The sequence below is a fragment of the Rosa chinensis genome, chromosome 3, assembly GCF_002994745.2.
Source record: "Rosa chinensis cultivar Old Blush chromosome 3, RchiOBHm-V2, whole genome shotgun sequence".
NCBI classification, from domain to species: domain Eukaryota; kingdom Viridiplantae; phylum Streptophyta; class Magnoliopsida; order Rosales; family Rosaceae; genus Rosa; species Rosa chinensis.
In genome coordinates, this window is record NC_037090.1 from 46,402,613 (window position 1) to 46,474,701 (window position 72,089).

Consider the following 72,089-nt stretch of genomic DNA (forward strand, 5'->3'; position numbering starts at 1 on the left):
GAGAGAGAGAGAGAGAGAGAGAGAGAGAGAGAGAGAGAGGGAGAGCTGCTGCAGATTGATCTCCTTTTATATGCTTAGAGGTTGCCTTCATCTTTCTTATTGTGCAGGAAATCCAAAACCTAAAAGAATTAGGGTTCACGTGCTTAGGTGGAGTTTTCCTATTGGCTCTTGAACTTGATGACTAGTTCCAACCATTCAGATCGTGCCATTTGTCCATCATAAGTCGAAATATGAAGCACAAACTCGTCATCGGGCTTCTTAGTGTGATTTGGGCTTCGAAACATAAATTCCCGTCCAACCTCAGATTCACGCGCAGCCTCACCTTTTTGTACTAAATCAGCTATAACTTCTTGTAGAAAAATGATATTGACAAGCCGTAAAAATATATGGAAAATAGACATCCGAGGCTTTCCATCAATATAAAGATCATCCTCTAGATCGTTGTGAGCTGGTCTCAGTGATCTGTCGAAATTGACTGATCTGCACAAGCAGATTTGCTGATGTGGCCTTTCAATCCCTCTTTTACTTCTTTTCTCCTTCTCTGCTCCAAGATACCTATAAAACAAATCAACAATGTAAAGAACGAGAAAATACACTAAACTAACAAAGAAAGTATAGAGATTAACGTTATTAATATCGCATAATTATGCTCCTATCATTTTCGCAATCAACAATTATCAGTTATGAAAACACAAGTATCACGAGGCATCAACTAATGAACAACCAAAAAGTTACTTGCAGGCAACATAATATTATACTAGAGCATTCCACGTATATTGAAAATCCTCTAACAAGGAAGGGACAGCTCACCCTACCCGAAAAATGCCGACGTATTCCACATTCTGGTTGTAAGACCCTGGCCCAAAACTGAACCAAAGCATTTTTACTGGCTGAATTTAAAATTCCAAATACGAGATAAAGCGGGAAGAATAGTTGCTGTAATTAAAAAGGTAAAGAACATGTTCACAGCAGAACTAATTTTGCAGTTAGATCCCAAAAGCATTCCAAGTGCTATCTACAAACAAAAGTGCTTTTCTTTTTACAAGAGTTGACCAAAATAAGAAAATACTACTCTCCACTGCCCATAACCCAAACTCCTTCGACACCGAAATTAAAAGAACCTGCAAACATAAAGAAACGAGGAATGAGCAAAAGCACGCTCAGTGAATGACTCGAATAATAATCCAATAACATCACTCAAGAACATCACAGCCGCAAGATTCAAAATCATAGCAATAACATGTCACCAAGAAGTAATTAGTTAGGTAATCAAACACCCACTTGAAAATAGATCAACACAATGATCAACACATTTCACCAAAAAGAATCAAGCTGCCACTGCAAGCTCATAAATCAATTTGAGATGCCACTGCATACCCACAGATCAAAATCATTTCATCAAAATCATTTCATCAAAATGATTCAAGCTGCCACTGCAAGTTCATAAATCAATTTGAGTTGCCACTGCATACCCACAGGTTAAATATCATATGCCACTGCAAACCCGTTAACCAAAATAATATTAGGAATGCCACTGCAAACCTGTTAGCTAAAATGGGTTACCACAACCCAAATGATCGGCCACACATGGTCATGTCATAATAGTAATGTGCACATTGCCAGTACCACTCTCCTACTGGCTAGAGGATTCCAAAATAATATATAGTTTTTGTGCTCCCACCACACAAATCGGGAAATCAAAAATAGACATCGTTTCACCACAAACACATCAAAAACACAATATGATGAACACTAGCATAGTAACCAAATTCAAAGCATAAATACTTTTATGTAAACTCACAAGTCCAAAGGCATAAGAACGGAATTCTAACACATGGAGGTTTCACAATGAAACTCAATATCCAAAGACATAAATCATATAATCTCTTTCTCACTTATTTAAGAAACGAACGTATCACAACCATCACAGACAACCTAATAACAAAGACTAAAGATGTACCCAAGAATGTAACATTTATACAGCAGAGAAGTCTTTTGCATCAATCCTAAGTAGAAGCAAAACAGAAATAACTAAGAACAATTCGTAAAGCTCTATACTTCGAGAGACCTGTAAATTTCAGAAACTTTATCTTGCACTAAACACAACCCCCCCCCCCCCAAAAAAAAAAATCCTCCTTCCAAACACACTTACCTCTCAAACCTCACAGTTTACCAACCCCAATCAAACTTTAGAGATTAAACTGAGAGACAACCCATGATACCAAAGAGGAAAACAACTCTCTCATGCAAACAAATAGGTAACTGAATAAAGAAACACGAACTAGAAAAAAAAAAGTTTTTAAAACTCTATCCGATTCAAAATCAAACCTCCACAAGCTAAGAAACCACATCACCGATCATATACTCGATCGTCACAAATGAAATTCTAAGAGAACACATCGCTGTTCATATGATCAATCATCGCAAATGAACTACTAAGAGAACCAATACTTGACAAATTATCGTTAGTCAAGACCAGATTTCAACTCAAAGCATAGACCAAAAGAGCAATATAGAAATCAAGTAAAATCGTAAAGTAAAGAAGTCACTCACATAAAGCAAAACAACCATATATACTGAACAGCCCAAATGGAAACCCTTCCCTTCTGAAATCTTTCTCCCTTTTCCTTCTCACAGTTCAGTTTCAATAGCAGCAAAATAAAACTCCCATTCTCCTTCATTCATCTCCTTCTTCTTCTTCTAACACCCAATCGAAACTCGCAACATTCTATAGCTTTACTCTCCTCCAATCTAGACATACCCAATCGCAGCCTTTGAGGAAAGCCCCAACCTCTCCAATTCTCTCCTCATTCCCTCTCCGTCTCCCCCTTTCTACTTCTCGTTCTTCTTTCTTTTTCTTCGATCGGTCTCCCCCTTCTTCTTCTTCTTTTTTTTTTTTCCTTTCTTCTTCTTCTCCTTGTTTTCCAGTTTTCTTTTTCGTCCTCTTCCCCTCTCTTTAGTCGGCCACTCCCTTATTATCTTCCCAGAATAAAAGAGAACAAAATAACAATAACATAAAATAAAACAATTACCTAATAACCGCCCAAAACATATCAATCATTATATATATATATATATATGCTACAACAGAAGTTCAAAATAAAGAAAAATATCAAAATAAAAGGTCTAACTCAAAGACAATAAATCAAAATCGGGTGCGGGATATCACAATCAAGTGCGGGATATCACACTGGTGCTTTCCGCTTAAGCTTCCTTAACGATCGTGTTTCCTGAACCATTACTTAGTTTGTAAGTTATTATCCAGGTAAACATTATGATCAACTTTAAGTAATCGCGCATCCTAAATCTTTTTTATTTCAATGAGGCCATTAATTACTTCTTTTAACATTTACCAATTTGGAAAGGGAAAATCCTCCGTACAGTACCTGACATTTTCCCCATTCTAAACTTCAGTACCTCACGTTCAGAAAATATCAGAATGGTATCTGAGGTTTTGACCCCGACCGAAGATTGGTACCTGGTGCCGTTAGCTCAGTTACAAAAATTGACAGCTAACATATTTTGATCATTAAATGACCAATTTACCCTTTAATTTTTGTTTTCTTTATTTTTTTTCATATAATAAATTTTTTTTATTAGTTTTGAAAAATTATTTAAATTTTTGGTTTGTCAAATTTTATCTTTCGAGCCCATAGGATTAAACTAGGTGTCGTTTCAAGATTGTAGAATTTTCGGAGGATTTTTTCGTACACTCGAACTTTTTTTAATAATTTTTGGAAGTTAGTAATATCCAAAAATATAATTAAAAATAGAAACTAGAGGCAGTTTAATTTGGAGCATCCATTTTAATCACCGTTTGATCTCAGCCGTTGGTTTTGAGTATATATAAGTTGAACCAGCTTGAGGAGCACCAGATTAACAGCCCAGACTGATGGTGTCTCCACTTTCCGGCCAGCACCCGATGTCAGACAGGCCTCGTTAGACTCCTCTCGGCGTTGTAAACCAGAGATCGGTAGTCCCTGATCCGAACGACCGGCGACCGAGGCAGGAAGAAGCCTGAAAATTTCTCGGGTTCGCCAGCGGGTTTTCCGATTCCGGCTTGGTCATAGCTTCTCACTGGTGTTAGAAGCGTCCTTTCGACCTCGCCGACCTATCCATAGTGTTGGTTTGTCCAGATGATAAGACATGAGAGAGAATCGAAGGGGAGAATAATTTTGAGATTTCCGGCAAGTTTCCAAGCTTCTGGCCGACCAATCTATTTTAGTTTGCTTGCAATTATTGTCTTTTGAAGATTATGCTTTCTGGGTTTTGATTGTTTCAGTGTATAATTACTAGATTTGGGTACTGTGATTTGTTGGGCCACTATGTTCTTGAATCAGAATATGCTTTGGATTTTGATTTTTGTGTGAAATAAATATATAAGAGAGATAGCTGATACAGATGTGATTGAGGGAAGAGAGATAGAGTAAACTGATTGCGGAGCGGTTAGTCCAAAGACTCCAAACTTGAATAGACCAGAGGCGACGAGAGAGAGAGAGAGTTCTGGGTTTGAATGGGGACGCGAGAGAGGAACAGTAAGGAGAGAGAAAGGGGACGAGAGAGAGGAACAGTAGGGAGAGAGAAAAAAAATAGAAAAAAAATGTTTAGATAAAAGAATAAAGGATTAAGACATGAAAAGACAAAAATATCCTTCAGCTGTCAATTTTTGTAACCAAGCTAACGGCACCAGGTACCAATCTTCGGTCGGGGTCAAAACCTCAGGTGCCGTTTTGATATTTTCTAAACGTGAGGTACTGAAGTTTAGAATGGGGAAAATGTCAGGTACTGTACGGACGATTTTCCCATTTGGAAAACTAACTTCTTTCTTAAAAAGGAAAAACGTCCTTATCGCTCCGCTAAACTATCGCCAATCCGAGTGACCAAAATAGAGTCGATCCTCTCGTTTTACGAGATCGGTCAACATTGGTCAACTCTCAGAGTTGACTTTTGACCTTTGACTTTGACTTCTGACTTTTGACCAAGTATTCCTTTATTTACTATTATTTCTTATTTATTAAAAATAAATAAGTAAATAATTATAAATAAAGTTTTACTTTTACTTTTACTTTTACCTTTTTACTCCTCATTTTTCACCTTTTTACTTTTACTGTGATTTTTACCTCCACACTTTCACTTTTACCTTTTATCTCCTTTTTACCGAATTTAACTTCACTTTAACCTTCTTCACTTTTTACCACTTTACCACGGTAAAAACTCATTTAATCCAACTTTTACTCTTTTTCTTTATTTTCTTTTTCTTCCAAAAACAAAGCAATTTCTTTTCTTCTTCCTTTTCTTTTTCTTTTGGCCAAAATTACACAACAACAATCACCAAACTCCTCAACACAAAATTCTAACACTTTGAAAACTAGGCTAATAAAATTCTACTAATTAAAACCCTCCTCAAAGATCTAATTTTCACAATTTTTCCAAAACAACAATAACTCAACAAAATCAAAATCAACCAAATAAATTTCAAACATTCTAGGGTTTGTCCAAAACCCATTCCTTACCCTTTCTTCTTCAAAACTCATGGCCTATTCCTCCTCCTTGGCCTTGTTCACCTATAAATCCGTCCTACATCAATATCACAACTAAAAAACTCGAAACAAGGTTGCATGGATAGATCCTTATCACAAATCTTTGCCAAACCCGTAGCCTAGCCTCATGATTTAGGGAAAATCGGGTTCATGCATCAAAATCACAAATCAAAATCAAAAACTCAGATTTAGGAAAAAATAGGTATAGCTCAGATGAATAGAGGCTAGATTAGGAGGAAGATTACCTTGGTTTGAACTTGGAAAGAAGAAATCACAAAAACCCCCCAAATTAGCTTCGGGTTCTAGGGTTTTTGGAGGATTAAATGGCCAAATTTCATGATTTTGGTTGGAGAAATGGGAAGAGGGAATGAAGAGGAGAAAATTTGGAAATTTTGGTGAAGAATGGGCTTCCGGCGACGGCGGTGGCGTGGCGGCGGGGCGATTTCCGGCGAGGGGTAGAGAGAGAAGGTCTCGGGTAGAGAGAGAGAGCTGAAATGAAAAATGTGAGGGTTGAGGTTACGGTTTGGAGAATGTTTTGCTTTTATACCTCTCCCTAAATTTAATTGTGAAAAGTCTTATTTGCCCCTCCTTTTGGGCCAAGTGGGCTTGGGTTGCTCCATTTTCTTTTTCTTTTAATTTCCCTCAAGCTCACTCCGAAAATATATCTTCAAACATCTTTATTTCTCCGATACTTCACCAAATCCGTTTGGGAAAATTTTTTCCGGGCTTGTCCTAAGTCTCGATACTTTAAAAATAGTTTCCTAGACCCAAATTGGATTTTCTCTAAATTCTTAATCCTTTAAAATGGCCTCAAAGTCTTAACCTAAGTGCGAATACTTTTGGTACCTTGTGAATATGTAGTTTCATACGTTATGCGACAAATTAAAATAAATAAGAAAAAGTACGAGGGTCTACAATATCTTTCTTTTTAATGGAAGAAAAAGCGACACTTTTTACCTTCTTTTCAAGCTTGAGTCTCATCTCAAAAGTTTTGAGATTTCCTACCAGTTTGTCAAGAATGTAGGTATCTAGGTCCTGAGCCTCCTCACTGGCAATCTGCTTGGCTTGAAATTTTGGAAGGAGAGACCTAAGAAACTTCTTGACAATTCGATGCTCCCTAAATGGATCATCCAAGCTGCGGCATTGACTTGTTACATTGAGAAGCCGAGCATGAAAGTCGTCAATTGATTCATCTTCCCCATTGACATGTTCTCAAACTCCAAGACAAGCCTCTGAAGTTTTGATATGCTCAAAGTGAGTGTCAATTTAAACCCTGCATCGAATTATAGTAAAGAGTAAGCAGGGTATCGTTCTAAAACGGGGATTGGAGTATACTTCCTGTCAAAAACGTTAAAACAAATTAGTATTATTCACAAAGTATAAAACAAAAATAAAACAAAGTATAAGTATATATTTACAAAAATTACAAGAAAAGGGGGATTTAGAAGAGTTTGTATTCTAATCTAACCACTAACCTAAGTGATACAAGTGATCAAACTAATCTAAATCAAAGTAGAAGTAGATGAATGGAGGAAGTAGAGATATAATTAACAACCATTAACACATTAAGCAGACTATCAAACATAAATTTCTAATCAACATGTCATAGAAAGAAATCAATCAAGAATAGAGATGAACACATACAAAGTCCTTATTACTTTCTTTATTTAAATTAACTAGATGAACGCACCATAGTTAACCCTATTAAACATGCAATACTAGTTATAGAACGCTACTCACTAACAAAACATATTTAACGCATACAGATCAATGAAAGTTTGATTGATTTAACCAAAGACAACAAGTTAGAATGCTAATCTTATCATGCAAAGCTCATTGTTGATTTACCTAAAGAACTATAGGTTTTCCACTTAAGCAATTAAGACCTAAAACGCTAGCAAATCTTAATTTGGATTCAGATATATGTAGATCCTAATTGTTTCGAACCAACTAAGATAAACACATAAAAGGTGGGATTGAAGCACAAAATCAACAAACATTCATCAACATATCATGAAATCGCAATTAACAATCTGAAAATCCTAAAACGTTTATCATGCTTCATGGTTATCGAAAACTAAACATCAAGACATAGTACGCTAATGAAATTGTTTTTAACTTTACAAACATAAGAAACCAAAAATAAAAGATAGAAAGACATGGTTACAATTTTGAAGAGATTCAAGAATGCAAGAATGTCTTCAATAGTGGTGGACATTAATGAGTACGGAAAGGAGATGTTGGAGATGATGGAGCTTGCTTCTTGGCTTCAAAGCTTGAACAATGGAAAGGATCCGAAATTTAGAGAGTAAAGGGGAGGATGGCGTTATTTGATTCAGGGTTTGAGAGATTTCAGAGTTGTGGAATGGATGGATGTATGTGGAGGGTGAGAGATTGCTGAATGAAGTGAAGGAAGATGGTTTAGATGTCCAACATAGGTGAGTATATATAGAGAAGCTTTAGACGTCAAACCTTAGATCTCAGTCTTCAATTCTGATTCAATTTCCTTCTTTGTGTTGATGTAGATTTCCTCTTGAATTTTCTCATTGGTCCACATCATCATGGCTCCAATATATCCTCAAAATTAGATCAAATATAGAGTAGAGACCTTCTCAAACTAGTCCAAAAGATATTCACATCCAAAACTCTCGTTATTTGCTCAAAATAGCTTCTCGGGCAGATTGACCTTCGTGTACTAAATCAGCCATAACTTTTTCTAGAAAATTGGTATTGACAAACGGTAAAAATTTATGGAAACTAGACATCTCTAGCTTTCGAACCATATAAGGATCATCATCTGGTTTGTTCAGAGATGCTCTCAGGACTCTGTCGAAGTTGACTGATTTGCACTGGCAGATTTCCTAATTTGAATCAGATTTGACTTTTGATGCGTATCTTGTAATATTTATGTAATCAGGAACCTTATTTGATAAATATTCTCTTCTATTTTCTTTTCCTGATTGCATACCAAGTAGATTCTCCACAAAACTCTCCCTTTTTGACGTCTGCTAGATAAATACTTGGAAATTCGTCAAAAATCTATCTGCATCCACTACGGACTCTAAATCTGTTTTTTATCCATCTTTTCTTGTCAGAAATGACTCCCAATCCATATCACATTTGTATAGGACGTTTTGGACTTCTTCTAGATGCTTCTTGAATGTTCTTGGGCTCTCCTAATCCACTTAGATATTCTAGTGTCATTAGCACTCCTTATGCCAACAGGTTTCCTAGTCCAATTAGGACTCTTGCATATTCGCCATTTCTCATCATTTCCACTAGCTCACTCCTAGTTGACTCAGGATTCATACTTTAACTAAGATTCCTTTTCCTAGTAGGATTGGGAATGCATCATTTTTCCATTTTTGATCATTTCTGCGTCTCATTTGCTCCTTGGCTTCATTTTAGACTCAATAAATTACCTGAAAACACTAAACTAAGTTAGAAATGATACTGTTAAGGGAATAACTAAGTAAAATGTAGAGAGAATAATGTTAAAAACATAGCAAATATTGCCCTCATCAAGTTTTTGGCCTCTAACCTTTTTATTGCCTTCATAAGTGACTTGAAGAAGATCCCATGCTTGTTTGGCTGTGTCACAATGGCTGATTCTCATTCTCTCCTTCTTGGATAAAGCTGTGAATAGCGAATTTCATGCCTTGAAATCACAATTTCTGTCACAAACCTCAAATTCTGACCACTCCTGCCTAGGTTTAAGAACTCTTACTGATGTCTCTTCTTCTTCCTTTAAATCTTTTGGCTTGGTTGGTGTTCCCATCCGGTCTCAAAGATATTCCAAATATTTTCATCCTGAGAGTAGAGAAATGCCCTCATCATGATCTTCCATTGTGAATAGTCTTCACCATCAAATAAAGGGGGGTAATTTATCAAGCTAGAGGCTCTGTCACACTCACGTTCCATCCTATCTTCAGACCTACTAAAAGCCTTTAGAACCTGCTCTGATGCCAAATGAAAATATTATGATTAATGTGTTTATGGGTATCGGTGACTGATAGATACGTTGCAATCCCTACTGGGTAGAAAACTGAAATTCACATAGAACAACACAACTTTGGTTACGCATTGAAGAACTCAATTTTAGATTAAAAACGATGCGGGGCTCTTACTCTTGAGAACCCAAAATAAAATCAATCCACTAATGGTGAAGAATAAGTTTCTATACAAACACAAATAGCACTACTCTCGGCTACAATTACTATACTAACTGATAAGGTGTTTGTCTTGAACCTTGACTGTCTTCTTCACTTGAACGATCTTCAACAATCGCTCTTCTTTGCAGCAACGACTTATGTACTAATCTCGAGAGAACCAATGCATATGAGTGAATGAACAATGAGACTTTGACACGGAACAAGTGTTTCAAGGACTCTTATGGGACTCTTTCTAAGGAAGCAAGATGCACAATAATTCTTGCGTGGAACTCATACATAAATGATTGCTACTTTTCTGAATATATGGAGGAGAAAACAAATCCTCAACAATCAAGACTTTGCCCTAATTGGACTCCTAATAGGAATAGTCTTTTATTAAAAGATTTCCAATTAAAAGAAACAGATCCTAAATCAATTAGGACTTCAATGGTACGATTTTAAGAGTTGAAAAATATCTTTGTAAAATAATATTTAAAAACCGAAAGATACTTTCTGAAAACGAAGTCTCTAAAATGTAGGACTGACTCGGGGATTGCAACACATGTTGCAATCCCAGTGCATATGCATGAAATGCATTTACTTGGAATTTCTACGAGATTAGTACTAATGTCCTTTTCCCAACTTCCAATGACGAACTATGATAGAATTAGGGCTCATCAAAAAGCCCGCGGATCAAGTGGGCCGATGGAGGCCCGCCGGCCCTAAGGGCTAAAAGCCCGGCCCGGCCCTTTAAAAAGCCCGCAAAAGCCCGCCTCGGTGGGTAGTGGGCCGGCCCGCCAAAAGCAAAACCCGTAAAATATTTTATATATATATATATGTGTGTGTGTGTGTGTGTGTGTGTTTATAAATATATACACACACACACACACATATAGATTTATATTTGTGTGTGTGTGTTTATATATATAGACACACACACACACATATAAATATATATTTGTGTGTGTGTTTATAAATATATTTATATATATATATACACACATATAAATATATATTTGTGTGTGTGTGTGTTTATATATATATATATATGTATATAAATATATATATATATATGTATGTATATGTGTGTGTGTGTTTATATATATATATATATATATATATATATATATATACAGATCCTATCCAGAGCAGAGCTCCGCTTTGAAAATTAACTTGTGAAGTTCGAGTTTTGGTCACTTTTCGGTCGCATATCCACATCTCGACCGTTCAGTTTTTAGGTACTAGTGTATAGATTGTCTCTGCAAATTTTCAGCCAAAATGATGATCGTTAAGGCATTGATAACTGCCTTAAAGCTAGTACGGTTCAGGTTGACAGATTCAGTCCGTCCATTGGTTTAAGCGAGTTAGATACCTTAACGATCATCAATTTGGTTGAAAATTTGCAGAGATGATCTATACATTAGTACCTAAAAACTAAACGGTCGAGATGTGGATATGCGACCGAAAAGTGACCCAAAACTCTAACTTCACACGTTAATTTCAAAGCGGAGCTCCGCTCTGGATCGGATCTGTATATATATATATAGATAGAGAGAGAGAGAGAGAGATATATATATATATATATATTGTGTGTGTGTGTGTGTGTGTGGAAGTTCTTATACTTCTATATAGAATATGTGCATTAGTGCATATATATATATATATATATATATTCTACATATCGGTTGACCAATTCGATCGGATTCGAAAATATAGTGAAATTGGCTAAATTTTTTACCACACTCATAATTTATTGTAATAAACTCATCCAACGGTCGGTTTTTCCATTTTCTTTGAATTGATAGGGGTTGCTCTTTGGAGTGTATGATATATAAATATAGGTTTATAAGAGTAACTAAGTTTGACCTACTGGATCGAATTCGAAACGAGAACCAAATTGGTTGAATTTTCTACAACCACCATAAAACATTACAATCTCTCCATCGAGCGGTTGGTTTCTCCGAATTCATTTTCCACTTCATGGTTGCTTTAGAATAAACCTCAACAATTTAAATGTAATGTACAAGTCATACTACTTTAGGAGGAAAATTGGTATAGGCCAATGTGTTTGTAATTAAATTTTTTTTTTTATCTCATGTCCACACACATACATCGATGGAATATTTACAAACGTGATGTGAAAAAATAAGCACGTTTCGTCATGTCATCGGTCAACCAAGAAAACATACATGTAATGACGGTTGTCCAATTCGATCGGATTCGAAAATATGGTGAAATTGGCTAAATTTTTTACCACACTCATAATTTATTATAATAATCTCATCCAACGGTCCATTTTTCCATTTTCTTTGAATTGATAGGGGTTGCTCTTTGGAGTGTATGATATATAGATATAGGTTTATAAGAGTAACTAAATTTGACATAGTTGATCGAATTCGAAACGAGAATCAAATTAGCTGAATTTTTTACAATCACCATAAAACATTACAATCTCTCAATCGAGCGGTTGATTTCTCTAAATTCAATTTCCACTTCATGGTTGTTTTAGAATGAACCTCAATAACTTAAATGCAATATAAAAGTCATACAACTTTAGGAGGCAAATTAATATAGGCCAACATCTTTGTAATTAAAATTGAAATTTTTATCTTATGTCCACGCACATCCATCTATGAAATATTTACAGACGTGATGGTTAAAAATAAGCACGTTTCGCGGTCGTCATGCCATCAGTCAACCAAGAAAACATACAAGTGACAACGGTTGACCAATTCGATTGGATTCGAAAATATGGTGAAATTGGCTAAATTTTTTACCACACTCATAATTTATTGTAATAATCTCATCCAACGGTCCATTTTTCCATTTTCTTTGAATTGTTTGGAGTGTATGATATATAGATATAGGTTTATAAGAGTAACTAAATTTGACCTAATTGATCGAATTCGAAACGAGAATCAAATTAGCTGAATTTTTTACAATCACCATAAAACATTACAATCTCTCAATCGAGCAGTTGATTTCTCTAAATTCATTTTCCACTTCATGGTTGCTGTAGAATGAACCTCAACAATTTAAATGCAATATATAAGTCATACGACTTTAGGAGGCAAATTGATATAGGCCAACATCTTTGCAATTAAAATTGAAATTTTTATCTTATGTCCACGCACATCCATCAATGGAATATTTACAGACATGATGTGAAAAAATAAGCACGTTTCGCGGTCGTCATGTCATCGGTCAACCAAGAAAATATACAAGTAACGACAGTTGACCAATTCGATCGGATTCGAAAATATGGTGAAATTGGCTAAATTTTTTACCACACTCATAATTTATTATAATAATCTCATCCAATGGTCGGTTTTCCCATTTTATTTAAGTTGATAGAGGTTTCTCTTTGGAATGTATGATATATAAATATAAGTTTATAAAAAATATTATCTTTAAAGATTTATTTGTAAATAAAGCCCGCAAGGCCCGCCCCGAAAAAGCTCGCAAGGCTTAGCCCAGCCAGGCCAGAAAAAGCCCGCGAGGCCCGCATTAAATGGATGGGCTTGGATCCTTCAATTTACAATAAAAGACCGGCCCGCTACTATTTAAAAATGGAGTAAGGCCCGGCCCAAGCCCTCTACCAATGGGCCGGGCCGAGGCTCATTGATGAGGCCTAGATAGAATGCTTCACTTGCTTTTGTATGGGAATGTCAACACTCAAGACGTACAAAATTTTGTACTTACAGCATTTATCACCACAATGACATGAGAAAACATTTCTCAACTCATCACGAGTCTCATCCTCAACTGCACTCACAATTTAAACTAAATAAAACCAGTAATCCCTGCATAGAAAATTAGTTCAGGAAATCACCAAAAAACACCCAATCCAAAATCATAGTAATCCCTGCATATAGTTTAGTTCAGAATTCATGAGTGAAGAGAGAGAGAGAGAGAGTGAAAAAAAGAGGGGAAACGAATATGGGTAAATGAAATTGAGAGAAGAAACAGAGTGGAAAGTGAAGAAAAAGGTAGATCAGGAGAAAAAATGAACAAGATCAAGATGAAATTGGCTACTTGGCTTTTCTTCTTTGAGTTCCTTCTGCCCAGATCGTTGTGGATTAGATGGGGAATGAGTGATAATGGTCTTCTCTTTTTGTTTACTGTTCGTGTCTTGTTTCTAAGCTTTTTTTTTTGGTTTTTTTTGTTAATTCATTTGTTTAAATTATCATCAAAGGTATCTGTCTAGATTGTACAATTATAATAATACGTTAGGTTATATTTAGGGTTTAGGTGACATTGAACCTTATATTTTAGGGGCCGTGACCAGTTACCCATTTTTAGCCCAATATTTCCCCAATCACTCCACCTTCAACTGTTTGTGCCCACTTACCCAATTCAACAGTGTCATGACTCATCTAGGCTCTGGAAAAAATGATATTACGGTAGTGCCACTACACTAAAAACGCACGACTCGTCAGTTACCCGTCTCTATCAAACGTCAAACCGATTCAAACCTCTTCCTCCCTCCATACCCGATTCTCTCTCTCTCTGCCTCACTCGCAGTTTCTCTCACTCTCTCACACGTCGATACTCACCGTTATACGGTGACGACGATTCAAGGTCCGGCAACAGTTTCCCTTTCCCTTTTTCGGCTTCGAAGATATCGAAACAGGTAAAAACTCAATTTCTGACTCTATTTTCCAGATTTTGATGTTTTCTGAGGAATCTATTACAGAAATCTTCGTTTTAATCTTGTTAATAGCTTCTTTTTGGTTACAAATCTGTGAAATTTGTGATACGACTTTGCATGTGCCAAAATTTGTAAAATCTAGGGTTTCTAGTTCATAATTGTGAAATTCTGTTATGAATGTTGTTTGTCGATTTTAAACTATTAATTGAGCGAAAATGATGATGGTTTGAAAGCCTATTGTGGAGTCCTAATCATAAAAGATATAACATTATTGCCCCTCAATAGACTTTGGATTGAGGGCCAATGATCACTCCATTGTTCATTAAAGTACATAAATCTGCTATTCCAAGAAAAATGGATGGTTTTTTTGTTTGTCTATTGGGGGGCAATAGAAAGATTATTGGCTCCCATAAATTCTTTCCCTGTGGTTCATAAATTGCCTGTAATTAAGGCTTTGATATGTATTCTGTTTTTAAGTTTGATATCTGGTTCGTGTAGTTTGTTAAATAACTGTAGTAGATAAATGAATAAAATTGTTGGTTTTTTGTTTGTCTAGTGGGAGACAATAGGCAGATTATTGCCCCCCCCCCCCCCCCCCCCCTAATGTGAGATTTGAGACATTATCTGTTGTTTTGTGTGTAAAGAAGTGCTATAATCTGTGAAATATAGAAAGTGGTGTAATATTTGATGGTCTATTGGGGGGCAGTAGACACATTATTGCCCCCCAATAATGTATTTATTATGGGTAAGTAATCATCTCTTGTTGATTATAAAATGATCATTTTGGTTTTGTTTGTGATAAAGTGCAATACTCTGTGAATCCTGCAAATTGGTGGAAGTTTTGATGGTTTAGTAGGGGGCAGTAGATACATTATTGACCCCCAATAATGTCTTTGTTAGGGGTCATAAATTTTCTCGTGACGATTTTAGAATAATCATTTCGGTTTTGTTTTGATGCAGTATGAGTAGACCGAAATTCACCCTGATGAGTGACTCGGAAGAAGATGACCGGAGTTCAGACAGTTTGGATAACTGTAGTCGGTCAACGTTTAACCAGCCCCTGCAAAAAAATTTGACGAAATCAGGAAGAGGAAGCGACAACAGGCAGATGAGATTTCAGACCAAGAATCTGCCGAAGAAGAAGTCAATGAAGATACAAAACAATCAATTGAAGAAGAATCAGAATCAGAAGGCGAACAGACAACGAAGAAGTTTGTCATCAAAACAAGACAACAGCAAAAAAGGTAAACAGTTCAAGAGGAAGAGGATTCAGAAGAAGAAGAACTAAAGAGGAAGAAAGCCAAGAAGCCTAAAAAAGGGTCAATTAAGAAGGAAGTGTTGAAAAAAGAGACCCAAAAAGCGAAGACTGAGTGGAAGCAGCAGAAGTGCACGCTCAGTTCCTTCTGGAGAATGGTTGACGCACACAAGGAGAGAATACCGGATGAAACCAAGGAGATATTGAGGGGTACAGACCCATAAGCATGAAGCGGACCTGGAGATAATCAAGAAGCACTTCGACCACACAGACAACAAATGGAAGTTTGGGGATGTTGTTATGGAAATAACGGAGGAGGATGTCATGGCTTTATTTCACCTTCCAGCTTTAGGACAAGTGTTCAATGTGAACAGGAGGGTGGTGAGGGAAGAGATGGAAGACTCCCCAATATTTAGCAGCCCTTTAAAGATGCAGGCTGTCCTCAGAACAAAGGTGGAATCGAAGCTGGTAACTGAGTTGACAAAGCCGGCCAATCAAACAGATGCCAGGAAGATAGCAGTGCTAATGATCACGTATCTATTTAGCACATTCTTCTTCAGTCGAACCGGAGCTCAGATTACATGGGATATGGTCGCCGTATATGAACGGATTGAGACCATAAACATGTACAACTGGCCAAGACTGATTCTGAACTTCTTGATGGAAGGGCTACAAAAATATAGGAGGAACAGCCCATCTACAATGAATGGATGCCTTCTTCTCCTGGTTCCTTGAGAAGACCAAGGCAAAGACCTGGATACCTGGAAAGCAGAATGAAACTCCAAGATTCATCCGATGGTCAATAAAGGAAATATTTAGCCTGGAGCAGCTGTACAAGAATGAGAACTTAGCCGTGGTAAGCAAAACATAAAAACATTACATGGATGTAAATATGTGATTACTACACCAAACTGACTTGTTAAATGTAACAGGATCTGATAAAAGATGGACCGTGGTCTGCTAAAATTGAACTGGAAGACCTCAAGCTGGGAGATGAGGTGCAGGACATACCAAGCTTTGACAACTGGGTGAGTATCACAGCTGATCTTGTCCACTGCCTATTATTGGGGGAAAATAGATACATTATTGGTCCCCAATAATGTTTTGACACTTCTTCAGTAATAACTTAAACTGGGCCTTGCAAGTGAAAAAATGATGTTTGTGTGTTTCTTTAATACATTGGCTTGTTTTCCATGGAAATATGAGCTTTTATGGTGGTCTACTGGGGGGCAATAATATTATTACGGCCCCCCAGTAAACACATTATTGGGGACCAATAACGTACAGGTTTTGGTTATATTGTTTGCAGGTGCCCCAGGCAAGCCAAGCGGAAGAGGAACAAAATGAAAGGCTGACAGGGAATATGAAAGAACTAATCGAGGGGATGGAGGCTGCCATCGGTGAGACAAAGCCCACCAAAGAAATGGAGGCAAAGCTAGGAAGGCTTGCCAAAGCAAACGAGGAACTGAATGGCAGAACAAAGATCTATGGGCCAAGCTAAAGGTTGCCGATGAGAGGATTAAAGTTCTGGAGAATGAAAAGAGGGCAAAAAATAACCTCATCAGGGAGTTGTACATCAGGCTTGGAAAGGAGAAAGGAGAGGTCCCCCCACAACACAGACAACTTGAGATAGTTCCTTTCATGCAGAAAGTGGCCCCCCAGGATGAAGTTGAGGATGAAAATCCAAACTTTGGACCAAGCGTCGGAGAGGAAACCCATTATGCATCCAGTGTGGGAAAGTTGACGAACATGGTGACATCAACGTTTCCCATTGCAATGGAATTACCTGAACAACAAGATGAAAGCCGTTTACAACCGGAGCAACCAGAACGTGGGAATCAAGAGGAAGATGAACAGCTCGATAACATAATAAGGATGATTGCTGAGAAAGAAGTGATGGCAGTAGTTAGAAAGGAAAAACAGAAAGAAGGGACCCATGCAGAACATCAAAAACATAAGAAAACTCCCGAGATACATTCTATAGAGAAGAACGTGAAGACATACCAAAGGGCTGCCAAGAAGCCTAGAGAAGAGGAGTGGGAGTATGACACTCCTGAAGAAGCAAAAATGAGGAAGAGAGCTGCACCTAAGAAAGCTGGAATCATGCCACAGGCCCAAAGAAAAGTGGTGAACAAGATCAAGATCAAGGGTATCAACTGCTATAAGCAAACATGGAGGACACTAGACGCAGCAGTGGCAAGGCACTATTGAGACTTCTTCAACGTTGCTGTGAAAGACACGTAAGTACACAGCCTGTTTTAATATGGTACAACAATTCAGTTTCCGTATATCATACTAATTACATATGCCTTAAAATCAAATGTTTCTGTTTGAACATAATCGAGTACTGGATCAGCATCAATCTTCTACGCCGGATCACCAAGCACGACCTCAGAGTAATCATCCAAGAGGGGATGTCGAAACTGATGTAAGTCTTCCAAAAAAGGGATCCATTTAATGTATTACTAGGGACCAATAGAACGATTATTGCCCCCCAAGTAATTTGGTTATTTAGGGCAACTTGCTTTAACCATATTCACTTATATGGTTCTGATGGAAAATGAAATGACACAATTGCAGGTGATTAGTGTTCATATTGACTTGTTGAAGTCTGATGCCGCAAAGCGAAATGCGCAAGTGGGATTTCTGACTGTAGATGCTGCAGTGAGTATCCTAAACCCAGCACATTGAATTTTCAGTTAATAAAGAGTAGTAGTGTGTAAATAAGGTTAAAATGGAGGGCTTTTGGTTGGTTTACTGGGGGGCAGTAGACAGATTATTGGCCCCCAATAATCTATTGACTATATGTTATTATTTGTGGGTAATATATTATTGATGGCTGATACATTTATTTGTGTTTATAGAATGGAAATGAAATGTACTATGTTGGTCTATTGGGAGGAAATATACATATTATTGCCCCCCAGTAATATGATTGTTTGGAGTCAGTGATGGCTTATTACCCAACAGTTTTCAGTTTTTTCTTGTATTAACTTGGTTATGTTGTCTATACAACACTATGCTCTAAAGTATGAACAAAACAAAGAAAAAGATGAGGATACTAGACCGTTTGAGTGTGGTGTTGAAACTTTGTTATATGAACCATTGTGGTCAATCTTCCGTTTCAAAAAGGTCCTAGTACTAATTCACCACAGCACAAGCATGCACTACACTTTGCTAGTAGTCGACAATGAAAAAAGGAGCTTCACTCATATGAATTCAATGAGGCCAGCAATCGTTGAATTCACCAATGAGGAGAAGTACCACCTCAATGCAGCAAGAGTGGTATGTAATCACATGAACAATGCTTGTTTATGTTTATCATGAACTTGTTTACCATGCTTTTGAAGAACTAAACTTTTTAATCTGCCAAATGACAGACAAAGCACATCAGGAAGTTCATACATGCTGTGAACTTGACTAAGATGAGAATCCCGGGGGACAGCCAAGATCCAGAGGTCACACGAGAAAAATGCAAAGGCGAAGATGACAAGGAAAACCTAATTATTGTTGAAGAAGCAATGACCGAGGAGGAAAAACAAACCAGGAACTAGATTCTGCAGAACAACGTTGTGGAGATAGACTATGAACTCTATGAAGACTTTGAGTGTCCGCAACAGAACACAACATCGTAATGGACTTGATTACTAAATGCTTTGCTTCCAATCTCTTTGTTTATTGCCCCCCCCAATAACATTTAACATAAATTCATTTACTAATTTTGCAGTGTTGATTGCGGACCATTTATGCTCCATTTCATGGAATGCATAGTAAATGGCGAAGATCCTACCAAGGAAGGCAGGGACAACATGAGGAAAAGAATGCTTGAGAGGTTCATGCACCTTTTATTGGGCAGAAAGTGAGGAGCGACATTAGAGATAACATATGTAGAAATTTGGTTTCAGTATTTGAAGATTAGGGATTGTAAAGTTCTCGTACTATCCTTAATTTCAAACTATGGTGAAATGGGCTGCAATATTGAATGAAATAATATACTCTTGCTGACTTCAATTAATAGCAGGTCCTTTACAAATTAGGATGACATTACATGCAGTAATCGATTCATGCTCCATAATAGACATGTTTATTGCCCCCCAATAATATTCGTTATTTTGGTCATAATAGTCTTCGGGCAGAAGTATCTCAGTTGGTAATGAAAAGATTAAAATTGTTGGCAACATTTGACATGGGTTTCAAATCACAAGAAGGACTGTAGAACTCTGAATGGATGACATTATTGGGAGGCAATAAACAGTTTATTGCCTCCCCGGAAACCACCTGTAAGCAATAAAAGGCACTGAAACCTATTCGAAATTTATCTTCAGCTATCTAAAAGCAATTTCAATCAAACCAAAAGTAAAAAGCTGCCATCTGAAAAGAATAATGATTGTTTGAGCCTGAATATAAACAATTACTGGCCCCCAATAAACCCATTACTGCCCCCCAATAGAAAAAGTAAAACCTATCAACTCTTTATGGAAACATATACTACTGCTGAATGAGAGGTTTAGTGCAGCTCAACTTGTTATGAGTGCCCATTTTCCCACAACGGCCACAACGAATAAGCTTCTTTTCAACCTCTCCAACCGACTTGAATCGCTTCACCCTAGGCCTCCCGGGTGGCCTCTTTGCAAGGGGAGGTAATATACATTCAGTAGCAGATTCAGAAGAAGACATATCAACATTGGTTATCGGCCAGATAGGAAAACTGTAGCTCTTCTTGAACATATCAACACGAAAGTACTTATCAATATAATCATAGACATTTTCAGAGGCAGCTTGTATTGCAGCAAGGCCGTGAGGACAAGGAAAACAATTGATCTGCCATTTCACACATGAACATGAATGATTAGAAATGTTGACTACATAGGAAAAGTCAGATCGAGCCTCGTAAACTCCAGGACTAGAATAATGGACACTGAAACGATGAGATTTCTCCATCTGCACCTTCAACCTTTCCTCCATTTTGGAAGTTAGTTCTATGGTCCAACGTTGTGCCTCATCCCTCCTCTCCCCGATCTGCTCCATTTGTTTTATTCTTGTCTGGTCCAGCATACAATAGCCCGGCATCAAACGCTCAATTGCAATCCAAGAGTTAAATGATTCTGCAATCCCATTAGCCATAATTCCATATCGGCAGCTAGTGTAAAATGCACGGCACCAATTTTCCACAGGGATTTCAGCAAGAAAAGGGTCAATAATATTGGCACCACCAACTGCTCTAAGCAACCGCAAATTGAAATGGTATTCCTTCTCAGTGGAGGAATATGCAACCTTAAAAAACTTCTGCTTAACATCTTCTATCAAGACAGAAATACCTTTACCCCTATATTTACCGGCAAGGTTCGCCACCAAATGCTTGTAACAAAATAGATGTGGATTACCAGCAAATACCTTATCGAAAGCACTCAACAAACCAGTACCCCGATCACTAATAAATGTGATGACTCTTCCTTGAGGTTCAAGCAAAATCTTCAAATGCTTGAAAAAGAATGTCCAATTTGCATCTGTCTCAGAATCACAAAAACATATGGCTAGAGGGTAGAAACCTGCATAAACCAGATCACAGAACAATCAGTCTACTGGGGGCCAATAATGTTTTTATTGCAGAGCAGTAAACTATTGCAGCGTGGCATTGCACAGAAAAAATGATATCAACAACAATGAAAGAAACTAAAACAAGAAATATTAATCACACAAATGAAGAAACTATAACAAAAGCCAATATTACTGGGGGCCAGTAATAAAATTATTGGGGGAGGGGGGGGGGGGCAATAAACTATACCACTATCTTGATTTCCATTCCTTCCAGTTGCAGAAAGAATCTGACATTTGTAAATGCTTTTACCAAACGTTCCATTAACATACAACACAGGCAAACAGAATTGGAAGCCTTCAACACAACCTCCGTAAGCTACAAAAAGCCTCTGAAAACGATTAGTAGATGGGTCAACTTCCAACACAAAAGCAGAGCTCGGGTTACTCTGCAAAACAGCTTCCTTATACCAAGATAACTTGCTGAACGAGTCTGCATCGGAACCATAAATCCCTTCCTTAGCCCTATGCTTTGCTTTCAAGGCAACCTTGTAGGAAATATCAAAACCATATGTTGATTTGAACTTGCTCATAATATCCCTTGGCTTCAATGAAAGATGATAGCTAACATCAGCAGCAATGCAAGTCTTAACAATCTTGGATCCCAAAAGCTTGTGCTTTTGAGTCCTAACTACACCCTTGCAAGTGTGAATATTATTCAACTCTGTTATATAAAGGCAACCATTGGCAGATGATGAAAGAGCGCGAAGATGCCAGTCACAACCTTCGGTTCCAACATTTGCACAGACTGCATGAATACGGTCCAGATCATTTTTCAGGAATACAAACTCGAAACCAACTGCAACTGCATATTTCCTGAGCTTCTCACAGAGCTCGGCAGCACCATGAAACTTATCCCCAACATGATGAATATAAGAACTCCACTCATAAGACAAATACGTCTTGTGAACTTCAGTCCTGAATGCATCACCCAAATAATCATCTTCATCAATAACTTCCGAACAACTATCCACTGAACAAGTTCTGCTGCAACTTCCCCCAATCTTTACAACTGAAATATCGACACACTCTAACCTATGAATTCTAGCAGAGCAAAACAGCATCTGGAAATCAAGATCATTACGAAGAAAACAACTTCACAACCAGGAACTGAATACTGAAGCTCAATAACATCACTCGGCAAAAACTGGAATGTACGGAAAATGTCTTCATACAACTCAGAGTAGCTCATCCATTGATTCAAAGGAACCATATAACCTTTACCAGAGTAAAGGCACCTAGCAACCAAAGGATCAGCCATAATCCTGCGGAAAAAAAAAACAGGAGAACGAATCTATTATTAACCCTAAAACACATATTACTGCCCCCAATAAACCAATTAGTGCCCCCCCCCCCCCACTGATTTAATCAAAACTACCAAAACACATTAGAAGCAGTACCAAATTACTTTTAGTATAATGAAAAGGATAACTAGACAACAATTACAGCGACTTAATAACACATAAAAAACATTACTGCTCCATAATACACAGAATGTTGGTCCCCAATAATATAGTCAAAAATACTAAAACACTTCGGAAAATGTAATAAATTGCTATGCACCCAAATAAAAAGATCAGTAAACAACAATTATAGAGACTACATATCATTTAACACACATTATTGGCCCCTAATAGAAATATTATTGCCTCCCAATAATATAATCAGAACTACAACAACACTTCGGAAACTGCTCAAACCCAAATCCAAGCATGAGTTCACCAAAAAAAACACGAAGTTAATACAGAAATTCAAAACTAACACAATACACTCAAAAACACCTGGAAAATCAAATCAAAACTGCAAAAACAATTCAAAACCAAAACAAACATAACACGAAGCTCTGATTCAGAAAAATCAGTTTGAAAATAACACAACAATTCGTACACAAAAAAACCTAAAATCAAACATATTAGATCGGGCAAAAAGTCAAACAGATTAGATAGAGCTAAGGAAAAAAAAAAAAAAAACAAACCGCAATGGAGGAACACAAAGAGCATCTCGATCTCGCTCCATGTGAAAATCGCAGCAGATCTTCTCTCTCTAGGAATCGCAAGTCTTCTACGACCAGCTCTAAATACAAATCGCAGAGCTTCACACACTGGAACCAGGAAATCGCACAGCTTCTCTCTCCTGACTCCAGAAAGTGCACAGCTCCTCTCTCTCTCTAAAATGGTAGAGCTCCACTCTAAAAAACCAGCCACTCTAAAAAACCAGGGAGCTTCTCTCTCTATAATTCCAGCCGATCCTCTCTCTCTCTATAAAATCGGAGAGCTTCGCTCCCTAAATCACGTTTCTGTTACAATTTGAAAGCGTTTCAGTTATAAAGGGGCAAAAGGGTCAGAAATAATGGATAAAACAGGCACGTGTTGAAAAGGTTGGGTAATTGGGGTTTAAAAATGAAAATTGTTGATTAAGTGGGCAATCTCTTAGAGTGTTTGGGTAAGTAGGGTTAAATAACCCAAAAATTGGGTAAATAATCATTTCCCCTATGTTTTATGAACTAGAAAGATTGTCTTGTTCGAAGGGTCTAGACACCTTTCCAAATCAATAGAAAAATGCACTCCAAACAAACAAAAGTAAAAAATCAATAGAAAATATAAGAAGAATCAGATGAACATAGTTTTTTTTTATTTAGTGATATTTATTTGGATATTTTTAATATTTATGTCATTTTTAGTAATTATAAACCGTCACAGCACTTTTTATTCACAGTTTACCAAACACTCTGAAATTGCTTTTCATTCTCACAGCACTTTTAAATACAGTTTACCAAACACTCAGCTGCTTCTTCTCACAGCAAAATCAGAAGTGCTTCCTCTCACAGCAAATTTAAAAGTGTTTCCGCTCTCAGCACAGCAATCTCAAACTAAGCCTTTGTTTAATCTTTTCCCTGGCAATGCTGACTAAGAATCAAATTATTATGGAACACAATAACAAAGCAACGTCCATTTTTGCAGAAGGCTGCAACGTCTCTCCACTCAGAAAAAGAAAAAAGAACACATTTAAACTAAATCTGCAGAGACGCAGAGTATCTTCATCTTCACTGCAGTTGTGCTCAATTCCAAATCCATATTGAACTGCAAGTTACGACGATTAGAATCTTTGGTTGATGTAATTACCAAACTGACCTACTTAACCAAACCCGGCCACAGTGAGTGTGAGGCTGTGAGTCAGTAACTCAGCACCAGGCACGGCGCTCAGTTCTTGCCCCCACGTGGCGCTCTGTGCCTCTCCTCAGTCCTGACGTGTCCACGCTCCCCCAGTCCCTCTTTTTAAACCTCCTTCGTGGCCCCTTTTCTTTTTCAAACACAACAGTATACCACTCAAATCATCTCTCACACACACTCTCTCTGTCTCTCTCTGTAATTCTCTTCAACAATTTCAGAACCGTTGGAAGTGGCAGAAATGGCAGAAACCTCTGGTCGTAAGCTGATCGTCGAAGTCTGCAACGCCAAGAATTTAATGCCCAAAGATGGTCAAGGAACGGCGAGTGCCTATGCCATCGTAGACTTCGACGGGCAGAGACGGCGAACAAAGACCAAACAGAGAGATCTCAACCCGGAATGGGACGAAAAGCTCGAGTTTCTAGTCCATGACAATGAATCCATGGGCTCCGAGATATTAGAAATCAATATTTATAACGATAAGAAGAGTGGGAAAAGAAGCACTTTTCTTGGCAAAGTCAAGATCCCAGGCTCTACCTTTGTGAAAGCGGAGCCGGAGAACACACTCGTTTACTTCCCCTTGGAGAAACGGAGCGTGTTTTCTCAGATCAAAGGCGAGTTGGGATTGAAGGTTTACTATATCGATGAAGACCCACCAGCGGCGGCGGAAGACCAGAAACCTGCAGCGGAGGATAAGCCGCCGGAGAAGCCAAAGGAAGAGGAAAACAAGCAAGAAGCAGCTAAACCTCCAGAGGAGAAGCCGAAAGAGGAGCAGGAGAACAAACAAGAAGAGAAACCGAAAGACGAGGCTAACAAACCTGAGGACAAGCCCACGGCACCGGAAAATACCCCAAAAACAGAGGAGGCTTCTTCAGCTGTTGCGGCTCCACCGCCAGAGGTAGAGAATCCACCGATTGCTTACAGTGAGAAGCAAAATCAAGATAAAGAGATGCATGTAGAGAGGAAGGATTTGGCCATCAACGAGATGGAGCTCCAACCTTTGGCCCGGGATCGAAGTCGGAGCGCGTACGATCTTGTAGATCGGATGCCGTTTCTGTATGTGAAAGTTGTCAAAGCCAAGAGAGCAGATGGTACTAATTCATCAGCACCTATTTACGCCAAGCTTGTGATTGGAACCCATAGCATCAAAACAAAGAGCCAAAGCGACAAGGATTGGGACCAAGCGTTTGCGTTTGATAAGGAAGGGTTGAATTCGACCTCTCTGGAAGTGTCTGTGTGGGTGGAAGAGGAGATCAAGAAGGAGGGAGAAGCAGCTGCCACTCGTACGGAGTCTAGTCTCGGAATGGTGTCTTTCGATTTGCAGGAGGTGCCCAAGCGAGTCCCACCGGACAGTCCTCTTGCTCCCCAGTGGTACACTCTCGACTCAGAAAAGTCGCCGGGAAATGATGTCATGCTCGCCGTCTGGATAGGGACTCAGGCCGACGAAGCATTCCAAGAGGCCTGGCAGTCGGATTCCGGTGGGTTGTTACCCGAGACCCGGGCCAAGGTTTATTTGTCTCCGAAGCTCTGGTATTTGAGAGTAACGGTCATCCAAACCCAAGATCTCCAGCTAGGTTCGGGATCCGAGCCCAACAACAAGAAGGTTCGGAATCCGGAACTTTATGTGAAGGCTCACTTTGGGGCCCAACTTTTCAAAACAAGCAGGACTGCCGTGGGGTCCACGTTGTGTAGCTCATCCAATCCCACTTGGAACGAGGACTTGGTGTTTGTAGCAGCCGAGCCGTTTGAGCCGTACATGACTGTGACCGTTGAAGATGTGACCAATGGGCAATCGGTGGGGCACACCAAGTTACACGTGCCAAGCGTTGAGAAGAGAACAGACGATCGGGCTGAGCCCAAGTCCAGATGGTTCAATTTGGTCGGAGATGAGGCGCGTCCTTATGCGGGTAGGATACACCTGCGGGTTTGTTTGGAAGGTGGCTATCACGTGCTGGACGAGGCAGCTCACGTGACCAGCGATGTTAGAGCTGCGGCAAAGCAGCTGGCCAAACCTCCCATTGGCTCACTTGAAGTTGGTATTCGCGGCGCCACCAATCTGCTTCCGGTGAAGATCAAGAATGGCATGCGTGGGTCGACCGATACGTACGTGGTTGCCAAGTACGGGCCGAAATGGGTCCGAACCCGCACAATTCTGGATCGGTTTAATCCGCGGTGGAACGAGCAATACACATGGGATGTATACGATCCCTGCACTGTTCTCACTATCGGCGTCTTCGATAATGGAAGGTACAGGCGCGATGAAGCAGGGAAACCCGAGAAAGACATTCGGATCGGAAAGATACGGGTACGGCTATCCACTCTTGATACGAATCGGGTTTACATGAATTCGTACTCTCTTACAGTGCTGCTCCCCGGTGGGGCTAAGAAAATGGGTGAGATAGAGATAGCCGTCCGATTTTCATGCTCGTCGTGGCTGACTCTGCTACAAGCCTACAGCACCCCAATGCTTCCGAGAATGCATTACGTGCGCCCAATGGGTCCGGCCCAACAAGACATTCTGCGGCACACGGCTATGCGCATAGTGACGGCCCGGCTGGCCAGGTCGGAGCCACCGCTGGGTCAGGAAGTGGTTCAGTTCATGCTGGACTCCGACACGCACGTGTGGAGCATGAGGAGAAGCAAGGCCAACTGGTTTCGCGTGGTGGGATGTCTGTCACGCGTGGCGACACTGGCACGGTGGCTGGATGGAATTCGCACGTGGCAGCATCCGCCCACCACTGTTTTAATGCACGTGATCCTGGTGGCTGTGGTTTTGTGCCCGCATTTGATATTTCCGACACTATTCATGTACGCCTTCCTGGTCTTACTGCTGAGATGGCGGTATCGTCTAAGAGTGCCGGCCAACATGGACCCTCGGATCTCATATGTTGATGCGGTGAGCCCGGATGAGTTGGATGAGGAGCTTGATGGGTTCCCATCTACACGACCCACGGATGTAGTTCGAATCCGATACGATCGATTGCGGGCCCTTGGTGGGCGCGCTCAAACTTTGTTGGGTGACGTGGCAGCCCAAGGAGAGCGTTTGGAGGCCCTGTTCAGTTGGAGGGACCCAAGGGCAACCGGAATATTTGTTGTCTTCTGTTTGGTGGCGTCTTTGGTGTTTTACATGGTGCCATTCAAGGCCTTTGTGTTTGCGTCAGGGTTCTATTACCTGCGCCATCCTAGGTTCCGTGACGATATGCCGTCAGTTTCCACCAACTTTTTCCGGCGACTTCCATCCTTGTCTGACCAGATCATGTAGATGGTCCGGTTCATCTGTTTTCGGGGTCTGTTGGTGAAGATCCAAGTTCACTAGCTCATAAAATGTTTTTGGGTATTTCTTTTTGTATCCGGATACCTATTTGATATGAACATCATCTCTTATGTAACTTGAAATAATCCAAGTTATTTATTCATTGCTATTTATTAAAGTTGTTATTTATTCATTGCTTCATTAAGAAAAAAGTGACCGTAGTTCCGTTGAGTCTCGAGTGTGGTCGGTGGGGCGGGTAAGGACTCATTTATATATGAACACAATAAAGGTAGGGTGTTCGAATTGAGTTGGGCTTGATAAAGAAAAGGCACATAAATTGAGTGGGGAAGGTGACCGTTATATTCAACCAATTCATCTGAGTGGCACTGAAAGTAAGTGCAAGCAAATCAAGTACGTTAACTAGAATATCCTTTTCTTTGGCTATAATTTGACAAACTGATAAACACCGGCCATAGGTTGGAAGATTTCATAACAATATATCAGTTAGGTGCTAACAAAAATTGCTAACAAAATATTATCATTTAGAAGAGAAGACGTATACTAGTTACAACTTACAAGCATGCAAATAGTTTATTCATATTGGTTTAAAGAAATCATCTGCACTGTTGCTTCTGATGATTCCTCGTGGAAAGGAGTTTTGTTAACAAGGACTTCAACCTCCTAGATCCGGGTCCTGGCCTTAAAACTCCATAATTTTCACTCTGCAAACCTGAGCATGACCTCTGCGTCTTTTCTTTCCCCGAACACCATCCACCATACGCAAATTCTCCACGGCGTCGTTTAAGCAGTTGTTGATCAATTTTTTTAAGCACCGGGGCATTTTGCTTGAACTTTCTAGCAAATGGACGGTTGCTTTGAACCATTCTTTTAAAGTCTCTGAGTCCGAGAGACCTGGGATGCTGCTTTGGAGGTGTATCCCATGAAATGTAGTGGAGGTCATGGTTGATCGTGGTGTTTTTGTAGTCTTCTGAGTTGCATATGACAGTCTGGAAGTAACCTTCCGGAGAAGAGACAAAGTTGGTGTAGTAGAGGAGGAGGGTTCTGGGCAGATTGTCCCAACCCACTACGCAATACTCGGCAAAAGATCTTGATATCATTGTCCAAGCTGAACCTGGAGGCCAAAACAAGACATATAAATAAAACTTTTATCTGTTAATTTTAGGTTCCTATTTAATACAATCTTCTATTTTAGCACAGCGCTGAAAGCAGTAGAGTATGAAAGTCCTATAGAGAGTAGACTGCGCTGAAGCTTACCATGCAAGGCTTTGTTTTCCCATTTTTTTTTTTTTTTCTTTTTCAACTTTTCACATGTCATATGCCTAGGGTCAGACCTGGACATGAGATGTTGAATCTTGAGGCGAAGAGTAAAACCTAGACCCTAGATTCTTCATAAGCATTGACATTATTATTTGCAAGGGAAAAAGATACAAACAGTACCCAACCTATGACCCACTAGTAACTTCAGTACCCAAGTTTTCAAAACTATCACTTTAGTACCCAGGTTATCTAACCCGACCCAACTTTAGTACCTGGAGCCGTTAACTCAATAACGGTGTCTGACAAGTGGCATATATTGAAGGGTAATTTTGTCTTTTCATATTTAATTCATTATTTTTATACATTGTTTTTTTTTTTTACCTCTTCTTCGCTCTCTCTCTCTCTCTCTCTCTCTCTATAACCATTATCAAAGACCAAAAAAAAAAAAAAAACTCTTCCAGCAGCCCCGCGCCTCTTCCTCTCCAGCCCAGCCTCCTCCCCCCGCCGCAACCCCTGCCGCGAAGCCCCACAGCCAGCCAGACCAGCACACCAGGCCGAGCGCTGCCCAGCCTCGCCTTGCGCATCGCCTAGCCCCCCCCCCCCCCCCCCCCACGCGTACATCTCCCTCCGCGCCTTGCGCCTCTCTTTCTTCCTCTCATTGAAACCCAGAAAACTGATGTTCTCTCTCCATCTCATTCCCATTCAAATCCAACAAACAAAGAAACATGTTATCAAGCAAAACCAAGAATTTGCATTAATTCAAAACATAGTACAACAAAACCCAGCAACTGGGTAGGAAATACAGAAACGGGGTACAAATTTTGACTGGAGGAGGCCAGAGATGCAGACATGAGATTGAGGTTCTGGAGGAGCAGATTGCGAATCACGAGGGGGATGTTGAGCCTACAATATCTGTGCTTAATGGGTTTGTGGCGTTTACAAGGTATTGCAGGTTCTTGCTTTTCAAATTCGAGGAAGATGAAGTGGGAGTGGGAGTTGGGAGTCAGAAGAAGTCGAGGAAGGGTTTGGGTGGTCTAGCTGAAGAACCGATTGGACGCTGGACAGCAGCAGAGTAGCCGAGCTGAAGAACCGATTAGACGCTGGTCTGGGTGTGTTGCAACGACGCCGGAGTTTGGTAACAACACCGGAACTGGGCAGCGTCGATCTGGAAGAGGAAGCCGACCGGTCTGGGTGGAAGAGGAAGCCCACCGATCTGGACAGCTTTGTAATGATACCGGCTGTGGGGCTTCGCGGCAGGGGTTGCGGCGGGGGGAGGAGGCTGGGCTGGAGAGGAAGAGGCGCGGGGCTGCTGGAAGAGTTTTTTTTTTTTTTTTGGTCTTTGATAATGGTTATAGAGAGAGAGAGAGAGAGAGAGAGAGAGAGAGAGAGCGAAGAAGAGGTAAAAAAAAAAAACAATGTATAAAAATAATGAATTAAATATGAAAAGACAAAATTACCCTTCAATATATGCCACTTGTCAGACGCCGTTACTGAGTTAACGGCTCCAGGTACTAAAGTTGGGTCGGGTTAGATAACCTGGGTACTAAAGTGATAGTTTTGAAAACTTGGGTACTGAAGTTACTAGTGGGCCATAGGTTGGGTACTGTTTGTATCTTTTTCCCTATTTGCAATGATATATAAAAATTATTAACTCAAAATACCAGGAAAATAGCAGCAAAAGACAATACGCAAAAAGTCCTTGCAGAGATATATGCAGAATCGCCAAGCTGACAAAGTGTGATTTTAGTGGTAAAATACTCATTTAATCATTTTCTTGGAGTGATTGAGGGCAAATGAGAATGAACTAGGAAAATTTATTTTGTCTATCCGATGCCACTTGATGTGCAGTGGTATTGGACAAATTATTGCTTGATGAGGTCAATGCTAAAATTCACAGTTGGTTGTTTTGGGTACTCTAGCGTACAGAAATGCAAAAATTTTGGTTTAGGAATTAGCTTCTGATTTTGGGCATGGGAGCTGATCACTATACCCTAACCATCAAATGAGATTAAAAATAATTAAAATAAAACAACACTGCCCATATATTAAGCTGTGGTTCTTCAACAACTTATACGTATTGTTAGCATTAGTTTTTCTTTAACTTTTTCTAATCTCAAAATAGTTTACGAATGAGGCCGACTGAGCTCCATGTGCAACTTTTCTAATATATGCAGCCGCCATTCAGGTGCTTAGGTGCAGATGTAGAACGTCTGCATTTTGGGTTTTACTTCTTTATATTTTTTTTTGCCATTAAAAGGGTACTATGGTTCATTTAAATAGTTTGGTCTATCCGACAATGGTTAGGTGGTGATTAGAAAGAAAAGAAAATCCAAAAACTTGCTGACAAATAATATAAAGTTATGAATGACCCACAAGCCTAACCAACAAATGAAAATGAAGTGGAGAAAATGGGGAAAATGACATATGAGACTCATAAAAGGTCCTACAAATCACCACCGCACATCCACATGTTTCAACCTCTTTTAGTACTGGTTGCCAACTACATGTATCTACTTGGATCTAGAGAAACTTGACTTTTCACCCAAGTATCCTAATTAAGCTTGGCCATTTAAACTAATTAAAGAAATTTTTTTTTTCATTTTCAGCATTGTAAATCACTAAATTGATGATTAAAGAATGAAAATTTTAGACGGTAATTCAGATACTTGAGAAACTTCGGGCCCGGTTCAATCAAATAGGGCAACCCAAAAGTAAATCACCACCACAAGACACTGTACTTGAAGACAGAGTTCACATGTCTCTGCAGCTACCAAGTACAGAAGACTAATTTTTTTTTTTTTGTGTGAAATAGAAGACTAAATTTTAACCACTAGACCACTGCGAGAGAATTAGTCAAATGCGACTAACTAGTTCGTTAATTAAAATAAAAGTAAAAAAAGAATTAGAGAGATGATGAGGTTGAACCTGTGTATAGCTTGAAAGCAGTTGGGAGAGCCCTTTGTTTAATAACCCACCATAATTCTGATTTATTGAGGCTGTAGAGTGCTGGGTCTATTGTAATGGGCTTGCCTCTCTTATTCCTTGAAATAAAAAAATTACACTAATTAGGATAAACAACAAATGAAATATAAAGTAGAAGAAGCAGAGAAGTAACATACAGTTTCCAACCCAAGTGACTGGAGTGCTGAATGAAATTGAGATCTCTCGGCAAGTCAGAAAAGGCATGGATCAGATCTGCAACAGAAGCAAGAGACCAACTAAGAATAGCCAATAGAAAAAAAAGGCATCGATTTGATAGCAAAATCAATTGATTAAGAGCAGCTAGGCACTCACCATACCATCTTGAGTAATTAGAGGGTAGTCAGAAGCACTGAGATTGATGAACCAATCCCATCTGCAAGTCCTCAAGAGCAAAGCCAAAGCATGAATAGTGGTAGCAAGCATGGTTGGTCCTCTATAGGTTACCAAATTGGGTTTTCCAACAATCCAAACATTACCCACTTCCCCAAAAACTGGATTTCCACCCACAAACTCAGCTATGTCTCTGTGCTCTGCCTCCGTTGCTTCATAATCCATGTGGATCAGATAGTAATTTCCAGGATGATAAAGAGCATAGAGCATGCGTTTGAGCTTCAGCGAATCGCCTTTTGAAGCTGAGATCAGATATGAAAAGGTCACTGGATATGGCTTAGTAATACTCATGTTGGATTTGGTCAGATTGATGATGGGCTTCCAACTGTGAATGGGTATTGTTAATCTGGTTGGAATGAAGTACAGAAAAGAGAAAACAATTGAAGTTAGCAACAGAGATACCACCAACACTTTGATACCCATTACTGAAAAGACAATGTGGAATTTTTGAGAGATGAGGAGATGTCTAAAATATGGTTGGGAAGAGAACGGCAGGTGGTAAAAATGGTTAACAGGCTAGATTGGGAAGTGTGTGGCATTAAATCTGTGGGATTTTGGGTTCCTTGCTTTGAAGAGAAGGGAAGGCCTCCCTGTCAGTCAGTCCTATTGGTTGCCCTAGCATTTCTGGTGATGTGTTGCCTTCGCTTTTGCAAATGGCATTTAGGAGGCTCATCCCCCACTCATAATATTTATCACACTAGAGTATACTCGAAGAGAAATAATGTCAAACCTTATAATGAAGATTCTCTCAGGAAACTTAAGAGTCACATCTAACTAAAATTGTAAATTGCGTTAAATAATTAGGGTTGGGCGTTTGAAGTCGAAAAATCAAGGAACTGGCCCGAATCGAACCGAGACCAACGGTTTGGTGCGGGTTCTAAACAATTTTTCCACAATTCGGTTGACAATCGAACAGATGTGTAATGTTACGTGTTACCTCCTATACCTAGATTTGTTTCTATCTACATGTCAAGAGAAATACACAGGGCGTTAGGGAGAAAACCAAGCAGACCTGTCTATGTCATTCTAATGCGAAAGTTTTTTTTTTTTTGACTTTGTCAAGGGGAACCCAAAGGCTTCTTAGGCCCAAGATAAATCCCTTCGGCGCATGTAAAATGCTCCAAATGTGCATTGCAGCACAGTATCTGGCCACTTTGACAACTTCAGGGTTTGAACCTAGATTGGGGAGCACACCCAACTAAGCAAGAACCACTAGGCCACTTGCAGTGGTTTTTCTAATGCGAAAGTTAGTTTCCTTATATTTAATTTGACAAAATAACGGTACATGAAAATAGTTAATGCACTTCAATGAAGGTGGTTAGCCTTCTTATATTGACATTAGCTGGAATGAGTTTCAATGTGGAAGAGATGTCCTCACTAATTGGCAGTGTCTTAGGCTGGGACATCTCTCCAGGCAACATGAATGTTGCTTCTCGTGTAGCAACCAGGTGGAAGGTCCTAATGGTCATGCCCGTGACATTAGTACCCAGCCTAGGTACCCCGATATGGGATGCCAGATGAGGTAACCGACGCTACAGTTTACCTTTATATTCTGCTGGTATGTACAAGATTTACTGGTTTACTAGTCATTTGGATGGCAAATGACAAAAATTTTCATGCCATTTTGAAGTTTCTTTAGCACATTTAAGGACTCTAGACATAACATTTTTCTTCAGTTTAATTTTTGCGAAAAACTTCCTTCATGAAAGTTGTAGAACATATTTGGAGTTTGTAGACACGAAGAACAAAGAAATCGGAGTTGTAATGAATGAGGTATAAGAGTTTAAATTCAGTGGCAATTATATAATTTTTTGGACACATTTTCTACTATGAATTGCAATTCACTACTTTCCATTTCGAGAAAGTCAACCTAGAAATGCAGAAATCTACTGAATCTTCTCGCCCTCGTCGGCAATGATCCGGCCACCTCAGGCCATGAAAACGATCTCATTCTCTTCATCTTTCAATCATAAAAGCCGTACATCCACTTATTCATTGCACACGACATATCGAAGGAGGAAATTTTCGACTCTTTCTAGCATATTTTTCAAATTCTAGCCAACTCCGGTCAAATTGAAATGGGACATTGACTTTCTTCGTCTTTGAGTTCTCAACAAACTCACCAAGGTGAATTTTGGATTTGAAAATTTCTGGCCACTGGAGCTTTCGAGGCAAATTCTGACCAACCTAAGCAATTTTAGATGTCATGGAAGATACAAAACTTGTTCTTTGTGTTGAGACGAACATTTAGGCCGGTATAGGCCTTGACTCCCGATTTGCGGTTCAGGCAGCGACGCGTGGGGATCAAGCTCAACCAATTTCAGCGGTGCATGGTGCGGCCTGCTGCTTTTCTGAAGTCAAATATTTTGGCTTGTTAAGTAAAGCACGATGTTCTAAACTTGTACGTGAGTTTGATTTTGCAAGATTAGATCATTTGATTGTCGATCAGAATCCTGTTGTTTTGAGTTTTGATTCCAACAAACTCAAGATGTTGGAGTCAAATTACACTCGTAGATGATTTTGCTTGTGCCTTTTTGGTTTGAAGGTCCTCTTTAATCTTCATTATATTCTTTACAGCTTTACTTATGTTGGCATATTCATGTATCTGACTGACTAGCTAGTATTTGTGTACTTAATCTCTAAACAATGAAAACATGCAATTTATAACTCATGTGCAGTTTCTACCCCATGTGAAGTTGTGAAATAATGAACTGTTCAAGATCTTCCTATTATAAGCAGTACTAGAGAGATTGAAGAAGGGGGGACTTGGGCCTGTTTGGTATGGCAAACTAGTTTTTGCTTATTTTTAAAAATAAGTTGCTAAAAAGCAAAGTAGTTGAGTGTTTGGTAAACTAACAACTTTTTATAAGTGTTGTAAGTGTTAAAAGCAGTGACAAAATATTTGGTAAACTCCAAACTAAAAGTGCTATGAGTTTATAGAATGATCAATTTGGACATGAAAAATTTTTTTGCCTTCATTTTTTGTAGAATGACCAATTTGTAACATTAATAACTGTGGTGACCCGAGAGAGGGGTCCTATAGCGCCACGACCCCAAGCCAATGAGAAACCGGTATGTCACGGATGACATCCGATGACTCATCAACCAGAAACCGCAAGGCCTTTTGGGTTTATTTTGTTGGTTTACAAAACACTTTCTTGGACAAATCATTCTAGCAACCGAACAACATAACTTCAAAAGTGGAGTTTAAAGTGGGCTAAAAGATTTGGGCTTACAATATGAGCCCAATTTAGAAAACAACAAATCACTAAGTAAATACAAGTATGAGAGACGCGCCACAGGGTTGCGGGTCTCCCGAAATTTTGTAAATAAGCGAGTAGGAAACAAATAAAAAGTAAATAAATAAGTGACTTCAAAGTCCGATTAAGGACCAAAACCTTCTTTTCATAAAGTTAAAGAGAAATGCGCCAAGCAGGGCCATGTGCCTCCTCTGTACGTACGCTCCCCGACCACATGCTCGAAACCTGCATACTGTTGTAGGGGTGAGCTTTCATCCTCGCATGCCTAGTAGGGCCGACCCAACCATGCTAGATTTGAAAAATAATATACTTGAAAATATTTACTACATAATATTGTGCACGTTTATCGAAAATACTTTAAAAAGAGACAACCACAAACATTTGTTCTCTTTTATAAAACATATGCAGCATGTTTCACACAACTTGGAGCTCCGAGATACTTATCTGCCGACTAAACTAAAACAAATCGGTGACCGACCCGATTCGTCATCCTTCGAGAATCGGCCAACTACTCTGTAGTCCTTGTGACTACAAGTAGCGAAAGCGTCCATTTCCTGACCCTGAGTCTCCTATGACTGGTTCAATGTCGGTACTCACCCTTCCTCGACAAACATAGGAGCACAGCCCCCTCCGGAGATTCACAGTTATCGACACTGTGGGATCCCTAGGAATCAACGCGTCTAGGTCCCATTCACTTTCAGGTCACAAGTACAAACATACAATGGGTATAGTATCTTAACATGCAAGTCTAGTCTCGGTTTTTGCAATCACCAATTATCAGTTATGAAAACACAGATATCACGAGGCATCGACTAATGAACAACCAAAATCGCACTTGCAAGCAACATACTATCTTAGTATAGCACTCCACATATATCGAAAAGCCTCTAACAAGGAAGGGACAGCTCACCCTACCTGGAATTGGAGTGCTCGTCCACATTCGGGTTCGTTCCCGACTTTCGATCATTTGTCCAAATCCAAGTGCATACGCTCGAGTCCTTTAACAAAAACTAAACCCGATAAGTACTCAATTCATAACTCATTTACTCAATTTCTTTATGAGTCACCAATTTATCCTGAATCGATATTTAATGGTAACCATTCCCGAACAATTCACTTAACGTAGTAAGCTCATTCGGGAAATTGATTATGATCACACTTCTTTCCATGTTAAAATTTTGGTCAACCGGTTTGACCTCATTTTATTTAGCTTTTAAACCTTAAGAAATTAAATAATAATTACCATTCCTGAATGATTTTGCCTTTCAAACTCTTTTGGGATATGGTGATTATACTTATTTCCTTAATGTATTCCAAGTCAACCAATTTGACCCTTTTTAATTAATCATTAAATACTAGCAAATGAATAGTGATTACCATTCCCGAATGATCACATTCTTACGATAACTTTGGGATATGGCTACACTAGAATATTCCGATTTTAAACTTTATTTCATGAACGTTAATCCAATATCCTAATTTAGCTCAATCAAATAAAATCCACCACTTTCATAATCAATTTCTCAAACAATTGTGATTACTTAATTTCTTTGACTTCACTCAACACATTTGAGTTTTAATTCTCAATTACCACCAAAATAAACTCTTCGGCAAAAAGACATTTCCAAAATTGCTATCAGATACACCTTCATAAATTGACAAAACCAACTCTGTCACATTCAACCAATTTCAATCTCAACTACCAAACTGTTTAAGCATTTGACTCAAAATTGTCATCTTAAATTAACTTCATTCAATCCATTTTCCTATCAATTCCAATCTACTCAACAACATATCCATAACAGCATCAACTCAATATTCCGATTAATAGCATTAAGATCACTGAACCCGGGCCCTTACCATTCTTCATTTCCAAGCTACGAGTTGAGTCACCGCAGTTGCAATCCAACTCCAACCATTATCTTGACACCTAACAGATACATTGAGATCAACAATCCATCTCTTAACCAAATTCGTTCCACAAGAGAGTTCTTGAACCCTTACCATTCCTCAATACAAATGGAACTGACCCAGCACTTCTCTACTCCAAAAATCCCAAAATTGCATACTCCACAAAACCTCACATTGCAAATCGAACAACACAAATTAGAGTTTTCAATCTAAATGGAATTAGAGGCCTCAACCAAGAATAGGGCGACGCAGATTACCTAATAAAGATGGTCTAAAGGCTCAGCAACAGTGGGCGGCGGAGCTACGATGGTCCACGAGCCAGCAGCGGCGCGTGCAGCGAGTACGGTGGCTCTGGTCGGAATCAGAGGTTGGGACCATGGGGTTTTGGGTAAAGGATAGGTGCTGATACCATTTATGGTGGTGGTGTAACTCATACATGGCTAGGAATTGAGAAAGAACGACATGCAGAGTCTCGGGTTCCGGTGATGTGCGTTTAGCGTTTTTCGGCGTCGGAGATTGAGGCTATGGTTTGGGTTTTGCTGTCTATGGCTTGGTGCTTCAATTTCTAATAGCGGTGGTATGAATCAGTGACTGGAGATCGGAGGGTTAAGGAAGGCAGTGGTGTCGCAGGTTTGGTGGTCGCGTGTGGAGGCCGGAGGCGATGCATGGCGGTGCTGGGCTCTGGTTTAGGTCGAATATAGGAGCTGCATTGATTGGTGGTGGCGATGACTAGAGGTGGTGGCCGGAGATGGAGTTCTCTGGAGGTTGTAGAGGGAAGAAGAAGAGAGAGAGTGATGTGGCCGAGAGAGGAGAGGGAGGAGAAAATGATGCTAGGGTTTTCTCACTTTCCTATTTATACTAATGTGCAAGAAAAGTCAGATTTGCTCTTGCGACGAGTTATGAAACTCTCCTACCTAATTGCTTTTTGTTTTGGGCTCGTAACTTTTCTTTTATTCGTTTTTGGTCGAAAACTTCCTCAGTTAATTCTCGACTTCGTCCTAGGCCCAGAACTCGATTTCGTAAAACAACTAAAAATTTAAATCTTCACTACAACTCAATTTGTCTTCCTTTCAAATTTGCTTCGACGACCTTTTTGCTTCAATGAACTTTAGTAACCTTCTAGGCCCAAAACAAAAGGGCTCTAGCCCAAACTTAAATTATGAGGCCCAAATCATGATCTCGATACCAAAATAATTTCCAAAATCAATTCCTTCACTTAAATCTCCTTTTAAAAAATTAAACAAAATTTTCGAGGGCTCACAATAACAATTCATTTTTAATACTGAACAGATAGATAAATATGAGTAACATTAATAACTCATAGATGAACATATTGATGAAAAGAAGCACAAATGAGCTCTGTCATAGGTTCTCTGTTCCTCCATATACATGCCCAAACACGTGATATATAATGAAAGTATAATGTTTATAGTTGTTCAAGAGAAAAATGCAATAATACATCTAGAAATATATTTTCCAAAATGCAGATAAAAATTCAACTCAGAAAGGCTAGGACATCATATAAATTTATGACAACTAGCATAGTCTTGACTCTTGACAGGGAAGGAAAAAAAAATAAAGAAAGAACTAGTTCCAAGTTTCCAACTAAGTAATTTTTTTTTTTTTAAATATCCAAGTAAGTATTTAAAGAACAAAAATAAGCAGTGCTGTAAACCTCACCAAAAATGTTATAAACTTTAAATCAGAATTCTCTGTACCGAAGCCTCGGAGATCAAAGATTCCAAGTATTTCCTCTTTCCCTCTAGAAAGGGCAATCAATGCCTCTCAATCACAAATATATAGAGCTTCTCATTCTCAGCAGGATCATGCACATGTGGCACATTGTATAGTTTCCAATTTACCATTCAAATTATGATCCAGCCTCAGCAAAATTGGTGACAGTTTTCATAGCGGAAATAAACAGTCTTTTGTTGACCAAGAGGTAGTTGATATTCAAGAATAGATTTTCAAGTTCATTCTCCAAATTTGGTAATCACTAATTAGGAAAATGACAGGGACAAGGACATAGCCAAAAAAATCAAACTTACAACAGGAATTTTCAATCTTTATGATTCTCCACAAACTATGAACCAAAACCCAGAATTAGAGTCAGTTATACACAAAAAGGAGTAGAATTGATAATCTTCATTGAAATTTTCAGACAGTGGTAGTGGTAATGGTAGTAGTAGGCCGGTGTATCTACCTTGTGTGATTCGTTAGGGTCTAAGTGGGAGCTTCCAACCAATAAGCTACGAGCTCCGGAGGAAGATGTAATTTGATTGGAGTAATTTGAAGGAAGAGGAATAATGTGACGAAATGGATTACACATGTGGAGCTTCATTTCTACTAGCGATATAGCCTACGCGATGCCGCGGGTTTGTTTGCTTGATGCAGCACTTCTAATTTAACATTAACATTTCTGGGCCAATATTTGTTGTCAAAATAATCTCACTTTTGAAGAATTCATTCAATTTACTCCAAATTAGAAATTCCTAGTAACTATTATCGCAACTTAATGCTCAGCACACATTACCTTCTTTGCGGCAGATAGGAGGGGTTCTCATTCAAAATGTACTAACAAAGAAACAGAGATAGGACAAATACAGAATCACATAAATCAACATTCCAAAGGCAGGCCATCCTAAATTGGCATTCAAAGTAAGGTAGGACTGCACACAACTGTGCAACCACAACTTTTGGGTCGAATAAACATAATTGGAACATTAGAAGATACATTTTTTTTTTTTTTGCGCATTCTAAAACACTCACTCTAGCCAACAATATAACAAACATATATAGTTTTGTTCAAATAATCTTTGGTTGATTCATCAAGTCTGGTGCAATGTTAAACCTGAAAAGAAAAGAACAAACGGATTTAAAAAGAGAAGTAAATGAAGTTTATATTGAACTTATGTCGAAAGACTGTTATACACAATACAAAGGGTCAAGAGGATCTTCATCTTTTTTTTGAAATGTAGTAAAGAGCTTCAATTGGCATGACAAAAACGTCTAAAAGTGCCAAGTAAAGCAACCCAAACCATTCTTCAAGCTCTATTCTTCTCTAGTATAGTAACTATAGAATTCATTCAAACTTGTGACCCTAAAAATTTGCGCACAAATAGAGCAGAATAGCATAAGTGGAATACGAAATAGCTAATTAATGAAGCTTTTTGTTATCTAACTCCTGATAGAATACTGATCCATGCACTCTCACTCAGGTAAATAATGAACCAAACTATAATAGAGATTCAAAATAATGTGGTTTTGAAATGAAAGCTTTAACCAAATGGTCTTTTCCATCTTTCAATAGGTGAATATATTTTGTTTACCTTGTTACAGGATCAGGGTAATGGCAGACCTGCTTGCATACAAATCTGCATAAACAAATACAATCACTATAGAGAGTGCACCTCTGTGGAGTCAAAACCTCTGATCCTCTAGTTTTTGTTCACTCAAACTAAGACGTTGACTAAAGATAACAGGAAAAGAAAGTATCCATACGTTCAGGCTTGATGTTCAAAAACCCATATTCCATCTTGTGAGGGAAAGGAAAAGGGAAGAAACCTCACTATTAAAACTGGAAAGGAAAAGGGAATAACCTTTTTAGGGCAATGTATTACAGTTTAGAAACTCTACATGACTGATTCAAACAAACAGAGCTACAGAAATTACGTATTGAACAACGTGAAGTTGATAAGACATACAGATCATTAACATTGAATAGAAATCACTGTGGAAAAGCAATTTGATCGTGCAAAAATAATTGAGATAGTTAAGTACAATTCAAACAACAGGAAAGAATAAGAAACGAACAATAGCAAGTGCACCCTCACTAAGCAATTCCGATACGGTTACTCCAACTACAACTAACCATTTAAACTGATGTAATCATTAAACAATACTATATCATACAGATCACGTATGAATTACATTGGCATATATAAGAGATCATATAAATCACCTAAGCCAATTACTGTTAAGTGGGTGTGAGCCAGAGAATGCAAAGGAGCTGTACACAAACAAATGAAGACAGGTTTTAGTAAAAAGAAGAGAACGGGGAAAAACTAAAAACAAATCAAAATTTGAGAACCTCATCTGGAATGGATTCAACCCTCCGATCTTTTGTGTACACATGATCTTCTCCCATGGCTTTTAGACTATGTCAAGCCCTAAATCTCTTCTGGCTTTTGGGATTATAAAGTTGCAAACTTGAAAATTAGGTCCAACCCTGAAACTGAATCAAACATACAAAATCCGCATCAGTAACAATTTTCTTCAATACGAAAATGTATTAAGCAAAAAACCAACAAATGTTCTTTCCCAAATCAAAACACATACCAGAAATCCAGAACATGAACTCTGAGAGGGAAAGTTATTGTTGCATTTTCTCCTCACAAAATTTAACAATAAATGTGTCTGCTCCTTAGGAACCACTCATTTGCAAACTCCCACCAGTTTGGATCAACCTTCCTGAATCCCTGAACATTGATTCAATGATTTTGGAGACCGAAATTAAATCTCTACAGACTGTCCTCTCAATCAGAAAACTTCATGGGGGTCCGAAAATTGAAAACATATACCCAATCACAATTCACAATTGACTGGAAATCCTATTCTACTGAAAATTGTTTTTACTTCGACAACAACACTTGGTTTGCTTAAGGGTGTTTGTGACTCATTATTTGACCATATACCAAAGAACACTCGTATCAGTACTCATTAGTTACAGTGAGCTCCAGTAAATAATGCAATTAATTTATTTATTTTTTGTTCAAAATGAACATACCTTCGGGCTTCAGGGCTTGGCATTACATTTACTCCCTGCATGAGTTATGATCGCAACGCCTCATACTCTTCCCACTTGACATAACGGCAGCATTTCTGAACTCAAGATGTATGGTGCCCTACATTCATAAAATTGTTAGGGTTTATTGGAATCTATCAAAGATAAATTACAAAAAAGCGAAAAACGGCCAACAACAGATTTGGTAAATACATAAATGTCTAATATGGTGATTAAACTTGCAATTCCTCAATGAATATTTTTCTGCACAACAACAATACCCAGAAAGAATACACATCCAAAAAATTGAGCAATCCAAAACAAAAACCCAGAATCAGACAAAAGAAAAACTTACATGCGCAATCCAAAACAAACCCAGACCCAATCCTTCTTCTCCTTCTTTCTCGTGATTCCACTCTGCCATTTTAATATGGCCATTGAAAACACAAACATCCATTCCGCTCATATAAATTGGGGATTTGAATGCCATGATTGTAAAAGCGCACCGGTAAAGTTAGTGGCTTGTCAAACCGAAATTGGAATGGAGCGACTGATGTTGATAGAGGCTTCCCGAAGAAACTAAGAATTTGGGATTTTTGCTTATATAATGAGGGGACATGACAGAGTTGTAAGTCAAAGCAAAAACAGAGGGCAAAATCGTCATTTCCGCTTCCCAGTGAACGGTTAGGAATAGTAAACTCAGCTTTAGATATATGTATAATTTGGACAGAAGAAGAAGATAAATTCCGACAATGGTTACTAATACAGTGAATATGGATGTTGCATTTTGGACAGAAGAAGAAGATATATCTGCGCTAGAAATTACAATCACATTCTTCTAGCGGGATATGTACAAATAAGAAGATGTAAACTCAGCTAGAAATTTTGCCCGAGCTTTGCCGCAGGATCTCCATTCAAATTGAAACTTAAAGCCAAATTATTTTCATTCACATGTTAATATACTAATACACAAAATTTAGAAAGAAAAAACTCACTCAAGAGCAGAATTTTAAATAACTGGATAAAACAGTTTTGGATCAAAATTTTAGCAGCCACTTCTTCTGAAACAAAGCTAAAGCTTCCTCCAAAAAATTGACCAAAATCTTGGATCTCTCCAAAGGTTCAGTGCATCATTGCCATTCTAAAGTTCTACCAATCTCAGTCTCTGCGAGGTAAAATGGTTGATCATTAAATTCCACAATGCATATTTAACAAATTTTTCTCAATCTAATATGGAATTGTAGCAAGAGTTAGAGAAGTTGATATGATCATGAAATTTTGAAGTTGTTGTGACTTCATTATCGTTTACATCTAGCTACCACAAAGCCTTAAGTTGATTTAAAAATCTGTATATCACAGATTCAGAGCTATTCCTATATGTGCTAATGAAATTCATGGAATTGTTTAGTTGGTTCTCTAGATTTGTGGATTTTGCAGCTGATTTGCTTAATATCTGTAAAACAGTAAGCTTAAAAGTAATGTGGGAAAATTCTGCAGCTGACTAATTAAACCATGTACTAAACAACAAAACACTGAAAGATAAAGATGATAAAGCAAGAATTAAATTCACCACTGAATCACAAAACAGCTTCTCTTACCAATAGACCAACCAAAATGAAAACCCACTCTTGAAAAAAAAAAAACCTTCTCTACCAAACAAATTTCAATAAGCAGCCATCACTTTAAATACATTTCCTGATTATCTTTACTTTCAATGTCTTTAAACAACGATAGCTTAAATCAAATAATACTAAAATGGTTATCAACCTCTCCCATCCTAAACCACCAATAAACAGTAAGAAACCACTGAGAACAATATACCAGTTCATACGACCAAAACCACCCAAAAAAAAAAAGACCAATTTTTTCCCCATCAAAAGTTCCTATACTTGCAGGACACAAAGAAAATCCCTAAACTCAAATCACCAAACACCAATATTTTGAACCCAAATCAAGAACGGAAACCATTACCTGGTCGAATTGACCAATGAAGGAAGCAAAAACAGTGAGATTCTCCAGTACCCGTAGATGGTGAAATTTCGTACTTGTTTTCAACCCAACCTCTGTATCTCAGAGCCTGATTGATGCAGTACAGCTTGATGGCATCTCACTTGTCAAATTGGAGATCAAACTGATTTGCCGCCTTCTCTTCTCTATTGAAGTGCCCAAGGTTTTGCAAAGACTGCAAATTATGGAAAATTATTTTTAGATCAATTGATTTTTAGAAAAATAAAGGAGACTTAGTTATGATATCAAAAGTTAGAAACTATAAAATGGCAAAACTCATTGTAAAATAACTAAAATTAAACTCAATGTAAGCTATCTATAAGAAGAAGAAAAATAAAATAAATAAATAAATAATCCAAAAAAAAAAAAAAAGATAAATGGCCATGACAAAATGGTCATATTTGTGGCCTCCCAATCTGGCAAACACAGGACCAACTACTTGATCATTTTTGAAAGCAAGCAATGTACTTAGATTAGAAAAGACAGAGAGTAAAAGATTGAAGTCTTACTTGTGAAATTTTAGATCAAACTGAATTTTGATATCAGAAGTTAGACATATAGAAATATCTGATTCATTTAGTGTTCAGAGTATATGAAGATCAGAATTTCATGTTTATCACCAATGCATAAAGGCATACACACTACACTGACCACAGGTTTCTTTTCCCTAGTTCTATCTAAACCCTATAATTATAATTGGTTGCAAAATTTAGCCAAAATTCCACCTCATAATACCTTTGCACCAAAACAGTGGATTGTCTGATTTCATTTCAACAATTAACATTAACAGACTATTTCATCTAATACAGATCAGTTGGGGAACGGGAGCGGGAGGGGAGTTCATTTAATTCAAATAGTGCAAACCTTGATGTAGAATAAATCTAATATATTGTAAACCCATGTGGATTTTCAGTTAGAATAACAGACTTTCAGTGTTAAGTCTAAAATCAATTTTTAAGCCTAAAGGACTACATACCATACTAAAGGCCTGGTTCAGTTGTTCCATTCCAATTAAGATTTAGTTAGGAAAAAACTAATGCTTCTTTTGGTTGCTGGGATTCTGAAACTGGACTAAAAGTCTCCAATTTCAAAGTTTCTAGAAATCAGAGATACATAAAATTGAGGAAAAAAAAACTCAATCCAAACTAAATTAGTATCTGGACTTTGTTCTCATAACATGCAATATTGAACTGGAGGAAAATAAAAACAGAGCAACTGATATTGCTGAAGGTCATACCTTCTGTGAAAGAAACCAGATTTCCAAGCGTATTGTGAGCAATTGAAACCAGATTTCCAAGCCTTTTGGGAGCAATTCAACCTTAGAAAACTGCAAAACCGTAAGGTCTCAAACAACATTACTAATTCCCATACCAAAATTTCATTACAGATCTTATCATATTTCATTTTCAAGGTACCATATAAACATGCATAAAGAAAAGCACAAATACAAAATCACAATAGGTAAGCGTTGCAGAAATCACAATAGATCATATTTTCTTATCCAATTAAAAAAATTACAAAGCACAAAACACTGGATACAAAATAAAAAGAAACAAACGCCGATTATAACCACTACAAAACTGAAAGAACGCATAACAAATTGAAGAAAATCAGCTTCAACTGTGTTGCTATTGATTCTACCAAATCAAAATCTCACCATGCTTTCACGATGAACCCAATCTTCTAGGTACAAACTCTAGTTACTCAACACGCTTTGGTGAAAGAGATTGAACACATATATTGACATATATGGGTAGAAAGAAGACTACCATATAATTATCCAAAAAAAAAAAAAGGGATTAACTTTCATGAGAAAGTTAAATAACTGCTGCCATTTAAATAAGAGGTTACGCATGAATAAACACAATTAAAAAAAAAAACAGAAAGTGCAGTAGCTTACATCAGGCCAAGAATGTGATAAAATCTATCCCCTCCTTCTCAGTTGATCCCTGAAAAAAGATCATAAGAAATATAAGGACATATAGCTGAATCTATTTGAAAATCACTTCTCAAATTCGTAACAGCAGAATACCAAAATAGATTGTCAATACTACTTTACTCAAATGATTCTATAATTGACAAATATTAGATTGCTCTGTCGACTTTCTTAGCATAAAAAACAATGGAGAAACAGCAGAAAGCAGAGAACTTTGTTCTCAGAAATAAGTCAATAACTCGGCTCAGAAAGGGCTTAGCAACAGTAGAAGTAAATCTCAGAACACCACTAAAATTCTCACCTTTTTGACCCAACGAAAAAAAAACCCCCAAAAATCATCAAAACCCTTACAAACAGTTTTTCTTTCTCACACCCAAAACCAAGAATTCCAACACTGACACAACTTCAAAAACCAAAACCAAACAAAGACAACAAAACTCAACCAATCAAAACGCAGCTGGGATCAATAAGAAGACTTGGGTCCAAATTGAACACAAATTTAATAACCCACTGATCATTTCGATGTCACTGAAATTTAGTTTTCTTTTAAAGAGAAAATTTCTGAGTACATATGAGCAACAAAAATTCAGAAAAACAAAAACAAGTTCATACCTCAGTCCCTTTAATTTGATAATGCGTTGCTCCTCCTTGAAAACTCTGTAGAAAATTATTTACAGATTCGTTCAAAATCAAAAACAATCTCAGCCAGGTCTTCATCACCAACAAAGCCAAGTATTGAGTGAGTTAAAATTCAGAAAACAATAGAGATTTACAACCTCCAATACTCTAATGATTCTCTAACCCATAATTTAACACAACTGAAACACCAAACATACCTCAGTCAATTTGTTTACACACTGCCCTCATCTCCTTTGAAAATCCAAAATTTCAAAATGAATAACAATCTCAGCAACGCCTGCATCACCCAAACCAAAATCAGTGACATACAAATATTCAGAACGAATTTGAAGAAATTTTGTAAAAAAAAAAAATATATATATATATATATATATATATATATTGTACTCTCCTTCTGGGAAGCAAACCAGTCTCAACCCATCTCTCTCTATATTTCTGCAGAGCAAAGAAAGAAAGAGATGGTGGCTCAGGGATTCAAACGTTAACAGCAGATAAAAAAAAAAATTCTCAAACCTTGGGATTCAACAGTGAACCAAACAATCACAAACAACCCAACAAATCTTTCACGAAAAAGACTCATCAAACCTACCTGAGTCCCTGGTTTTGATACTTAATGCAATAGCAGAGCCCAATTCCTAAATCAATCACATATACACTGATTTGAAGAAATCAGGTAAAGAGTTCACAGTGAGGAGAGCGAGAAAAGGGAAAAAAAAGGGACTGCAGGAACCAAATAGAAATTCGCAGATCAAAAGCAAGGAATGATTTGCAGGAGCAACAATCCACTCTCTCAATCTTGGTTATATGGCTAAAGAAGAAAGAAGAAACCGGCGCAAGTCAATTCTTTGGCTGTAGAAGAAAGAAGAAACCTCCAGAAGCATATGGTATATCCAGGTTGGTTTTGGATTTCTGTGCGAGGAGACCCAGAGAAATTTGTTGATTCGAGTGAGAGCAAGAGCGATTTGGAATTCTAAAGAAACCTCCAGAAACACTAAGGCATCTTTCCATACCTAAAGACGCATATGCCCAGCCAACATCGTCTCAGCAAGCAGTACAGACTTGAAATTATAACAGCAACCCAAGGGCAAACGCGTCAATTCCTGTAAAAAGACCCATATGCCCAGATGACATCATCTCAAACAGCAGTCACTCCTGCAATATAACAGAAAAGCAGGGACGAAATCGTCTTCTCCACCCCTTGATGAACAGTAGTAACAGTGAACTCATCTTTCAATATATGTATAATTGGTAGGGAAGAAAAGTCCCTAGATTCAGCGGCGTTGGCCACTATTGCTGCTTTGGCTTCAGCATAGAGTCGATGGTTGTGACGCCATAAACAGAATAATCAAGAACGCTTGCGACAGGCTATGTGTAATTTCTTCATAAAGGAAGGGAGGGTAGAAGTTATTATTTTGAAAGATTCATTTAGCTACAGTAATCACTACTACAGTGCGCTTCCTGCTTCTTCTTCTAAAATGAGGCCTTACAATGTCTTCTGGTTTTCTAAAGAAAAAAACCCTTGCTTCTATAAAAAAGCAGGCTAGGGACTTGTAACCAAACACCAACTCTTCCATTGCTTATAAGTGGGGGACCTAAAAAGTGCTCTCTCTCTCTCTCCCTCCCCCCCCCCCCCCCCCCCCTCCAAAAAGAGCCTAAACCTAAAGCCTTACCTGCATTGAGGAAAACTACTATATAGTTTCATAATATGTGACTGATAAATGGTTGTAATTCTGCATGATATGCAATTGCATGTCTGCAACCTGGTGTACATGTATAATTATACTAGTTTGTGATAAGAGCAATATTTGCTATGTTTTTAATGTTATTCTCTCTACATAAACTTAGTTATTTCCTTAATATTATGATTTCTAACTTAGTTTAAGTTTTTAGGTACTTTTGGATCCATAAATGGAAGGCAAGGAGTAAATAAAGCAGAAATGGCAAGAAATGGAGAAATGACGTTTTCCCAATCCTATTAAGAGAAGGAATCCTAAGTCAACTAGGAGTGAGCTCGTAGAAATAAAGTGCAGAAATGAGAAATGACAGAATCCCAGTTAGACGAGGAAACTCATTCTTACCAGGAAAAGGAAACCTAACATGACTAAGAGTCCTTGTTGAACAAAGAGAGCTGATGAATGTTCCAGAACATCTCGAAAATGAAGAGTCCTAATTAGACTAGGAAACCTGTTTGCATTAGGAAACCTGATGATACTAGGATACTTGAGAATGCTAAGAGATGTTGTGGCTTCAAGATGACTCAAGATTGTACAAGAATGTTCTAGAAGACCAAGAATGGTGACACATTTGAAGATGAGCTTCGAAATTGTCCAAGTTGAGAAGCCTGACCCGAGGATTGAAGCATGTGACTTGCATGTGAGTTTTTAAAAGGATCAAGACGTCATGGAAGAGTTATTTTCTCAAATTAATTCTTTTATGCCGTGCAATAGTCAAGGAGATATTCTTGATGTCAACTTTGAAGGAATTTAGGAAGATATCTACTTCGTCTAAATTATGAAAAAGAAAATGAAAGAGAATAAATATTGATTTAGGTCTCCTGATTGCATACGAGTTGAATGAAGACCAAATTGAGGGAAGATTGTAATACCCCGGAAATTCATTATTAATTTATGATGATTTTCAGGAATTTATTAAGTTGATTGTTGGGACGATTTCGTGGTTTGAGGGTGGAGTGAAAGTGTTTCGGACGAATAATTACTCGAAACATTTTATTTTCGAGGGGTCAAAGGGTTGACTTTTTATTCGTTGGGTTTCTCCGAAAACTTCTTTCATGAAAGTTGTAGAGCACGTCGATATGAGTTCGTGGACATGCGGAACGCCAGTATCGGAATTCGTATGAGGAAGTTATGGCCTTCGGAAAAAGTTTCCATTTTGGTTAAATAGGAAAAAAAATCCGAAAATATTAGAGTTTCCATTTTCGGAAGGGAAAATTTCATAAATAGTACTTGAAGTATGGCCCACAATTAATTTCAGTACAACAAGTTCCAAAACATAAACTTTGGTACATGAGGTTTCAAAACTGACCCAGTATACATACACGACGTCAATGACGCCGTTAGTTTGGTGCTAGTTGTCGTATTTCAAGGGGTAAAACAGTCTCTTCACATTTTTTACTCTGAGCACCCAACTATCTCTATTCTTTTGTTCTAGGCACCCAGCTCTCTCTCTCTCTCTCTCTCTCTCTCTCTCAATTGGAAATCTAAAGCAGGTTGGTAGCGAACCACTACTCGGCTACAAAGGAGGAGTCTTGTCTTCAGAAGCTTCCTTCACTCTAACTCCACCACCAAACTCCAACTAACGCTCCTTCCTTCCCTCTCTCCCCTCCTTCTCTCGCTTTCGGACTTTCCTGACCCGACCCACCATGGCCATGGTTGTGGCCTCTTCCTCCCTGGACAGGATTGAAGTCACGCCGCAGCAGCAGCAGTACCCTTCATCGAGCCCCCCTCGCCGTCCAGATTCTTCACTGACTCCGACGCTGCCTCGTCCTCACCGCTCGTCTCCTACTCCGCCGACACACCTGATCGCACTGATCCTTCGTTTGCTTCTCCCAACACCGATAAGGTCCTCCTAGTCTTCTTCTTCGTCTTAATTCACAGTGTTCTTGTTTTGGAAGCTTCGTATTGGAAATTTATGCTTTCCAATCCAATTGGATTTTTCACACACCCTTGGGGCCGTCGATGAAGTGGTAGAGACTGGGGCCGTTGAAGTGGTTCGGAAGAGAAGAGAGAGGAAACACGTTGACAAACGAAAACCCAATTTTGCCCTTCATTATGTGTATAATGACATGTGGACTGACGGAGTCATTGACATCGTGTACGTATATTGGGTCGGGTTTCATATTTGATGTACCGAAGTTTATATTTTGGAACTTGATGTACTGAAATGCATAGTGAGCCTTACTTTGGGTACTATTCATGAAATTTTCCCTTTTCGGAAACTTTTTCTCTCTCTTCTCTCCCGAACAGAAATCGAGGACTGATTTTCGTCTGGCTATTTCTCCCTCCTTTTGCCACCAATCGAAGAATCATTTCTTCCATTCTCTTCATCTCAGTCCCATCTCCAAGTCTAGGAAGTTTCATGGCGTGGGTCGGCCAGTGCAAGGCACAGCAAGGCGGAGAAGTTTGACGGCGGCGCTGCAAATCGCCTTGATCGGAACCTCCGATTTTGGCGACCATAGCCTGTGATTCTTGAGGGCTTTTAGAGCCTAGAGGATGTAGATGCTTTCTCCCAAGGTAGCTTGCAACGATTCAAAGTGTGGAGGTCAAATTTTGAAGATTGGCATTCTAGGGTTCACCAAGTTTCAGAGATTGCGAGCTAAATTCCGGCTATATGGCTTCGATTTAGACTTTGTTGTAGTTGGGAAAGTTGTAATTCGAGTTGAGATGAAGATCTTTTGTTTAGGAAGTTTGGCCAAATTCTAACTTTTGGCCGCCGCGAGTGCCGCCACTGTGGTGGTGTTTTCAGGCAGCTTTCGGCTACCTCAGGGACAATGTTTGTTCCTCATTGTGATCTACTCGTTGATACGAGCATTTTGATATATAGTTTGTAATTTTTGGAGATCGTATAAGCATGTTAGGATTTTTGCGGTTTCAGTTTGATCGGTTTTTTATCCGTGTGAATCCGGTCATCCGATCGACTTGTAGTTTTGATCTTTTGACTATAAAAGTGTTCCAAAGACCTTAGGTGGTCTCCGATGGGGTTTAGTTTCAATTGATGTATCTTTCGGTTTATAATTCACATGTTTCGAACTTTAAAATGGTAATGAATGTGACCTTGATGTGATTAGGTGATTGACGGAATTGTGTGAGGGGAGTATGGATGATTTTGTGCTTGTCTGAGTTTGTGTGAAGACGCAGCAGGAATTAGAGGTGAGTAAATCTCACATTGTTTTGGGTGATAAATTAGTTGAGCGATAGTTAGTAGAATAAATTGTTAGCTGTAAAATCATATATGTCGCAAAATTAATATTTGTTTTGAAATATATTGTAACATCCCGAACTTGGAATTTATCGGTTTACTAGGCATTTGGACGGTAAACGATCTTTACTTTCACTTTTACTGACGTTTCGGTACTTTTAGTGGCCCTAAAAGTTGACTTTGTGATCGGGCCAAAATTTGAGAAAATTTTCTTCATAAAAGTCGTAGAGGATGTTAAACCGAGCGCGTGCATATGTGGCACGTTAAAATCAGAGTTGTAGCGAAGAAGTTATAAGGGTTGGAACGTAGTGGCAATTTTATAATTTTGGGGCTCATTTAGATATAAGTGGAAGTTTCCCCTTGCGGAAACTTTCCATATTGGGATTTCCATTTCTGGAAACCGAAGAGAGGGAGAGAGAGAGATGGCCGGCAGTGGGCTTCTCGGCCTCGTCGGCGACGTTTCCGGCCACCCCGGCTGTGAAACCGAACTTTTCTGGACCGCCTCATCATCCCTGTGGCAGCAGCGTGCAGTATTAATGGCGATAGACGGCGCAGCAACTCCAATCTCCGGCGAGCTCATTTTCAAATTTTCAGATCGATTCTCAGTTTTCCGGCCATTTTAGGCGGCGCCACCGTCTGGGCTTTTTAGCCCCGTCCTCCACGGTCCTAAACCACCAACTCTCTTGCTCCAATTCAGCCGGAGGAAGGAGAATCAAAGAAATCCCCGATTCTAGGGTTGAAATTTCTGGGTTTTCTTCACCGGCTGATTTCGAGTGTTCAAAGGTAAATTGGAACTTGTTGCAGTTATGAAAGATGCTTAGAATGTTGAGATGATTCTGTGGTTGAAATTTGGTGGCCGGAGGAGGAGTTGGCCGCTGCATGAACAGCACTGCACGTGAACAGTACGGTTCATGAATAGTGGTGGCGTTTAAACAGTAATTTAAATTCTTTTTTTTTTTTAGCTAGTTAAATCCTATAATTTTTGTAGAGGTTGAATATGTGAATTTGGTTGGAATTAGAGAAGTTTTTAATCGATTATGAATTCCTGAAAATTTAGGATTTCGATTATCGATTTATGAGAATCCGACCGTCGGATATCTCTCGGTTCTGACTTGGAACCTTTAAGATAACAAATTAGTATTAGAGGTAAAATTTGGGTTGAATCCGAGAAGAAGTAGAGAGATGATTTATGAGGATTTGATTTTGGGAATGTATTTAATTGTTGAATAGTTATTCACGGAAAATAATTGTGTACAGGGCGACGAACCGAGTTATTGCTCGACGAAGGAACTCGTATGCGTGACTGCCTGAATAGTACTGTGAGTGGACTTTTGTTTTAAATAATGATGCATGCGTTTATTTTCTTGAATTATTGCTTTATTTAATTAACATATTACTTTTCGAGTATATGAATTGATTTCGGTTTATCTCGTGGATTTGCTTTCAATAATGATTTTCAGATATTGATTACGATTTATCTCGGTTATGACTTGCAGATATTAATTTGCTATGCTCACATTCGAATTTATAATTTATGTTGATTTTCGACGAATTATTTTTCCGAGGTGATTTCTTGAATTTCATATTTATTTTCATTCGTCGATTTGAGATTTCTGAAAGAGTTTTCGAAATGAGATTTCGATGGAATTATATTTCTTGTTTATTTATCGACTTTCGGTTTTTGCATTGGGAATGCCTTATTCATGATTTTTGATTCGGTTTTGTTTCTGAACTGCGATTTATAATTTAATCTCGCCTATTTATTATAATTTCGAGAATATTTTGGCATGCGGGGCCACGTCATTGGAATATACCTTTTTCTTGTGAGATATTGGGGAAGCTTTATGGATTTATTGGTTTTCGATTGTTTTCCTCACCATACTCGGGTCGTTCGGATTGTGTCTCCTCCTCACTTACTTTGTGTTTGTGAGTGGCAGTCGAGATGATTTATTCTCCTCCTCACGTGAGTGGTAGTCGAGGTTATTAGTCTCCTCCTCACACAATCTATGTGTGGGTGGCAGTCGAGGTTAGGGGTTCCTTTACCCTACCCGTATGGTGACATTTCTTCCCCATATCCTTTTATTTGTTACTCGACTAGTGGGGCTAGTCCGATTCTCTTAACCAGCGGGGACTAGTATGTTTTCACGAGACTCCGAGTTTTAACGACATACATTTTATAAACGTTGCATGCATCGAAGTTTTATGAATTTAAATCCGTGGGAAAGTAATACAACTTTATTTCTTTTAAATTATTTATTTAGTTGTTTATTTTTGTCTATTCACGCTGACGTGTTTCTCAATTACTTTCCCCTGGGCCCTTCGGTTTCAAATGCCCAGTTTACAGGCGAAATTAGTTGAGGTCGGGCATACATGGAGTTGAGGCATAGTCAACAGCATGGCTTCTGCGTTTTCCTTTGAAGTAGGTTTTCCTTGTTTACCCTTTTTATTAGAATTGCTCTAATACTACCTGTAGGATTAATGTTATTCAAGTTGCGTTTTGTGTTATGTGAATTTGACGATGTTGTGATTTGGGGAGCAGGGTGGCTCCAGGAGAATAAGGATGGGTGATTTAGAAATGTATATTTCCTTTCTACAGGTTTTGGGTAGTCCATTTTAGGGGAAGTTCTGCCAAATTTTTGAAAGAATTTCTTCTAAGGTGGGCCCCTAGGGGCCAGTTCGGATTTCAGGGTGAAATCTGGGGTGGGTCCTGTCATATATGAACTTGATCGTCAACGGTTCATGGGTAAGTAAAAACAAGGATTTGTTACAAATGATTTTCGGTTTGAGTAGATTGTGAAATATAGTGGGAATTGTTTGGGGAAGTGAAAAACATTTTTTTTGCGTGATTTTATCACTATTGGGTTGAGAGGTGATTTTGGAGAAAATAAATGAATTTGAAAAGGAAAGTGACTGTGTTGTAGATTTATGTTTTGAAAGGAGTGTGTACGATTAGTAATAATCTAAATAGTGGCGACCAAAGTGGCGATAGTTTATATTGTAATACCAAAGTGGCGACCAAAGTGGCGATAGTTTATACAGTAGCACCAAAGTGGTGACCAAAGTGGCGATAGTTGATTTGTTGATTGTTATGAAAAGGATATGGATTATTGTTGAGTGATTGATGTTTGAGATTGTTGATGTGGTATTTGGTGTTATTAATAGATGAATGGTATTGACTTTTAGTTTATTTCTATTATGGACTTGCTTGTCTTCTTTTGTAATCTCCTGAACTAAATTATATGCAGGGATTACTGTTTTCTGAATTCATTGTTTTTAATGTAATCTCCTGAACTAAACAATATGTAGTGATTACTATGATTTCTATTGATTGTTTTTAATGTAACCTCTTTAACTAAACGATATGCAGTGATTACTATGATTTCTATTGATTGTTTTTAATGTAATCTCCTGAACTAAACTATATGCAGGGATTACTATGATTTACTTGATGTGATTTTGATGTGATCTCCTGAACTAATTCATAAGCAGGGATTAATTTTTACTTGATTTTGATTTATGAGTGCTTTACTTTTCTAAAAAGTGGTTATTGAGATGTCATTGATTTTGAAAGGTCACTGAGGTGACAATGATTTGAATGAGATAAAAGGAGCATGATTTTGGATTACTGGAGTTTTTATGGTTTTAAAACATTACTTGAGTCAGTTTTTTTAGTTGCTTTGGATTACTTTTTACTTGATTTTGATTTATCAATGCTTTACTTTTTTGAGAAGCGGTTATTAAGATTTCATTGATTTTGAAAGGTCACTGAGGTGACAATGATTCGATGAGATAAAAGGAGCATGATTTTGGATTACTGGAGTTTTTATGGTTTTAAAACATTACTCGAGTTTGATTGTTTAGTTGAACCTTTGTAGAATTAAATGCATCAATTGAGGGTCAGAGCATGTGGTTTGAGAGTTTGAGTTAACGTAAGTGAGCATGATATGATATGGTATGAACTGGATGTTTTGTTGTGATAATTGTATAATGATTTTGTTAGGTTGCGATGGTTGAAACATGTGTTTCTCCTTTATTGTTTTGAGTTTACTGACACGAGCTTTCATAAGCTTATCGGGTTTGTTATTTTCAACCCGGTGCACTATTCAATAGTGTAGGGGTCTATCCTGCAGGTTAGGATGAACGTAGGCCTCATCAAAAAGCCCGCGGATCAAGTGGGCCGATGGAGGCCCGCCGGCCAGCAGGGCTTTTGGCCCGGCCCGGCCCGTCAAAAAACTCGCAAAAGCCCGTCTTGGTGGGCCGATGGAGGCCCGCAAAAAAGCACGCAAAAACCCGGCCCGGCCAGCCAAAAGCCCGCAAAATAATATATATATATATATATATATATGTGTGTGTGTGTGTTTATATATATATATATATATATATATATGTATGTGTGTGTGTGTGTTATATATATAGATATATCTATATGTGTGTGTGTGTTTATAAATATATATATATATATATAGACACATATAGATATATATTTGTGTGTGTGTTTATATAGATATATATATATCTATATATATATATATATCTATATATCTATATCAATATATCATATATATATAGATATATAGATATATATATATATATCAATATATCATATATGTGTGTGTGTCAGTGTGTGTTTATATATATATATATATAGAGATATATATATATATATATGTGTGTGTGTGTGTGTTTATAAATATATATATATATATAGACACATATAGATATATATTTGTGTGTGTGTTTATATATATATCAATATATCATATATATAGATATATAGATATATATATATATATATATATATATCAATATATCATATATGTGTGTGTGTCAGTGTGTGTTTATATATATATATATATATAGAGATATATATATATATATATATGTGTGTGTGTGTGTGTTTATATATATATATATAGAGAGAGAGATATAGATATATATATATATATATAGATATATACATATATGATATATTGATATATATATATATAGAGAGAGATATATATATGTGTGTGTGTGTTTATATATATATATATATATTAATATATATGTGTGTGTATATAGAGAGAGATATATATATATATATGTGTGTGTGTGTGTGTGTGTGTGTGTGGAAGTTCTTATACTATTATACTTCTATATAAAATATGTGCATATATATATTCTACATATCGGTTGACCAATCCGATCGGATTCGAAAATATGGTGAAATTGGCTAAATCTTTTACCACACTCATAATTTATTGTAATAAACTCATCCAACGGTCGGTTTTTCCATTTTCTTTGAATTGATAGGGGTTGCTCTTTGGAGTGTATGATATATAAATATAGGTTTATAAGAGTAACTATGTTTGACCTAGTTGATCGAATTCGAAACAAGAACCAAATTGGCTGAATTTTCTACAACCACCATAAAACATTACAATATCTCCATCGAGCGGTTGGTTTCTCCGAATTCATTTTCTACTTCATGGTTGCTTTAGAATGAACCTAAACAATTTAAATGCAATGTATAAGTCATACAACTATAGGAATAAAATTGGTATAGACCAATGTGTTTGTAATTAAAATTAATTTTTTTTTATCTTATATCCACGCACATCCATTGATGGAATATATACAAACGTGATGTGAAAAAATAAGCACGTTTCGCAGTTGTCACGGCATCGGTCAACCAATAAAACATATAAGTGACTACGGTTGACCAATCCGATCGAATTCGAAAATATGGTGAAATTGGCTAAATTTTTTACCACACTCATAATTTATTGTAATAAACTCATCCAACGGTCGGTTTTTCCATTTTATTTGAATTGATAGGGGTTGCTCTTTGGAGTGTATGATATATAAATATAGATTTATATGAGTAACTACGTTTGATCTAGTTGATCGAATTCGAAACGATAACCAAATTGGTTGGATTTTCTACAATCACCATAAAACATTACAATCTCTCCATCGAGCGGTTGATTTCTCCGAATTCATTTTCTACTTCATGGTTGCTTTAGAACGAGCCTAAACAATTTAAATGCAATGTATAAGTCATACAACTTTAGGAATAAAATTGGTATAGACCAATGTGTTTGTAATTAAAATTAATTTTTTTTATCTTATGTCCACGCACATCCATTGATGGAATATATACAAACGTGATGTGAAAAAATAAGCACGTTTCGCGGTTGTCACCGCATCGGTCAACCAATAAAACATATAAGTGACTACGGTTGACCAATCCGATCGGATTCGAAAATATGGTGAAATTGGCTAAATTTTTTACCACACTCATAATCTATTGTAATAAACTCATCCAACGGTTGGTTTTTCCATTTTCTTTGAATTGATAGGGGTTGCTCTTTGGAGTGTATGATATATAAATATAGGTTTATAAGAGTAACTACTTTTGACCTAGTTGATCGAATTCGAAACGTGAACCAAATTGGCTGGATTTTCTACAACCACCATGAAACATTACAATCTCTCCATCAAGCGGTTGGTTTCTCCGAATTCATTTTCCACTTCATGGTTGCTTTAGAATGAACTTAAACAATTTAAATGCAATGTATAAGTCATATAACTATAGGAATAAAATTAGTATAGTCCAATGTGTTTGTAATTAAAATTAATTTTTTTTTATCTTATGTCCACGCACATCCATCGATAGAATATATACAAACGTGATGTGAAAAAATAAGCACGTTTCGCGGTTGCCACGCCATCGGTCAACCAATAAAACATATAAGTGAGTACAGTTGACCAATCCGATCGGATTCAAAAATATGGTGAAATTGGCTAAATTTTTTGCCACACTCATAATTTATTGTAATAAACTCATCCAACGGTCGGTTTCTCATTTTCTTTGAATTGCTATATGTAGCTCTTTGGAGTGTATGATGTATAAATATAGATTTATAAAAAATTAGTGTCTTTAAAAATTTATTTATCAACAAATTAGTATCTGTATATAAATATAGATTTTTTTTGGTACAATATAGTTATATAGATTGTTATCTTTGGTTGTATTTGATCACTATCCATTGAATTTCCAAAGCTTGATTAAAAAAAAAAATACTTGCGTCTTTAAATATTTATTTATAAATAAAGCCCGAAAGGCCCGGCCCAAAAAAGCCCGCAAGGCTAAGCCCGGCCCGGCCCGAAAAGCCCGCAAGGCCCGCTTTATATGGACGGGCTTGGATCCTTTGATTTTTAATAAAGCCCGGCTCGGCCCGGCCCGCAATTATTTAAAAATATAGCAAGGCCCGGCCTGGCCCGGCCCAAGCCCGCTATGAATGGGCCTGGCCGGGCCCGGCCCGACCCGTTGACGACCCCTAGATGAACGTGATGGAGCTGTGGTCCCCTACCGTTGCAGTTGTGAGTTTAGGAATTTAATTGTAGTGTGCACTTGTTATTCTTCCGCTGTGTACAGAGTTTGGTAGGGTTGTTTACATATTGAATTGTTACTTCAGTTTAATTTGTAAACTTAGTGTAATGTAATACACGACTCTAAAGAACGGGTCTGTATTGACATTGTGGGTTCAGGACATCTTTACTTGCTGTTCTTTTAAAAAAAAAATTTCCTAATGTTTTGTATTGATGTCTGAACCATCACGCCCAAAGTATTTGTGTTTGTTATTTGTTGTTAATTTGTGCTTGAAAATCGGGGCGTGACAAAGATACATGAAGATTACTATGAAGATTCAAGATTGTTCTCTACTTCTCACGCAATATTTTGATTGGCTGAATGTCATCATTGAAGTAGAAATCAACCTTGATACCCCAAGAGGTTGTGCACTATATATAGGAGGCATTGTGAGACATTAAGCACCACCACCAAATCCTAAATTAAAACCGCAATTGAAACCCCTTTCTTCTTTCAAGTTTTGGCTTTCTTCTAAAGTTCAAGCATTGAAGCCGTGAGCATCATCCTCTTCCATAGCCGTGATCATCCTCCATTCCAAGCATCTTTGCCATCTACGTCCACCACTTTTTGAAGCTTCTTGTGTTCTTGAAGATTTAAAAGTGTAACCATGAACACCTTTATTTTGTTTTCGGTTTTCAATAATTGTAATTCAAAACAGATTTTTGTTGTGCTAATTTTGTTGTTTCTATTACTTGTGAGATTGAAAGCATGTTTTGATGTTTAATTTCCAAATACCATGAAGCATGTTAACATTTTAGGGTTCTAGATAATCTAAAATTTACGATTTCATTATATCATAACATGTTTGTTGATTTTGTGCTTCAATCCCATCGTTTACTTGTTTGTTGATATTTGGATGCATACTTTGATTGATGAGCATCTAATTGAATCTATATTAAGATGTGATAGCGTTCTAGATCTTAATAATTTAAGTGGAAAACCTATAATTCCTTAGGTAAATCAACAATGAGTTTTGCATGCTTGTATGGCATTCCAACTTGTGTTCTTTGCTTGAATTGATCAAACTTCTATTGTGCTTAATGAGTTGATTGTGTTATTCATAGTAACTAGCTACCACTAGTAATTGCATGCTTAATAGGGTTAACTAAGATGCGTTCATCTAGTTAATTTAATTAAGGGAAGTAAAAAGGACTTTTTATGAGTTCATCTTTGTTCTTGATCAATTTCTTGCAATGATAAATTTGATTCGAAAATTAAGAATATCACCCTTTTTAACATGTTAATGAGTAATTAATTTCATCTCTACATCTTCCATTCATCTTTATCTATTTAGTTTATGATATGATTTGGTGTGTTACTTGTGTATAATTAGTTGTTAGTTTAGAAAATAAAACCTAAATCCCTTTTTCTAAACTAACCTCCATTTGTTTTTGTCTTTTCTAGGGATAGGCATTAGACAAACTTTTCGATTACATTTTGGCATCTCAACCGTTCAGTTTTTAGGTCTTAATGTGTAGATCATTTCTACAAATTTTCAGCCAAATCAGTGATCGCTAAGATATCAAACTAGATTAAATCAATGGACGAACCAAATCTGTCAAACCTGAACTGTACATACTTATAATTTTAAATCGTAGTTTTGAATGCCTTAATGATAATCAATTTGGCTGAAAATTTGCAGAAGTGATCTATACATTTGGACCTTAAAACTGAATGGTTGAGATGCTAAAATATGATCTCAAAGTTGGTCTAATGCCCTATCCCTAGGAAAGACCAAAAAAAAGGGATCCCTCACTAGAAGGGCCCTGGATAAAATAGAACACAGTATGTATGTATGTGTGTGTGTGTGTGTATATACACACACACACACACTTTATTCTGTTTTATCTAACTTTTTATTTTTGCAGGAATAAATAATCCATAATCCCCAATTGAGAACGATACTCTACTTGCTCTTACTAGACTAATAGAGTATTAAATTGGACACTAAATTTTGTGCAGGTCAATTTTTAGCACCGTTGCTGAAGATTTAATTTTGTTTATTTCTTGTTAAATGACGTTGGAAATTAGTATACATGTAAATAAAATTGTTTTGTAATTTGTGGGAGTTTGAATTGAATTATGAGTTAGAAATCATAACGGAATAGGTGAAGGATTCTCTTATTAACGTTGGCTTCCCTCTCCTTTTTCTCTTAAGTAGGCACACCTTAGTATCACATGGTGTCTAGGTTGATTGGACATGAGAAGTGCTAGCAAAAGTTCTCGTCCCCTGCTAAACAAGTGAGCTGAGTTCCGCCAAAATCATTCATCTACTACATGGCCATGTGTGAAAAGAGTTACCAAAATATTGAGAAAAAAGACTGATGTTAATACTAGAACCCTTGGGCCGTGTTCTAAACTTTGATGGAAGGCTTGTGGTTATATTTGAATTCTTATAAGTTGCTTGATTTTACACCCTAAATTGTAAGAACACATTTTATACATACACCTTAACTTATAAAAATTTTGTCACTACCCGAAAAAAGTTCATTTATGGCCCACAAAGTGCGCTGTAAATGACCATTTACTGCCCACAAATGCAAGCCGTAAACGACCATTTACTGCCCACAAATGCAAGCCGTAAATGGACATATCTTAAAAGACAATTATTATTTACAGCACACATTATGCACACCATAAATAAGTCAATGTGTGCGTTGTAAATGAGTGAAATGTGCGTCGTAAAAAAGGAGGAGGAGGGGGTACATTTACAACACACATACAATGCACGTCGTAACTGATGGTTAAAAAATTAAAAAAAATTCCAAAAGTTCACAAATTATATATTTCATGTTGCTATATTTTTGTTGGTAAAATAAACTTCATTAATCTATTTATTGTACATCATATAAAATTTACCTATGAGCAAAGAAAAATCAATAGCAAGCAAAAACAATCCTTGGATATTCTGAGCTCTCAACCGCATTTTTCTGTAAGTATGCTCCTTCTAAAGCAATCTAGAGTTGTTTAAGTATGAACTATGTGGACAATTACAAAGAAATAAATTCAATGGTCTCACCCAAATGATACCATGTTGGTTGTACATGGAATTCACTTTACCTCTTTGCTTTGGATGGAGACAAGGGCTTTAAACTGAGCTCACCTAAATAATGCTTCATTATGTCCCAGAATAGAATCCAATGTCTAGAAACATAATGTTTCTTAGTATCAACAATTACATGTCAAATCAAACACCATCAGCAATATACATTAATTGAAAATCTAAAAGACAAGGTGCATGATAAGGAGAGAAACATTTTTAATTATTCATCTAAGAATACCTTTCCAATTGTATAAGCAATTGGGTAGCAAATAATCATCAAAATTCGAACAAGCCATACAAAGTTGGAACCCACAGCAAGTCCCATATCTAACGCATATTGCTTGTGGAATAATCTAGCCAAATAAAAGCAAACACCAAATCAAATTCTGATTCAACCCATCCATAAACAAGCATTAAGGTTAGAATCACAATGCCAAATCATAAAAAAAATAAAAAAATAAAAATTAATTAATTAAAAAAAAAAATCTCACCTTTCTGAAAAACAAGTCAAAAGTCACTGAGAGGATTATAGCAACATACTGATTGAAAAGCTTCTCCAAATATATAGGAAGAGCCTGCAGATAGCCAATAGAATTAGTTCAAAACAATTCTCGACGAGAATACTCAAATTGCATCTTCATATTTCATAACCAATTTAATTTCTACATAATCAAATAACAAAGCAAGTGATAAGCAAATAGAATGTGTAGATACCTCTACTAGCATGACTAGTTTGCTATCTCACCAAGCATAAGTAACACCCTCTTTGGGACACCCACAAACCATGGTGAGGCCCAACTGCTACTTGCATCCTGTAGCCCTATGTTCAAGCTACGCTACTGTATCCGGAAATGGCTAATCCGTCACCGGGAAGCCACCTTCCCGGCCTTGCCAAGTTGCCTCCATAATAGGCCTTTCTAGACTAGAATAGTGATTTTAGTCATCCCACATCTAAGAAAATGTAAAGGAGAAGCATTCCTTCACCTATAAAAGGAATGTCTCCTCCCACTTAAACGATCCATCCCATTACATCTTTTGTAATCCCCTTGGGCCACAAGGCTCAACACACTAGTGTAACATTCAAGTGGACGTAGTTTCCCGCTAAGGCGGGAGACAAACCACTATACATCTTGTGTCACTCTCTCTCTCTCTCTCTCTCTCTAAAGCTAACTAGAGATCCCACGGATCACAAACGTTAACATTGGCGCCGTCTGTGGGAAGCCAACACATTGGTTTCGTCACCTACCATGAGCTAAGTCTGCTTAGCGGAACTCAAAGAAATTCTTCCCTCCTTTGAGCCATTTCAAATTCATTGGTCAACCGTTTCTCTTTAGTCATTCTTGAGTCTTCATTGGTTCCCAGTGAGTTAGCGAAACTCAAAGAAATTCTTCCCTCCTTTGAGCCATTTCAAATTCATTGGTCAACCGTTTCTCTTTAGTCATTCTTGAGTCTTCATTGGTTCCCAGTGAGTTCATGTTTGAATTTGTGTTTCTTGGTGGCAACTTTTGCCAAGGCATGATCAAACACTACTCCAGCGATACAATTAGAGCATAAATGTGCAAAAACTTGCAACTTAAAGGGCTAGTCAACTGCAGTCAACGCCAGTCAAGGGCAAGTCAACGCCCAACTCAGAGGTCAACGCTGACCTACACAAAAAAAAAAAAAAAGACAAAAAATATTCCAAGTCAAGAGCTGGTCAACGCCAACAACACTGGTCAACGCCAACACAAAAGGTCAACGCCCATCTAAAAAAAAAAAGTCAAACACTGCAACAAAAAAAAAAAGAAAAAAAAAGAGGGAGTTTGGTCGCCAACTTTTTCTACACCCAAACAACTTCTTTGGCCACCCATGCCAACTCCACCACCGCTGCCCAAGCTCAGCGGCACCGCTAGCCATTCAACCATCCAAGGTCGGTCAAGCGACAGGTACCTCTGCTAGCCTTCACTAGCATCCTCCGCCGGAAGATTACTCCGCTAACCAAGTCGCTCCGCTGACCAAAGCGTCAACGACAATACCAAGCTTTATGGGTAGCCTTCTCTCCTTGGCTCGTTACTCCATCACAGGACTTCGCCAGGTGAAATACCACCGAGCACCATGCTCCGCTCCGCCGGAAAACCCACTAGCCAACTCCGCCGAGCACCACGCTCCTCTCCGCCGGACAATCTGCTAGCCACCTCCACCGGCAGCGGCGACCTCTTCCGCTGAGATTTCACCTCCGCCGGACTGTTCACCGCTGAACTTATTCGCCAACCTCCTCCGCTGACCAAGCTTCGCCGGAGCAAAATCTCCGCTTGGCAACCACCGCAGAGCTCCTTCGCTGCGATTCACCGCTTAGGGTAGGCACCGCTGAGCGACAACTCTGGACGACCTTCGCCGAGCCCAAAGTCATGGCCATCTCCGCTAGACTGTGCACCGCCGAACTGAGCACCATTCAGTTCTGAGTCTCCATTCAGTGCTGAGTCTCCGCTCCGCTGGCCAAAACACCACCGCTAGCACAAACAAAAACCACCACCGCTGGACTACAAACCCAACGGAAACTCAATCCCAGCGGAGGTTCAATCTCTCGGGCATCCAAAATTGGACACCCAACTGACCAAGCTCCGACAGCGAGTCTTCCGCCAGCTAGTTGCCACCAGCGGCCCCGCCTGCTAGCTCCATCAGCAGTAAAAAGCTCCGCCAGCCAGAGCCCCGTTCATAGCCCGCTCGGCCAGCGGCTCCGCTCCGCCCAACTCCATCGAATGCTCCGCTGGACACCACCACCAGTGACGCTTCCCCAACACCAGCGGCTAGCTAGCTCGCCAGCGGCGATCGTTAAGCAATCAGCTCCAGTGCCCACTGCACTAGCGCCAGCGGCAAGCCCATGTAGCGGTAGCGAGCTTCTGATCAACCAGTGGCAAAGCAAAAAGGCCTTAGTCAGCGGCACTTCCTTCCGCCGAGCTCCATCAACAGCAACTCTCCTCCGCTAAACACTGTCAGCGGCAAGTTCTTTCACTAATATCCGGCAGCGGTAACTCTGCTCCGCCAAGCATCACAGCTGGGCAACCTCTAAGCCATCACAGATGCACTTTCGCAGCAACACCAGCTGTTAAGATAAGTCTTCTTATCCATTTATCTGGTTATTCACGTGTAGGGCAATTGGTCAACAGGTGCATGATTGACAATTCCATGCCACATATAGCTTATGCGTGTCTCATGCCAAACTATGCCTTGACATGCACATGCTTTATATGTTGATTTCACGTGCATGCATGTACTTGTCATCAAGTTATCAGTACCTATACGTGTGCCACCTACTGGGGTAGTTATCACACAAACTACTTTACCATATTTAATTATTTTAATAGCATGGCCACATATAATTGAACATGGATTATATTTTGGGGTTGTGCCCGTTTGCCCAAAAACTCATGGTATTTTGCCCATTCAATCCATCATCCTTGTATTTTGCCCATTTACACAACTTTTAGGGGAAAAAACTCACAAGGGTAGTCCTTTCTAAAGTAGTGCCTAGTGTATCCTATGCTGACTTTTGGGTCAAAAACTCACTTTTTGTTAGAAAATCCTGTTCCAACTTCTGAGAAAAACAAAACTAGCCTTCAACATGCCCAAGTTTTTCACCTAACGGCTTCCTGCCTAACGGTTACTTTAACAGGCGGAATCACTGCTGCTTGTTTCTATCCTAAGCTGAGGAAAATTTTCCTAAAAACCAGGAAATCTGAACTTAAAGAAAGTATAAGATACTGGCCAAACAAGATTAAGATAACAGAAACACTAACTTGCTAAAATAAAACTTGATGAAGTGGGTGAACACACTGAAATTATTCAAATGAATTCAGAGCCTCATTCTCAGGTAAACAGCTAAGAAGCTGTTTAGCTATCCATAAGAATGATTACAGTACTTACTTGAAATGAAAGCACACTACTTCTCGCTAGTTGGGAAGGAAGAGCACACTGCTACTATGGCTTTTTAGTTTGAGAGAATATTTTTCTGTCTCAAGTTTCGAATGTCAGACTGATGTCTTTCTATTTGAATGCCTTCTAAGAGAAGCTAAAGCTCCTTATATAGGGAGCGGAACTCAAATTACAATTCAAAACATAGAAATGTACAGGATAGCTCCGTGAACTTCTGCTTTTCTGAGTGCTCTTGCTGGTAGAGGTCGGTCAGGGAAAAACAAAAGTGGTTGGGTGAAATGTTTTTCACTTTCTTCTTTTTGAAAAGCAAAAGTACCTTTTTGAAAAGATAACAGTTGCCTTTTTGTCTTGGTGCTTTTTTATTTCACCCGTGATGCTACATGTTCTCATCTGTTTCTAAATTGTGGCCAAAGACAAAGGAGTTGTTATCTGCTTGGGCCATTCTAACAGTGGTAGCATTGTCTTCGACGTCTATATCAACATACATCTTGTAGTGGTTGTCATTTTCAAGCTTTTCCACCCAATGCATGCATGCCATGGTCGAATCTATCTCTTTTCTAGTGAGAGATAGGAATAAGTCACTGCTGACTACGTCAGGATGATCGTATGCAGTGATAATAATCTTTTCTCCTGCTGCCAGGAAGGTATTGCTGATATCTTCAGAGATGATCTTTTTGATGTAGTCAAGAGCCATGGCCTTCATCCATGGGATGCTTGAGTTTGGTTGGCCATTGTATCCTACACAGGCGTTTGCCTTCTGGATCCATTCTGGAGGAGTGGATCTGAACTTCAGACGAAGCGTACAGTCATTTTTTCTGATATTTTTGACTGTATTGATAATGATGGGCGGCAAACCCTTCAGATCATCATTTGTTTTCGTCCACAGATTATGGACAAAACCATTTTCAACAAGCCAAAGCTTGTGTTCTTGAGGATGTTCACTTTGAACATTAACCAAGTATCTTCCAACATAGGGACCTGAAACAATGAAGAGAGTTGGAGGAACTAGGTCTTCTGAATTATGTCTTCCTATCAGACTATGGAATTCATGCTAGTCTGATTCATTAAGTGCCATGATAGGGACCCTAGCACTTTCTGGACTTTCAAGGAAGAGAATTTTTTCTTTCTTTACAGCACTCTGCTGTGTATGAATTTCTTCAAACTGTGGCCTACCATTCTCGTAGAGTTCTTCAGCTAATGCAAAGAGGGCTGGGAACATTAGACCACTGCTTCTTTCTTGAAAGGCAAATAGGAGATTATCTAGGATTGCCTTCTGGTGATAAGCTAGTCTCCTGACAGTTCTAAACACAGGAGTATCAAAAGTTCTTAATTCATAATTAAAAACATTTATAACTCCAGTTGGAGTTGGTCTGCTTTTTGGCAAAGCAGCAGCCATCAACGGTCTTGATGAGCCTTTACCGTCTGCCGTTTGAGACGAGCTAGCCAATCCTTTACCCTGGGATTGATCAGTTGAGGCCAAGCCTTTCGAGCTTAGCAGAAACCTTTTAAGGATTTTCTCTTTGGGATCCTCTTCAGGTTCAGGTTCTTTCCCAGTCCTTCTGCTTCTGGGATTACGACCTTTGTCGTCATCTCTTTGGCTGAACATTGCCATTTCTCTGGTCAAGGCGTCTGGAAGATAATTCTTGTTTCCTGCAATTAATTCAACAATATAATCATATTGGTTAAGAAACAATTGCCAATTGGCTAATCTTCCTCTATCAGCAGCTTTATCAAGTTTAAAATTTTTGAAATTCTTTACTCTAGCACAATCGGTGCAGACAGTAAAGGGTTTTCCAAGAAAAGCTGGAGAATTTAAAATCGTTTTTTTGACAGCTAAAATTTCTTTTTCCCCTGTGGGATAATTTAGTTCTGCAGGGCTGAACTTGCCACTACAAAATTTACAGATCTTTTCAATGTTAGTTCCAAGCGCTTTCGCTAGAACAACACCAGACCAGTAATTATCACTCGCATCTGTCTGGAGGATAATTTCATCATTCTCTTCTGGTTGTTGAAGAGGAGGGAGGTTTTTGCAGAGATTTTTTATCTGCTTCACGATCTTTTCATCATCTTCTGTGAAATTCCATTTTCTTTTGGAACTTGTCTTAGGAGATAACATTGCTGTTAACCCTGAGATTTTAGGGATGAAGTCTCTCCCATAATTTATGACACCAAGGAACCTCTCTAGACTCTTAGCATCAGGAATTTTGTCTGGGAACTTCCAGATCTTTTCAAGAATATGAGGTTGGAGTTTTATCAGTCCATTCTTGATGTTTATTCCTAGGAAATCAACTTCATCGAGGATAAAGAAGATTTTCTTTTCTCCTAGGATAATTCCATGCTGAACTATCAGCTTTACTACCTCATGGAGGTGTTTCATGTGTTCTTCTCTATTTTTGGAGAAGACTAGGATGTCATCTATGTAGACGACGCAGAACTCCGCAACATGTTTGAAGATGTTGTCCATCTTTCTCTGGAAGATTGAGGGAGCTTGCTTTAGACCAAAAGGCATTACCAGCCATTCGTAATGACCTTGTGGTGTTCTGAATGCAGTGAGAGGAATACTCTCAGGATGCATCTTGACCTGCCAGAAACCCGACTTTGCATCGAATTTCGAAAAGACTTTAGCTCCTCTGAGCTGGTTGATCAATACTCTTACTTGAGCAATTTGATAACCGTCTTTGACAGTCTTCTTGTTGACATCTCTGTAGTCAATTACCATTCTAGCTTTTCCTCTGAGATTTTCTGCATGATTTCTCACGTAGAATGCTGGGGCATGATGAGGGCTAGTGGAAGGTTGAATTAATCTCTTGTTCAGGAGATCTTCAATATCATTTCTGAATTCTTTTTGATCTTCCTCTTTGTATTGAGGAATGGCTTTGACATGACAGATGGCATTCATGTCATGCAATCTCAATTCACAGACCACTGGGTCTTTTTCCCAAAACTTCTGAGGATCTACATCGATATTCTGCTCGAGTAGTTTCTTGATTTTTTCAAGAGTGGGAATTTTCTGAGATTCAAGTTTGTTCTGAAAATGCTTGAGGTTATGCTCATGGATGAAACTAGTTTCTTCATCTTCACTAGTTTCTTCTTTTTCTTCTTCTTCTTCAGAAGATTCTTCAACAAGTAATTCTTGTTGTTGCTTGATTTGGAGTATGGGTTCGAATTTTGGTTTGTAGGGAGTAAGATCACCACTATTCTGTTGCGATCTCTGATACTGAGTAGTAAAACCAGGACCCACTACACTTTTTGCTTGTGTAAGTCGGTCTGCCCAGAATACTCGTGCGTCTTTTCTGAAGGCCTATGGCTTCTTCATCCTGAATGAATCTTTGTTGGAGAATAAAATCATTTCCCAACAAGAAATCAGATCCTTAGCCTTCAGATTGCCAAACATTATGGATGATGAATGTTCCTCCACCAATGGTGATATGAACATTTTTTGCTACTTTCTTCATGGTGAGATGGCTTCCATCAAATGTAACGCCAGTAGCAGATTTTTTCTTATCTTCTTTCCAGAGTTCATCTGGAATTGCAAATCTCTTTGCAACAGTAAATCCCGATCCATTATCTACAAAGGCATGTAGATGATATTTTTTATGATCAGGGAATTTCAGTCCAATCTCTATGTAGTTGCTGTATCTACTAGTAGAGACGACTTTCGATTGTTGAAGCTCATTTTCTTGAGCTTGTTCCTGTGGAATGAATGGTTTACATTCTTCTGGAACAATTTCTGGTGTTTCAACCAGTTCAATGTCTTCATCGATTTTTTCTTCACCGATGATTTCTTCCTTTATTTTTATGGAAGATGGTTCCATGGTTTCCTGGAACAGAGTTTCTACTTCTTTCGCCTTTTGCTCAGCGAAGTACTCTTCATATTCTTGTTCAACCAATTGGCTTACAAGGCCATTCTTGGTTTTCCTTCTTGCTTCTGCTATGAAGCATTCTTTGTGATAAGTCTTCTTAGACTCTTCACAAAACATTGGGAGACCATTCTTCTCGTGACAGAAGCAGTAGTCACAACAGAATGTACCAGGGTTCACCTGATAAGAAGACATGAAAGACTCTGTCTTGCTTTCTTCCCAGTTTTTGATTCTCAAAACATTCATTTGTCTGGATTCGAAGTACTCTACTTCAGAATCTATCTCAAACTCAGATGATGAATCCTCTTTTTCAGACCAGGCTGAATATACTGACCTGTCGTCTTCTTCATCATCAGAATAGGCTATTTCGTAGCCTTTCATATTTGCCACTTCTACTATTTGCTCGTATTCTTCAAAGAGAGCTTTAGTAGATCTTTTACCCTTTTCCGGGCATTCATTGGCATAGTGCCCTTCAGCTTTACATAACCAACATCTGCAAGCTTTCTTGCTTGGTTGCTTATGCTGATGAGTATTCTTCTTTTTCTTGAAGAATTTCTTTTTTAGATCTTCGTCTTGTTGCTTCTTGTGACTGGAGCTTCTCTTGAATTTCCAATCTTTTTTCTGATTACTCCTTTTGAATTTTTTAGAGTAATACTTTCCTTTCTTTTTTCTGTAGAATTTGGATTCACGACATCCCCAGTTTGTGGGCATATCCAGTATTCCATAACAGAAATTGTCAACTCCTTTGAGTTGTTTTTTGGCCATCTTAGCTCTAAGATTGGCTTTGCATTGCTCTTTCAGTAATTGCCGGATTCTGTCGGCAATTCCTCCAACTGAAAATCTTTCAATTGGTTTTTCAGCTATGCTCTCTCTCACAGCTATTCTCCATGGTTCAGGGAGTTTTCTGTGCAACAGATTAACTAGATCAGTATTCTCTAGTTCACCAATTGTACAGTAATATTCTTGAAACTCATTCAAGTATTCTTCGAAATATCTCATGTCACAGATCTTGAGAGCATAGATATTCGATTTTGCCGTTTCTTTGGCTTTTTCACTTAGATTTGAAAGATCTCCACAGAACTGATCGTACAGGGGTACTGCAAAATCATACGAAGACTTTGAATTTTTTATCTCTTCAAGCCAGTCTCTTCCTCTGGCAGTTCTTTGAACGATAGGTAGTACTTTTTTGCCACTCCAATAAGAGTAGTTTCATAGTACACCTGCAAATCTGGTGCTTCAAATTTGCCAAGGGTAAGTGCAGAGGCCATCATCAGGCTATCTACCCATTGGTCAATGGTTTTTCTTTTGTCTTGACTCTTGTCTAGATTTAACCAGATGCCATAGTTTGTGATAGGAACTCTAGGCAGATTGTCCTCTGGGACAAATCGTTGGGAATTTCTTTCCCCTTTTTTACCCGTAGGGACTTTCTGTAATGGGAGTTTCACTTTCCCTTTTTCTCTGCTAATGAAAGTTCTGGAGCTTTCTCCTTCTTCCATTTCAACATCTTGATAAGGAAAGACTTTTCTCGTCTTTTTAATTTGGAATTCTTTCATTTCCTCAATTAGTTTTTCTAATCGTTCAGGACTTTTGCAATTCTCAGCTTCTTCATAGAGTTCATAGAGCCTCTTAGCTCTAAACATATTGATTGGTCTGTTCAGATCAGCCTCCAATTCTTCTTCAGAAATTGGATCTTCAATAGTGGGTTTTATACCACTGACACTAGCTTCTTTAGTGCTGTAGCTTCTTCTGAGAAGATTTCTGTTTATCTTGAGATGCTCAGGACCTACATCACTTTTTCTGTGATTGTCAAAATTTAGACTGATTTCTCCAGTCTTTCTACTTTCATAGATTTTTGCTTTTGCACTTTCTACTGGTGGCTTTGGACTGGATAATTTCCATTCAATAGGAAAAGTTACTTCATTCCAAGCAACTTTGTGAATCTGTTGTGAATGGTTCTTCTGGCTGGTGAGGAACCCAGTAGTGAGACCAGGGATGTTGGATATCCGTGTCTTTGGCTCTACTGTGGTGCTCATCAGTTTATAGTATATTCGGTATACTATCGCCAATTCTTGCATATCATTTTTCATTGATATGCCATCTGTCTTGACTCTCACTCGGAGACAGTGG

At 38.3% G+C, this 72,089-nt stretch overlaps 3 protein-coding genes and 2 long non-coding RNA genes across 6 annotated transcripts; 1 reads left to right on the forward strand and 4 right to left on the reverse strand.

Moving 5' to 3' along the window:
• Nucleotides 1-20,085: 20,085 nt before the first annotated feature.
• Nucleotides 20,086-22,453, reverse strand: LOC112194652. Its single transcript, XM_024334868.1, has 3 exons — nt 22,297-22,453; nt 21,383-22,204; nt 20,086-21,146 (listed from the first exon to the last, which is right to left on the reverse strand). Exons 1-3 carry the CDS (start codon nt 22,451-22,453, stop codon nt 20,086-20,088), a joined length of 2,040 nt encoding a protein of 679 aa, XP_024190636.1.
• A 1,661-nt stretch (nt 22,454-24,114) lies between these two features.
• Nucleotides 24,115-27,748, forward strand: LOC112193301 (FT-interacting protein 7). The gene has a single exon (XM_024333379.2). It carries the CDS (start codon nt 24,601-24,603, stop codon nt 27,619-27,621), a length of 3,021 nt encoding a protein of 1,006 aa, XP_024189147.1. The 5' UTR covers nt 24,115-24,600; the 3' UTR covers nt 27,622-27,748.
• A 311-nt stretch (nt 27,749-28,059) lies between these two features.
• LOC112193302 (beta-glucuronosyltransferase GlcAT14A) lies at nt 28,060-32,950 on the reverse strand. The gene is made up of 4 exons (XM_024333381.2): nt 32,190-32,950; nt 32,010-32,085; nt 31,816-31,931; nt 28,060-28,744 (listed from the first exon to the last, which is right to left on the reverse strand). Exons 1-4 carry the CDS (start codon nt 32,683-32,685, stop codon nt 28,227-28,229), a joined length of 1,206 nt encoding a protein of 401 aa, XP_024189149.1. The 5' UTR covers nt 32,686-32,950; the 3' UTR covers nt 28,060-28,226.
• Nucleotides 32,951-41,183: 8,233 nt separating this feature from the next.
• LOC112191622 lies at nt 41,184-42,757 on the reverse strand. The gene is made up of 4 exons (XR_002933026.2): nt 42,572-42,757; nt 42,220-42,337; nt 41,772-41,911; nt 41,184-41,667 (listed from the first exon to the last, which is right to left on the reverse strand). It is a non-coding gene; the product is annotated as an uncharacterized LOC112191622 (long non-coding RNA).
• Nucleotides 42,758-43,185: 428 nt separating this feature from the next.
• LOC112193196 lies at nt 43,186-47,751 on the reverse strand. 2 transcript variants are annotated; one of them, XR_002933801.2, is made up of 7 exons: nt 47,388-47,751; nt 46,996-47,075; nt 46,772-46,870; nt 46,124-46,172; nt 45,461-45,550; nt 44,188-44,398; nt 43,186-43,381 (listed from the first exon to the last, which is right to left on the reverse strand). It is a non-coding gene; the product is annotated as an uncharacterized LOC112193196 (long non-coding RNA). The 2 variants fall into 2 exon arrangements; XR_002933799.2 differs by having other exon boundaries at nt 43,187-43,381; nt 46,772-46,816; nt 47,388-47,750.
• Nucleotides 47,752-72,089: the final 24,338 nt, after the last annotated feature.

Coding starts and splice junctions, on each gene's coding strand:
- LOC112194652 (XM_024334868.1), bottom strand. CDS start 22,453: ATGGCTGATCCTTTGGTTGCTAGGTGCCTTTACTCTGGTAAAGGTTAT. Junction 22,205..22,296: donor GCTTCAGTATTCAGTTCCTG/GTTGTGAAGTTG, acceptor TCGATATTTCAG/TTGTAAAGATTGGGGGAAGT. Junction 21,147..21,382: donor GAATGGAAATCAAGATAGTG/GTATAGTTTATT, acceptor TGGTTTATGCAG/GTTTCTACCCTCTAGCCATA.
- LOC112193301 (XM_024333379.2), top strand. CDS start 24,601: ATGGCAGAAACCTCTGGTCGTAAGCTGATCGTCGAAGTCTGCAACGCC.
- LOC112193302 (XM_024333381.2), bottom strand. CDS start 32,685: ATGGGTATCAAAGTGTTGGTGGTATCTCTGTTGCTAACTTCAATTGTT. Junction 32,086..32,189: donor CCCTCTAATTACTCAAGATG/GTATGGTGAGTG, acceptor CTTCTGTTGCAG/ATCTGATCCATGCCTTTTCT. Junction 31,932..32,009: donor AGTCACTTGGGTTGGAAACT/GTATGTTACTTC, acceptor TTTTATTTCAAG/GAATAAGAGAGGCAAGCCCA.